Source organism: Lithobates pipiens, unplaced genomic scaffold (assembly GCF_037356315.1).
Source record: "Lithobates pipiens isolate NorthernLeopardFrog02 unplaced genomic scaffold, aLitPip1_a1.2 Scaffold_25, whole genome shotgun sequence".
NCBI classification, from domain to species: domain Eukaryota; kingdom Metazoa; phylum Chordata; class Amphibia; order Anura; family Ranidae; genus Lithobates; species Lithobates pipiens.
The window spans coordinates 182,912,593-182,983,037 of record NW_027507787.1 but is presented as its reverse complement, the minus strand read 5'-3'; the positions used below and the strand labels follow the sequence as shown (position 1 = coordinate 182,983,037).

The following is a 70,445-nucleotide window of genomic DNA, read 5'->3' as shown; positions in this document are numbered from 1 at the left end:
ATGCTGCTCCACTCTCCTCCGCTTGACTGCTCCTTCCTTTGTTTGATCCTCTTTACATCCAGGTCCTGTGTTCCTCAGTCACAGCATCCAAATGCCTCCTTAGAAATGAGGATCTGTATCTTTAGCTCCTTCCTAGTGGTTCCTCCATCCCTACTATGTGTTTGCCACCTCCTCCACGTGGGGACGTGAGGAACAACACCTCAAACCTCCATTCTGTCTTTCTGCTCCACAGAACTCCTCCCTGGAAGCATGTGACCCCAGCTTATATGAGAGGCCTGCCCCCTGCCAATACAGAAAGATAATTGGTCAGGGCTCCCTGCATGAGCTGCCTGCCACTCAGATCTCAAGTCCCACCTCTCTTCCAGAACAATCCATCTGAAAGCAGAGAAGGCATCTCTGAGCCAAAGTACAGGTGGCCACACCCCCTACTACAATAGACATTCCCAGTCACAAATCACAACAACCAGGCCTGGTTAAATGTATCTGCACTTGGGCCCTGAGCTAGAAAAATACTACTTTAGCACCTAACTTTAGGTAAAGGGTGCTACATTCCAATGGCGCTCTGAGGGAATTGGATGTCCATTATATCCCGTGGAACAGCAAGTTGGGAAGCCCCACACTGGGGATCCGGAACCACCGTAATTCCAGTTACTTTACCATGCACCATGCTCTGGTATTAGCTAAGCAGCCACTTTGGCTCCAAAGTGGCTGCTTGGCCTTTTAAACAGGGGCAGAAAAATTAGGCCTTTGGTGGTGGTGGTGCCACAAAACTGTAAGCCATCACAGTTACTCTTGGTGGGCGCAGGAATGGACCTTGCTGTGAAATATTTGATCAAAAATTTTAATTTCAATACAGTGCAGCCGTAGTGCAGTGCTACTTTTCTGGTAGTGTACACAGTAGACAATATAGTGCAGCTGTAGTGCAGTTGCTACTACACTTATGGTGGTGTATTCCACTGGCTCCTTGTCCACCGTCACTCCTTCCGTAGCCCCACCATTATGCATGAAGAAGTCCCCAGAATTATTCGACCACAGTGTGGGGTGCATGCTGCTGGAGGATGCGCAGCAATTTGAAGACTCCGATGTTGGTTCCCAGGTTGAGGAACGGAGTAACTTGAGCCTAGGGAGAGGGGGTGCCCAAGAAGGATAAGAAACTGGCAGTCATGTTCCCCTAGCTGATGCATACTGCCACGTTTGCTCCAGTGACGAGGAGGGAGGGATGATGAGGTCATGGACTGTACTTGGGTGCCAGAGAGAAGAGAGGAGGAGGAGGAAGGGTCACAACTCCAATGAGGAAGGAAGTCCTCTTGGGGGCAGCTTAAGGGCAGCCACCCTACTGCATCACACCGCAGAGCTCCGCAGGTGCATTGCGCTACTGACACTCCACTGATTTTGAAAAGTTCCTTGGTGTGGGCCTTTTTTGGCACGTGTGCAGCAGATCGCACCAATGCTGTTTGCAACCTGTGTCTGAAGCGCATCAAGCGTAGCCAAAACAGCAGCCATTTGGGCACCACATGCTTGCCCAGACATATGACGACCTTCCATGCAGGCCGTTGGCAACAGCACTTGAAAGACCCACATCAAAGATGGCAGACTTCTCCTTGCTCCTCATCTGGGATCTCCAACCCTACTATAACTCCAGGTATAGCAATAGGTGTCCCAAGTACTTGCAGCCAATCTGCTATCAGTACACCACCATCTGATTTCCCTACCCCAGTTGTTAACCATTAAAAGAAATTTGGTCCCAGCCATCCACATGCTCAGCATCTGAATGCTAGCTTGGCAAAATTGCAAGCACTGCAACTGCTGCCTTTTCAGCTGGTAGACACCCCCCCCCCCCCTTTCCTGAATTTGTGAAATGTGCTGTACCTCAGTGGCAGGTTCCAAAACTCCATTTCTTTTCATGGAAGGCCATTCCGGCTCTTTACAGCCGTGTGGAAGGCAATGCTTTGGTCATTGGACAGGGGCGGTCAGCAGTAAGGTGCATATTACCACTGACTTATGGTCTAGCAGGCATGGGCCGGGAGGTTATCTTTACTTGACGGCACACTGGGTAACTCTGCTGGCAGCTGGGAAGAATGCAGGACAGGGTTCAGTATTGTTGGAGCTTGTCAAAAAGATGCCATGTGGTGTTTGAGTTGGTCTGCTTAGGGTACAGGAGCCACACTGGGGCAGAGATTCTGTCAACTCTGCAGGGCAGGCTCAGAGGTGGTTGATGCCATGTCAGCTTCAGCCAGAAATGGTGGTATGCAACAATGTCAACCTTCTCTTCACCCTCCAACAGGGACACTTGACCCATGTCCCATGTTTGGCACAGGTCCTGAATTTGGTGGTGCAGCGGTTCTTGAGCAGGTACCCAGGCTTACAGGATCTCATGAGGCAGGCCAAAAAAGTCTGTGGTCATTTCCATCAGTCATACAATGCCAGTACTCAGCTGGCTGACATTCAAAGGGAATGCGACCTGCCCACCAACCACCTCATTTGTGACATGCCCACTAGGTGGAACTCAATGTTGGTAATGCTGCAGCAGCTGCACACACAGCAGAGGGCCATCAATGAGTACCTGTGTGAGTATGGCACCAGGACAGGGTCAGGGGAGCTTGGCTTCTTTTCGCCACGCCAGTGTCTACTGATCAAGGATGCATGCACTCCTGTCACCATTTGAGGAGGCCACAAGGATGGAGAGCAGTGAAAATGCATGCATCAGTGACACTGTCCCTCTAGTCTTCCTGTTGGAGCACACACTTTGTGGAATCATGGACAGGGCAATTGAGGCCGAACAGCGGGAGGAAGAGGAGGACTTTCTTGCCTTTCAAGGCCCCCTTTCTCCAGATAATATTCCTGCTGGCCTGCCAAACACACAGGAAGAAGAGGAGGAAGAGGATTATTGAGTCAGCATGGACTTGGAGGATAACATTCAGCAGCAGTCTTCAAGGGATGGTTTTCAGTCCCCAGAAACCCAAGGAGTTGTACGTGGCTGGGAGGCGGTTGTTACGGATCATGTGATCCTTAGTAACCCAGAGGACTCATTCACTCACTCTTCAAAGCCTGTGAAAGGACCCTAGAATTTGTGGTATCAAGGAGAGGGATCATTACTGGCTGCACTATATTGTGTAATGTGTACACCACCAGAAGTGTAGTAGAAACAGTATGCCACGGAATGCACTGTAGATATAGGCTACACTGGATGCACAGTATATATATATATATATATTGTAAAGTTTGGGGGGATTGTTCGGGGTATTGTAGCTCTACAGGACCGAGTGAAAAGCCATTACACTTTAAACAAAAAGGCTTTCATTTTCAGCATGCAAATCAAAATAAGGCTTCCAGCAGCACTCAAGCACAAAAATACAAAATACAGTCTGCTTATCTTCCGCACAAAGTAAAAGTAAAAAGGTACATACAGTTCATGTATGGGTCTTTGCCCCAAGGGTTTAACAGTCCTTGTAGGATCTTTTTAGCAGCCTCCAGCAGACGCACAACTCTTCAAGACAGGTGTATTCACCAACTCCTCCTCACCACCCACCTAGCACTACTTCCTGCCTTTTAAGAGCTGCTTCCTGGAGGTTCTTAACCCTGTGTGTGCTGGAACCCCTGTAGTCAGGGTTGGAAGCTCTTTCCCACCCGAATATCACGTCAGAGCCTCTGAAATTCCAGGTCCCAAATATCTCTCTATTAACACAGAGAGAACTACGAGACAGTCCTCTTCTGACTAAGGCTATTTCCTGGAATTCCTCACCCATCCTGGGTGACCCCGTGAATATGAATACACTTCCCTTAAAAGGACCATAACTGAAATATCGGTCCAGGACCCAACTTTGGTGTCCTGTACAATATTAATCCACCACCTGAAGTATATTAGAAATAATACAACACGGAATGAACTGTAGATATAGGCTACACTGGATGCAGAGTATATATATATATATATATATATATATATATATATATATATATATATATACATATATATATATATATATATATAAAATCAAATACACTGCACACTAACTGAATAACCTGCCTGCTTAATCTAAACCATGCTATCTCTCCGTCCATGCTAACGACACTACACAGGGCCGCCCTGTAGGCAGCCTTATATAGTTTGGGGCATGGACTTAGTCACCTTGAGCCATGATTGGCCAAAGGCACCCTGCCTTTAGCCAATTGTGTCTCTCTTAGCAGAGGGTACTGGGATTGGCCAAAGCATGCAGGTCAGGTGCATGCTTTGGCCAACCATCATACAGCAATGCACTGCAATCCTGCAGTGCATTATGGGGCGTTCTGTGGGCACTCTAATTTCCCGCGAACGGCCCATAATGTTCTCAGTCTCAGTCAAAGTTGCTTGTTAGAGTGTCTCATCACATAGTTAACCACTTGCCGCCCGCCCTATAACAAATAGACGGCGTCAAAGTGGTTTCATAATCCTGACCGGACGTCATATGACTTGATCAGGATTATGAGCCGCTGCGCGCCCCCGGGGGCGCGCATCGCGGCGATCGTTGTTGCGGGGTGTCAGTCTGACACCCGGCAACTACGATCTCGGTAAAGAGTCTCCGACGGAGACTCTTTACCATGTGATCAGCTGTGTCCAATCACGGCTGATCACAGTGTAAATGGGAAGAGCCGGTGATCGGCTTTGCCTCACTCGCGTCTGTCAGACGCGAGTAGAGGAGAGCCAATCGGCTGCTCCTCTGACAGGGGGGGGTCTGTGCTGATCGATTATCAGCACAGCCCCCCTGAGGATGCCCACACTGGGCCACCGGGGACACCACCAGACCACCAGGGAAAAGGTAATCCTCCCTAGACCACCAGGGATGCCAGTCAGCACAATGGGTGCCAATCAGTGCCCATAATGGATGCCAATCAGTGCCCACAATGGGCATCACTGATTGGCATGCATTATTGTTTGGCACTGATTGGCATCCATTACTATAGTATAACACCAATGCCGCCTATGAGTGCCCACCTGTGCCGCCTATGAGTGCCCACCTGTACCGCCTATGAGTGCCCACCTGTGCCGCCTATCAGTGCCAACCTGTGCCGCCTATCAGTGCCCACCTGTGTCGCCTATCCATGCCCATCTGTGCCGCCTATCCATGCCCATCTGTGCCGCCTATCCATGCCCATCTGTGCTGCCCATCTGTGCTGCCCATCTGTGCCGCCCATCCGTGCCGACCATCCGTGCCAGCTATCAGTGCCAATTTGTGCCACCTATCAGTGTCCGTCCGTGTCGCCCATCCGTGTCGCCCATCAGTGCCGCCTATCAGTGCCGCCTATCAGTGCCACCTCATTGGTGCCCATCAGTGCCGCCTTATCAGTGCCCATCAGTGTAGCCCCATCAGTGCCCATCAGTGAAGGAGAAAACGTACTTATTTACAAAGTTTTGAAACTGAAACAAAAAAAAACATTTTTTTTTTCAAAATTTTCGGTATTTTTTTATTTGTAGCGCAAAAAATAAAAACCGTAGAGGTGATCAAATACCACCAAAAGAAAGCTCTATTTGTGGGAAAAAAATGATAAAAATTTCATTTGGGTACAGTGTAGCATGACCACGCAATTGTCATTCAAAATGCGACAGCGCTGAAAGCTCAAAATTGGTCTGGGCAGGAAGGTGTTTAAGTGCCCTGTATTGAAGTGGTTAAAGACCCTGGGAGGATCAACTCTATGTTTTTTTCTATAGATTGGCAAGTGCCTAGTTTAAAGCGATGTGAACAGTAGTAGCTACATATCAACCGATATTTGGGTATGGGACCTATTATTACAGCTTATTCAAACTCTAATTGAAGTATTTACTAATACTTATTTAAATACTTATTTAAATATTACATTCAGTTAACTTGTACATCCCCACATCCTGACACATGTGCCTATTTTGTGGCTATTGACCAGCATCAGCGTGCCCAGTTATTACCTCCTTTTGGAGTGGGCCTTTTTGCGGTCATGATCTCCCTGGCGTAGGTGAGTGTTGAAACTCCTTGTCTAAGTACTATATTATTGGTGAGTTCATGCATAGTTTTGTATACACATGCACACTTGTACCTTAATACTAATAATTTGTACTGTATTCTAATTAAAGTATGTCTTTCTAACTAGAAATATTGAATCTCCTGAAGAAGCCACAGTTCAGGTCATGGAATACGTAGAGCGAGCAATTATTTTAATCTATGAGGATTGTGGGAATAACAAAGAGGAATATATACACCCATTTTCTTAGTATTGCCCCACAGGAAGTATATGGCTCAAGTATATCCTCCAGGACAAACCACTGTGTCCCATATCTTTTTATAATTAATGTGTTGTATATGTGTAGCACTAACCCCCGAAGGAGCTGCTGGTTATTTTTGGGCTTACCATTACCTTCCGCTTCTCCTTGTTGCACATCTAGGGGATGTCCCGTGATAGGTGACCCAGTAACTTGAGACTAACAATAGATCCAATTGAATGGATTTTAAACTTCAAACCTCAACCAAAACTTCAACCATTGAACAGTCTTGGGATCAGAGGGTTGGAAAGGAATTCAGGTACTCTCAATGTCAAAGTCGTTAAAACGTTAAAGAACTTGCTTACTTTGGCTGCATCCAGAGAATAGCCATTCGCAGCTGGATGAACACTCAGGTTGGACAGTCCCTCTCTCACAAGGCCTAGCAGCCAACAAGGTGCTTATTCAGGAACAAAGTCTTTGTCACAGACGTTGTTGCAGAACAAGTAGGGAAACTAAGCTGTAGAACACTTGTAGGATGCCTGGATCTTTCAGCCCACTTGGCGATATCCACAAGACCGGATTCTCTCAGTTACTTCAGTCCTTCCAGGCTCTTGTTCAGAAAACCAAACTCACACGTGGTGTTCTTCTAAAGGGTCCTCCCCTGGAATGCTTGAAATTCAATGGGTCTCTCCCTGACCGGAGACGGCACCCATCCACCTCAGAATCCTCCTCTAGTTTCCATGCCTTGGGCTAGCCAGCCCGAGGCATCTGAGTCGGGTGGAACCGCACCCCAGGCCATAGCCTTCCTGGGGGCTGGTCAGGAGGACCAGGACCAAGTAATCAGCACATCATACTGGACCGGAACCCCGAACCACGTGACGTCCGTATCTTAAATACCCTCTCCCAGAGGGCACAGCGAGAGGGCCACTCCCACTGACCTGACTCAGAGAAAGAGTGCCCAACCAGACCATAGTTCCACGCCTGCCACCAGAGACAGTGCCCTCTGTGGCCAGGCTGAACATCTCACAGTCCAGTCAGACTGACACAGAAGTCAAATTTAGACATAGACCCAAACCAAACTGCAGCTTGGGTAAAGTTTTAACTTTGAAAAACATAGCACGTGCTCTTCAGGAGCCCGGCGCTACTTATGTATGAACTTTATGTGAACTATTAAAATTTGTTATTATTGTTATACATGCCTATAAAATCCATTATGCCCAAATATGAGCATTTATAGATTATGTAGGATGTGGCACATTTATACCAAAGGTGTATGATTGCCACCTGAGAGCAATGCAATCAATCATATTTCTCTGGTATGATATAGATACCTCTTTCAAGTACACCAAGCCATACCGAAGTCCTTTTAATAATAAATGCTTGCTGTTCCGCTACATTGATCCCTGACTTCTGGCTTGCCTGACTATACATTCCGGTTACTGAACGTTGGCTACATTTTGACTACGTTTGTTCTTTCTACTTTTATTATTAAAGAAGTGGGATTTAACTGTACCTCTGTCTCGGCCTGATATCATGGTTTCTGACAGTAGGCAAAGGCAATGAATTCAGAAGATGCAGTCAATCCACTTGTTAGTAATATTTTTTCCAAATTGGATGAACTGGATCACCTCATGGATCATTTTGCCATGGCGTTACAAACGCTCCTGAGTCTCACTTGGAATCTCCCACTGCTGCTCCAGTCTCTGTGCAGGCACCCACCTCGAGTATTACCTCTATAAGCGGTATGTCTGGTTCCCCGCTTCCCCAGCAATTTGGGGCGATCCAGTCCAATGCAGAAGGTTTCTCAACCAGGTTGAGATATCGTTTGAGATGCTGCCCCAGGCATTTCCCATGGACAGAAGCAAAGTAGGTTTTGTGATATCTTTGCTTTCTGAGAGAGCCTTGGCCTGGGCAAACCCTCTATGGGAGATGCAAAAACCTGTTGTCCTGTGCTACCCTGAGTTTGTGGCTTTGTTTGTATTTGATGTTGCTGCATGCTCTGCTTCTGCTGCCAAGTGCCTCATGTCCATTGAACACAGTACGATGACTGTTGCTGACTACGCCATTGAATTCCGTACTCTGGCAGCAGAGGTTACGTCTAACAATGAGGCCCTCGTGGCTGCTTTTTCTCACGGTCTCTTGGATACCATCAAGGATGAGATAGCAGCCCGAGATATACCCACTGAGCTGGAGAAGTTGATCAAGTTTGCCATCCTCATTGACTCCAGACTCAGAGGAAGACTCTCTTTTAAGGCGGGCTTGCGGAGGCCTCCTGTACGTTTGTCTCCAAGCTTTGCAGTCCCACCCATGCCTCCCTCACCTCCCATGTCTCCTGGTACTGAGTTGGTCAGTGAAGGTGAACCCATGCACTTGGATTTCACGCAACTCTCTGCGGATGAGAGAACCTTTAGGAGGGAGAGATTGTGTCTTTATTGTGGCCAGGCGGGTCACTTTTTGAAGTCTTGTTCTACCCGTCCAGGGAACTCACGAACCTTGAGGTCCTGTCATTGACAGACCTTAGGTGGCATTGTTTCATCCCCAGTTATCCAGAAGGATAAGCCCCTGGTTTTGTCCACTCTTTCTTGGGCTGAGTCGTCCGTTGAGATACAGGCTCTAATCGACTCTGAGGCTGCAGGCCTGTTCATTGATGCTGCCTTTGTATTGCAGCACTCAATTCTGCTGCAGCTGACACTCCACTTGCCATTGAGGCTCTTGACGGGAGACCTCTACAGCCTGCCCATGTGACTCATGAGACGGTTACGTTGTCCATGGCCATAGGGGCTCTTCACAATGAGATCCAATTCCAAGTCGTTTCCTCACCTAAGTTTCCGCTGGTTATTGGTTATCCTTGGTTACAGAGGCACAACCCCTCTTTTGATTGGCTCTGTGCTGAGGTTCTCTCCTGGTCATGACAATGCAGTGAGACATGCTTCCAGTAGGTAGCCAAGGTCCTGTGCACCTCTTCACTATCCTCCCTGCCGGAGGAGTACCGCGATTTTAGTGATGTCTTTGACAAAGGTCAAGCTGGTAGTTTGCCTCCACACTGGACGTATCATTGTGCAATTGACCTTCAACCTGGTGCCATACCCCATTGTGGCCGGGTTTACCCTTTGTCGGTCTTAGAAGATAAGGCCATGGAGGAGTATATTGCAGACGCACTTTCTCAAGGTTTCATCCGCAAATCCTTGTCTCCTGCTGGTGCTGGTTTCTTCTTGGTGAAGAAGAAGAGTGGTGAACTGAGACCTTGTATTGATTATAGGGGTCTCAATCGCTTCACAATTAAGAATGCCTATCCGATTCTGTTGATTACGGAGTTATGTGACCGTCTCAAGGGAGCAACGGTTTTCACAAAGCTTGATTTGAGAGGGGCATACAATCTCGTGAGAATTAAGGAGGGCGACAAGTGGAAAACTGCGTTTAATACCAGAAAAAGCCATTATGAGTACCTCGTAATGCCTTTTGGCCTTTGTAATGCCCCGGCAGTTTTCCAGGAATTTATTAACGATGTTCTCTGAGATTTGTTGCACTTATGTGTGGTGGTTTATCTCGATGATATCCTCATATTTTCCAAGTCCCTTGAGAGCCACCACACAGATGTCTGTCGTGTGCTTCAGAAACTAAGAGAGAACAATCTCTACTGTAAACTGGAGAAGTGCGAGTTCCATCATGAACAAGTTAAATTCCTGGGTTATGTAATTTCCACTGCTGGTTTTTCGATGGACCCAGATAAACTTTTGGCAGTTCTACAGTGGCCCCGACCCATGGGTTTACATTCTCTGCAGAGTTTCCTGGGCTTTGCCAACTATTATCAGAAGTTTATTCGTAACTTCTCGTCTCTGGTCAAGCTCCTAACTGATTTGACCAGAAAGGACGGTAACCCACTGAGTTGGTCTCCGGAGTCCATTAAGGCCTTTGAGAGTCTCAAGGCTGCCTTTGTTTCTGCTCCTGTGTTGGCACATCTTGATCCTACGTTACCTTTTATCCTTGAGGTTGATGAATCTGAGACTGGTGTTGACACCCTTCTGTCTCAATGCCCTACCTCTGACATCGCTATGCATCCTTGTGGCTACTTTTCCAAGAAATTGTCACCTGCAGAGTACAATTATGAGACTGGTGACAGAGAGCTGTTGGCAATCGTTTTAGCTCTGAAAGAATGGAGACATCTCCTCAAAGTACCATTGTGCCAGTTCTCATTCTTACTGACAATAAGAATCTCATGTTCTTGTCTGAGGCGAAATGCCTCTCTCCCAGAAGGGCGCGATGGGCTCTTTTCTTGTCAAGTTTCAATTACATTGTCTTATTCTTACCCGGTACTAATAATGTAAGGGCTGACGCCTTTACTCCACTTCCAAGGTGGAGTCGGTTTCCGGTTACTGTGATTCCTCCTGATCATATTCTGGCTATGGTTCGCACCAGTCTCACTTCTCCTTTGGGTGACAAAATTCTTGCTGCTCAGGTCCATGCTACTCCTAAGAAACCTTGTGACTGCTGCTTTGTCCCAGAGATTAGCCGTACTGCCGTGCTCCAGACTTACCATTCTCCCAAGGCTGCTGGCCACCCTGGGAATAGTCATCTTTTTTGGGCCATTTCCCAACAATTCTGTTGGCTTAGTCTATGTGCTAATGTAACTGCCTTCGTAGCTGCCTGTTCCATGTGTGCTCAGAGTAAGACTCCACGACACCTTCCAGTGGGCCTCCTACAACCCATACCCAATGGAGAGAGGCCCTGGACCCACCTGTCTATTGATTTCATTGTGAAGTTATCCAACACCCAAGGCAACACAGTTATCCTTATGGTGGTTGACTGGTTCTAAGATGCGTCATTGTATTCCATTTAAGAAGTTGCCCACTTCTAAGGAACTGGCTTCCATTTTTGCTTGGGAGATCTTTCGCTTACATGGGCTACCCAAGGTGATTGTCTTGGACAGGGGTAGTCAGTTTGTGTCCCAGTTCTGGCGAGCCTTTTGTGCACAGTTGGGAATTCAGCTTGCTTTCTCCTCTGCGTATTACCTGCAGTCTAATGGGGCAGCAGAATGAGCCAATCAGCCAATTGGAGCAATTCCCATGTTGCTATATTTCTGACCATCATAACGTCTGGTCAGACCTATTACCGTGGGCAGAGTTTGCTCACAACAGTGCCTTGAATTCTGCCTCCCGAATGTCCCCGTTTATGGAGAATTATGGTTTCCAACCTTCCAGGTTGCCTGACTTGTTTGTTCCGCAGAGTATTCCTGCATTAGAGGTGCATCTCCATGGTCTTCGTTCCACTTGGGCACAAGTCCAGGAGGCTTTGCGACATGCTAATGATAGGTACAGACTCCATGCTGACGGCAGACGCCTGCCTGCGCCTTCCTATCAGGTTGGGAACAGGGTCTGGCTGTAATCTCGCAACCTTTGACTTCATATTCCCTCACTGAAATAGGCACCTCGGTTTATTGGGCCTTTCTGTATTGTTCGCAGGATTAACCCAGTAGCCTACACATTAGATCTTCCTTCTAATATGCGTATTTCCAATCTATTTCATGTCTCCTTATTAAAACCTTTGGTCTGCAACCGCTTTACCACCTCAGTGGCACGTCCTCGCCCTGTACAGGTTGAGAACCATGAGGAGTATGAAGTACAGTCCATTGTTGACTTTCATAGGTTCCGTGGTATGGTCCGGAGGAACGCTCTTGGGACTCATCCTTGGACATATAGTACATGCCCCTGTCCTCCTCTGTGATTTCCATAGAGGTTTTCACCTCAAGCCTGCTGGTCCTCTGAGAGGGAGGGGTCATTGAGGAGGGGGTACTGTCAGGGCTGGGCTCAGCCCTTCCTTCTCTGAGCTGGCCGCTCAGCTGTCGGCTAATTGCCAGCTCCCATCTCTCCACAGTTACTTAGCTGTTGATGATATCCTGTTCATCAGTCCCACCTACTTAAGCTGTCCAGTCCAGAGGTTCTCTGCCTTTGCCTTGGTCAACCTCTCAGAAACTATCTCCTGTGATCCTGTTCAAGACTTGGTTTGCAGACATCCCTTCTGGCTCCAGATCCAGCTTGCTGTTCCACTACATTGATCCCTGACTTCTGACTTGGCTGACTATACGTTCCGGTTACTGAACTTTCATTTAATATTACAGTACTCTAAATAATTTTGCTAAATAGGAGTCAATCGCATTCTGCATTCCTTATTCTTTCATATCAAGCTAGTGTTCACACAAATGTACTTTGGGATGCTGACATAGTAATTATTAGCAGGGATTCTCTGAGACCTTCTTATTATTTCAAGGGTTCCTCCGTGTGCAAAAAGCCTGAGGAAGGCTGATATAGCATATACATTATAATGCAAAGCATTCACTTTAGTTTAGGTGCATATTGCTAAATCATAGCTTTGCAAATGATCTATTTGCCTGTTATTTAGGTTTATAGGTGGAGAAGACAATAAAGCAAGGACTATGCAGACTTGGGAAATAATGTCTCATGTTCTATTGACCTATGTTAACAATAGAACTAATATATGTAAACAAGCAAGACAAAAGCATTATGTGAATTCTTAGAAAGTATAAACTACAGAAAAGGTACATATCAAATAAAAATGATAGTAAAGCCTATTTGAAAAAAACAAACATGCCATACTTACCTACCATGAGCATGGCATTTGAACATTTTCCCTTGTTCCTTCAAATATCACATACATCCTATCTCAATGTAAGGTATATCTTAACTCATTACTCACATAGTCCTTAGTTCCAACTAAGAAGGTATATGAATATGTAGATTGGGTGCTAAATTTGTACCACAATTACCTTCAAATGTGAAGGGTACAGATCATTTGCTGAAGATTTTGGAGGTGTGTCTGGATATAGAATACCTTTATTCCAGCATTCCACACAGTTAATACACTGAAGCTATTAAGAAAATAATTGTGTGAAAGAGGTGTGGAGAAATCAAAATAAATTGCCTTGATAGTGGATTTGCTAGATTATTTGTTGAGGCATATTCAATTTATTTTTGATCCAGTCTAGTACTTGTAGGTGCAGGATGCGGCTATGCAACCTGTACCTGGGGGAGTGGGAACGGATTATTTTCAATGATGGACTGTCTATGTGCCACAGGTACATATATGATGTACTGGTATTTTAGACGGGATCACAGGATGAGCTCTTCGAGTTTGTGGAAAAGCTTCAAAACAATGAGTGGAACTTGACATTTACATTGCCACACCTTTATGAAGGAGGTAACTTTCCCGGATTTAATGCTAGAGAAATCTGCTGATGGTTATAATAACACCAAACTATTTCAGAAAATTAAAGCCACTAACAACCTCCTAAATACCGTATTTTTCGCTCTATAAGACGCTCCTGACTATAAGACGCACCTAGGTTTTAAAGAAGGAAAACAAGAAAAAGAATATTCTGAACCAAATGGTGTACTAAAATATTTTCCAGTGCCCATGAAATGCAGCTTGACCAGTGCCATAAACGCAGATTGACCAGTGCCATAAATGCATACTGACCATTGCCATAAACGCAGTCTGACCATTTCCATAAATGCAGACTGACATGTAGAGGGACCTTTGCCATAAATGCAGAGTGACATGTGGAGTGGCCATTGCCATAAATGCAGAGTGACCATTGGCATAAATGCAGAGTGGCCATTGCCATAAATGCAGAGTGGCATGCAGAGTGACCATTGTTATAAATGCAGAGTGATATGTAGAGTGACTGTAAATGCAGACTGACCTGATGTTATCTCATCTGCCTGACAGAAGACAGAGCAGCTCGAGTGGCCGAATGCTCTGTCTTCTGTCTCAAGAACAGTGTCAGGCCCAGCCGGGAGATCGCCCGGCACCCACGGGGGTATGGATGTCTGGATGTCTGTCCCCCTCTCTCCTGTATCTCTTCCAGTGGTAACGGCGGGGAGTGTTGCCGTTGGAGGCGGGGGGCAGTGTCTGTCGTGCCTGGGGGGAAATAGTGCGTCTTATGGTGCAGAAAATACGGTACCTAGAATTTCTATCCGTTATTTCTGTCCAAAGTTATAAGGAGGTAAATTTGAAATGATTGAAGAGGTTTGCAAGAATACTTATGTCGAGAGTCATTCATGACCATAAAAGTAAAGAAAACATTAACTGATACGCTTGAAGAATGGTCACATTTTAACAGGGAGGGATTATGGGTACCAGTGTTCTGCCAAAAACTGTCCGGTCATCGGATAGTGTCCGCCCTGTACTGTGCAAGAGCGGCACTTGCGCAGTATGGAGGAAAAGGAGACTCTGAAAGTCTACGAAGAAGAACGGCGCTTGCGCACTGAGTTCAGGTGCAAGCCCCACCATCCAAGTGGACATACGGTAGCACATAGTAACAGGGCCCCTCGTGGGCTCGCTTCGCTCTAACTCTATGTCTACTTGGATGGTGAGGCTTGAACCTGGACTCACTGCGCAGGCGCTGTTCATCTTTGGAGACCTTCGGTGTCTCCTTGTCCGTGCTGCGCAAGCGCAGTACAGGGCGGACACTATCCGATGGGGGACAGTATTCGACACATCACTGACATAGAAAAGGCCATATTAAAAGCAGTGACTTCAATCAGTTAAAAGGAGGCAACCTTTATTACGAAAAGAGACTTTGAGTATTTGATAATAAAGCTCTCAAATAAAGGCAATATTATTTTTGTGAGAAGTAAATAATATTATATCTGAGGATTTTAAAGTAAATGGATTTGTATAAATTGTTTCCCAATTTAACTTGGTTAAAACCTTTAGGAACATGTTACACCTGTATTTAGAGTGTAACATGTAATATGCTCCTAAGCATTCACCTCCTCCCCCAGAGCCCCCTCATGTGACAAAGCTGTTGCCATAGCTAGGATTGGAGGAGTCATCCCTACAGTGCCTTTGGTTTGTGTTTCTTGAAACTGGGAATATTAAAAGCAAATTGAGAGAAGCATATGTGGACTGCAATAGTTTGGGTTTCAATATGCTGAAGAGCAAAATATACAGACTACATGTGTCGGGGAAAGATTTCTCACAAGACTGCAATTTGTGGGTTGTGGCAGCTTGGGTATTAGTGTGTGCCTGTTGTTAAGGGTTGTTTCATTTGCTAGCATGCTGGTCAGTTCCTAAGTTTGTGCAGTGGATGGCAATACCTTGCACATCACCCGGCTTCCTTCATTACTGTAACCTCCATATTCCCTTTCATGATGGATGGTGGTAGCAGTGGAATAATAAGTACAACTTAAATTCCAAACTTTCTTTTTCTTAACATTCTCAGGGAATAAACAGTACAATCTAAACTTCATAAAATTCTCAGGGAACTTGTTTCTTGGTATATGATTGGAAGCCATGGGTAATGCCTGTGCTTTCTTCTATACACACATCATTATGTGTCCCAGTTCCTGATATAACTTTCCATGCAAAACAGTCTGCATTACCTGTTAGATGGCTATTACAAGGGAATTGTGAATTACATGAATTGTAGATAAAGAAATTTAATGTCAACATTAAACAGTAGACACCTGTCTACTGGCAAAATGCTACCCTGTTTTCTCAGCTCTCGATTATTAGAAATAACTTACTTTTAGGGCCGGTTCACACAGCAGGCGAGGCGTCTCCGACTTGCCTCGCCGCGACCTGCGGTGACCTCAGCGGCGACTTGCAGATGACTTCTGTATAGAAGTCAATGCAAGTCGCCCCGAGGTCGCCCAAAAGTAGTACAGGAACCTTTTTTCTGAGTCGGAGCGACTCGAGTCGCTCCTCTCAGAACGGTTCCATTGTACAGAACGGGGGCGACTTGCGGGAGCGAGGCGAGGCGAGTCGTGTCGCCTCGCATCGCCCGCTGTGTGAACCGGCCCTTAGTGTATTGTATGAGAAGTAATCTGATGCCATGCTTGTAAATGTATACTTTTTTGTTATTGACTGTTAGTTACTACACTGAACCTCTACAGAAATAACATCACCTACCCTCCTACACACCCTACTTCTTAAATGTATCAATGTTCAAAGAAGCTCTGAAGTACCTGTTCTGCAAAAGCAATGGCTCAAGGCTTCCAGTTTGGCATTGGTCATGTGAGCTTGGCTGAAAGGCAAATGCATTTCAGGCAGTGCTAGCCAGAGCCCTGCCTTTCTTACCACCATCCTCAGCACTGATCATATGAGGTATTTGTCCATGTAACTAACTAGCAAGGGAGCATGGAGGAATATATAATACAGCTTAAAGTACACTTAGAGAGATATGAGCGCTAGCATTGCTTGCCACTTCTGAAAATGTTAGTTGCAAGGCTGTGTCTGTAATGTTTATGCACAAGCCAGGAACAAGCATGTTGTAAAGGAGTGTTGGAAAGGTCTTGGAATTCTTTATGTATATTCTTAGTCAGGGGCGGACTGACAACTCATGGGGCCCCCAGGCAATCAGACATTATGGGGCCACACAGTATACACAAACACAGTATACAATCACACAGTATACACAGAAATGTTTCTATTGGCTGAGAAGGTACTGGAGAGGTGAGGTAGCTATAATCTAAGGATTTTTAGACCAAAAGGATGTTGGTAAGGGACATTTCAGAGACAGATGTTAAAAAAAAAAAATAATTTTTTTTACATACTTTCCCTGGCTTTACTGAGGCTGGCAACCCTGATGGGGCCCCCTAGTGGCACGGGGCCCTCGGGCAGTGCCCGAGTGGCCCAATGGTCAGTCCGCCCCTGTTCTTAGTATGTATCAGTAATTCATAAAGCAGTGAAGAAAAAGTAACAGCTTGGCTGTCAGAAAATTAATATCCTTAAAAAAAGTTAGCAATGTCAACCATAATTCTTTTTTTTTTTTTAGGCACCTGATTAAAGCCATATAATAGCATTCAAAATAGCGTGTGCTCGGATCACAGAGGATGCATCCAGAGCCCACCCAGGTGTGTCGCAACAGCACTGAATATTCGCTGTTGCAACGCTTATCCTCCTCGCGAGCAGTTGGGAAGCAGGTATGAAACCCTTTTCCAGATTGGTCAAAACGTCAGAGGATCCAATTGGACAATTAGCACCGGGAGGAGCAGAGAGGAGACACACCATGGAGAGGACTCCAGAAGAGGACACCGGAGCCCGCCCATGCTGGAATATGGACACAGCAGATTCGAACACTGCTCTCACCACCTGTATCCACGGTAAGGACAGCGGGTGCTGGAGAGGGGGTGTTAGTGCCATGCATGGGTGGGGTAGCTGGCAGTTGTGCTAGTGCTTCTCCCCTGGCGGCTGAGGGGGGGTGTTGTTTGCTGCCCACCCCCCAAAAAAACCCTACCAGCCTCCACTGGAAGCTAAGTAAACCACTAATCATGAATTTCTACACATTTCAATTACTGACCTTTATTTATAAGTTGTGAAGGGAATTTTAGTTTTCTATTATCCTATTGGTGAAACTCTCACCTTATTAAGCAGACAGGATATTGGTGGTATAACACTCCTGAAATACTTCTCTCTTACAGAGGGGTCCCCTGGAGTGAACACTGTGCCATTATCATGTCTGTTTTTTTCCCTTATTTTTCATTTTGTCACAGCAGTAAAGGATCCCTCACCAATCCCTGTACCCAAATTAAATTTGTGTTCTTTTTTTCCCACAAATATTGCTTTCTTTTGGTGGTATTGGATCACTTCTGCTTTTTTTTTTTTTTTTTTAAATAAGAGCGTCAATTAAAAAAAATATATATATATTTTAAAATTTTTGATATTATAAATATCCCTCCAATTTAAAAAACAAAACAAATTTCTTCATCAGTTTAGGCAGATATATATTCTTCTACATATTTGTGTGTTTACACACACAAATCCCCATGCTGATGCTCGTGTACGCAATCGCACCTGACTGGTGGCGAACGCAACCACCGGCCATGCACATCGGGTCCTCTGCTGCGCAGGCCCTCTGGTGGCCTATATGGGATTTCGCCCAGGAGAGCCATTCTGCCCCAATATATCTGCGTGAGTCAGTCGGGAACCTGTTAAAAGTGATATACAAAGGTATATAATATACACATGATCATTTCAGATTCTGTAATGTCATATTCCAAGATCAACATGTTGTGTGTTCTTTATCTGTTTCTTCAGGAGTCAGGACCAATAATAGATAAAAATTTTCCACAGATGTATATTCCGTTTAGTGTGTCAATTCCTTTTACATGGATAATTCATAACAAAAAGTCAAGCTGTATTAATATACATGAAACTCCTGTGTCACTGGTGCTGGATCAGCGCTAATTACCATATCTCTGTCCATGAGGGCATCTCCCCCAGCATATGATCTTAGAGTGGGAGATGGTAGACATGGAAGCAGGCAAAAAAAAAAAAATATTTTATGTCTTTTAGTAATTCTTTACTGCGCACGGCAATAATTGTCTACTTTAAAACATATACAGTGTTAGAACTACACTCTCTATAAGAAGAAAAGACGCTTTAATGATCATACAGTTTAAAACACACTTAATATATTGCTTGTTAGGAAAGCTCTGGGCAACTGCTGGTGCATATCGTTTGTTATCAGAGTGCTGTAAATACAAGGGTAGGTCATAGTCTTTGTATGGATCCAACGATTATGGTATTTGCTTTTGTTTTTTTCTGCAGCACTGTGACTCAACATTTTCGCGTATGTATGGAAGTGATATTATGTATGGATATTATTTATGGAAGTGTATGGAAGGGGTTTAACTTGCCCTTCTCTATAAGACATACAGAAGATTCATCATGACTTTTAACTTATATAACCAGTCCTGGGTTCACCTATTTATATATGTATATATATATATATATATATATATATATATATATATATATATATATATATATAAAATCTGCTACTGATAACTGATTACACCTATTTACATAACATTAAGTATAAAAAGTACTAGGTATCTGTAAATGTTTCAGATTATAAGCTTTCATAAGCAAGGCCCTCTTGTAGTGCATTACATTGTAACTGTACTGGTAGTGCTATATAAATCCCCAATAATAACAATAATAATAACATCAGTTTAATATATATTTGAGGCTTTTAGAATTTAAAAGACACCATTCCTGACTCATGGCACACAAGTATAGATCATGTTCTTTTCTATCTAAAGAAAAGTATCTTGTTTATGCAGAACTGCAGGTATATATTCAATTGAACCAACCCTACTGGAAAATGGAAACACATCACCTTCTTTCATTAACTACCAATGCTGGTCACTTAAAATGTATATCCAGCCAAAACATGTTTCAGTTCTGGGTGGAGTGGAGAACTTTGTCAGGTTTTTACAGCTCAGAACATGTATAATTGAGGTGCTTGGTGTTACTTATCATTAGTTTATGGTTGAAGAGAGACAGTTTAATTCCAGCCTAATATTACCTAGCCCTAAAAATGTCCCCCCACTTCCTATGCTGAATAACTTGTGTAAAAAAATGTACATACTTACCTATTTTCAGCCCGTTTTGGGTCATGTGATCCGATGTAGTGATTTAGTAGTAGAAGGATGATTATATATTAATTAACTATTATAATACAAGTTATTCTGTACTAGTGAAGTAGCAAAATTATAAATATTTTCACATTTTCAAGTGAAAAAAAAAGCTGAAAAAGAGAGACTAAAGCAGAGTCCCAAAAATGTCAGTCCATAAATGAGAAAATGACAACAGCCATCCGTGTTAAGTATAGATGACAAGCTGAATTGGCAATTGACAATTTGAAATTTTCATAATTCAACATTGCACTTTTTAAAAAAAAACTTTACATATACATCATTCAAATTCAATAAACATTGGGGTATACTAAAAAATGACAAAATACTTGGTTCAATAAACCCAGACTGCCCCGCAGTAATATACAAAGGAGCTCCATCTTTGAGACACAACATTGCCCCAAATATAGTAGACCCCCGAAAACAATTTCATTCTTTCAATATACAGTGGTGTGAAAAAGTGTTTGCCCCCTTCCTCATTTCCTGTTCCTTTGCATGTTTGTCACACTTAAGTGTTTCGGAACATCAAACCAATTTAAACAATAGTCAAGGACAACACAAGTAAACACAAAATGCAATTTGTAAATGAAGGTGTTTATTATTAAAGGTGAAAAAAATCCAAACCATCATGGCCCTGTGTGAAAAAGTGATTGCCCCCTAAACCTAATAACTGGTTGGGCCACCCTTAGCAGTAACAACTGCAACCAAGCGTTTGCGATAACGTGCAATGAGGCTTTTACAGCGTCCTGGAGGAATTTTGGCCCACTCATCTTTGCAGAATTGTCCTAATTCAGTTACATTAGAGGGTTTTCGAGCATGAACGGCCTTTTTAAGGTCATACCACAACATCTCAATAGGATTCAGGTCAGGACTTTGGCTAGGCCACTCCAAAGTCTTCATTTTGTTTTTCTTCAGCCATTCGGTGGTGGACTTGCTGGTGTGTTTAGGATCATTGTCCTGCTGCAGAACCCAAGTTCGTTTCAGCTTGAGTACATGAACAGATGGTCGGACATTCTCCTTCAGGATCTCTTGGTAGACAGCAGAATTCATAGTTCCTTTTATCACGGCAAGTCTTCCAGGTCCTGAAGCAGCAAAACAGCCCCAGACCATCACACTACCACCACCATATTTTACTGTTGGTATAATGTTCTTTTTATGAAATGCAGTGTTCCTTCTACGCCAGATATACTTGGACACACACCTTCCAAAGAGTTCCACTTTTGTCTCATCGGTCCACAGAATGTTGTCCCAAAAGTCTTGGGGATCATCAAGATGTGTTGTGGAGAAATTGAGACGAGCTTTGATGTTCTTTTTGCTCAGCAGTGGTTTTCTCCTTGGAACTCTGCCATGCAGGCCATTTTTGCCCAGTCTTTTCCTGATGGTGGAGGCATGAACGCTGACCTTAACTGAGGCAAGTGAGGCCTGCAGTTCCTTGGACGTTGTTGTGGGGTCTTTTGTGACCTCTTGGATGAGTCGTCGCTGCGCTCTTGGGGTAATTTTGGGCGGCCGGCCACTCCTGGGAAGGTTCACCACTGTTCCATGTCTTCGCCATTTGTGGATAATGGCTCTCACTGTGGTTCGCTGGATTCCCAAAGCTTTGGAAATGGCTTTATAACCCTTTCCAGACTGATAGATCTCAATTACTTTCTTTCTCAATTGTTCCTGAATTTCTTTGGGTCTCGGCATGATGTGTAGCTTTTAAGGATCTTCTGGTGGACCTTACTGTGTCAAGCAGCTCCTATTTAAGTGATGCCTTGATTGTGAACAGGTGTGGCAATAATCAGGCCTGGGTGTGGCTAGAGAAATTGAACTCAGGTGTGGACAACCACAGTTATAGTATGTTTTAACAAGGGGGGCAATCACTTTTTCACACAGGGCCATGATGGTTTGGATTTTTTTTCACCTTTAATAATAAACACCTTCATTTACAAATTGCATTTTGTGTTTACTTGTGTTGTCCTTGACTATTGTTTAAATTGGTTTGATGTCCCAAAACACTTAAGTGTGACAAACATGCAAAGGAACAGGAAATGAGGAAGGGGGCAAACACTTTTTCACACCACTGTATGAAAAGTTTTTTTTCCCCTGTAGAAAATGTAGTATTTGTGAGATCATTTCCTTCAGAGGGCGAAAATGCAAGATTTTTCAATCCACTCAGACAAATAGGACGTATAATGTAGAATCATTCATTACCTGTTCTACTGAATATGTTGTTTACATGATTCATTGTCCATGCTCTAGTCTAAACAGTATATTGGATGGCCAAAAAGGGCATTGCATGTACATTTATCTGAACACGTGGGGAACATTAAATGATGTCTGATATTGAAAAAACGCATAGGGTAGCGCCTGCGACGGTCAATTTTTTTCCTTTCAGGAGGTTGATGGAGAAATGAACCAGGAAGTGAAACAAAGCCTGTGGAGATGCCACGGTTCTTATCACCATATTTTGTTTTTATTACTATTAAGTTGGCACTCCTGTAAGTAATTTATTACTGTGCATTTGTATTTATAAGCATGTGTCACCTGTATGGCTTTTGGCTTCCTTTCTGAGTTTGCCATTTATTATTATAATACTTTTCTCTATTCAGCTACATTATATTTCTGCAACTAGATGGTGGAGTTCTTTTTTTATTCTATTTTTGGCTTCCCTACTTCCTTGTTCTCATTGTTTGAATGGGTGGCCAACAGTTAAAATCCACCGACGGCGTCCGATAGTGACAAAATGCGTAGGGTAGAGCCTGCACCTGTGACTTCATCGCGTTTTTTTCCTTTCAGGAGGTTGATGGACAAACGAACCAGGAAGTGAAGCGAAGCCTGTGGAGATACTATGGTTCTTATCACAAAACATGCTGCTGTATTGCTTATGAATGGCTTTTATCTTGTAAGTGCATTCTTATTTTATTAAATTAATTTATATAAAGTTACTGCACTATGGGAGCAATTCTTTTTTATATTTTCAAATCTTACTAGCAAAGCTGCAGTTCCAGACAACATTAAGGGTCCTGGGAGGCTGATTACCCTGAGCGTGGTGAGACTACTATTCTAGTGGTCACAGAGAGCTGGTAAGCAGGCTAATTACTCACTTGGGTACGGAGCTGGATGCACATTGTGTGAAGGATCCTTAACACGGATGGTGGTTGTCATTTTCTCATTTATGGACTAACATTTTTGTGACTCTGCTTTAGTCTTTCTTTTTCAGCTTTTTTTTCACTTGGAAATGAGAAAATCTTTATAATTTTGCTACGTCACTAGCGCTGCATCTATTTTGTATATATACATTTTACAATCCCCTTCAAGTAAGTCCTCTGGCCATTTTGATATGTAAAATGCAACCTGCCAGCTGTGTTAGAGAAGCAATACAAAGAGAACAGGATACTTTCCCATACATGTACATGGTACAGCAGGCACATATCAGGAATATGAAATGTTAAAGTAACACATTTGTAGATTTCCTCTTATTTACTGGGACATATACCACCAAAAAAATAATAATAATTTGATGGCAGTTATAACAATTTCTTGCTCTATCAAAGCAACAAAAAGATGTTGCTATACATACAACTAGAACGTCTCTAGTTCTAGTTGTAAAGGATCATCTCCATGGTGCTGTGCTATACACACGCAGAGAGGTCTTTGTCTTTATCACTCATATCGTATTTATGTAATCAGTATATGGATAACGCATATATACTCTTTTTTTTCTATAGGATACACGCTGTTTTCAGTTGATCATTAAGTGGTGGGAGGAGACGGAATGCAGCTGCTTTATATTTAATGCAAACGGATCTTTCCAGACACACCACCCTGTTCTTGGTGAGAGCTGTGCTAGGCTGCTGGAAACAAACTGCTGAGCTTTGTGCAAAATACAAGAATCTCATTCATTTCATTATTCTTGTCTTACAGGTTCCTCCAAAGGTGACGGTCTGCAAACATGACTAGCTCTGAAAGAAGTTTGGCTAAAGGTAAGTGTTCGCCTCTTTTCAGGTTATTGAGTTCTTAAACCACATGATATCAAGATGCATTCCATGGTAAATTAAACCCAAAAGAAAACATTTATTATATTGTAGCTTACCAGTTCATAGATGTGGTGACTGCTTTCACCTAGTGATCTGGCCAGTAAATGTGTTATTTTTTTAACAGAACGAGTTATCCTGCAGATGTAGCAGTTACAGGGTTGAGACAAACCATTTAACACTGATCAGGGGTGTGTACAATGGTCAGTTCTTATTTATGTAAAACCTTTATCCCAAAAGGGAAAAAAAAAACTCTGATGCCGCATACACACGACGGGACTTTCCGGCAGACTAGGTCCGATGGGATCAGTTCGTCAGACAATCCGATCACGTGTGGGCTAGTCCAACCATTTTTTATAAAAAAATACAAAAAAAACACAAACCTAGAAATAGAACAAGTTTCAAATCTATCCGACGGACTAAAAATTGGGAAAACTGTTCGTCTGTGTGCTAGTCCGATGGACCAAATACGACACAAGGGGAGCTATTGGCTACTGGCTATTGAACTTCCTTGTTTAGTCTCGTTTACCTCATCACGTTCAAAATGAACGGACTTAGCCCTTGTACACACGGTCGGAGATTCTGACGGAATGTGCCCGATCGGAGCATTTTGTCGGATATTCCGACTGTGTGTGGTCTGCATCGGACTGTTTCCGTCGGAATATCCGTCGGACCAAATTTTCCAACTTGCCGGAAATATTTTCCGACAAAATGCTTCGATTGGACATACTCTGATCATGTGTAGAGAATTCCGATCGGACAAAGTGCCACGCATGCTCAGATCAAATTCCTACAACAAAGCTATTGGCTACTAGCGTGAACATAGTCCCGTCGTAACGAAAAAACGCCATCTGGTTCTGAACGATCGGATTTTCCGACAACTTCGTCCGACCGTGTGTATACAACAGTTTCGGACAAAATCCGACGGATTTGGTTGTCGGAATCTCCGACCGTGTGTACAAGGGCTTAGTCCGGTCATGTGTGGCCAAGTCTGTTCGTTCAGAAAGTCTGTCAGACCTCTGCTGAAAGTCCGTCGGGAAGACCGTCGGACCTAGTCCGTCGAAAAGTCTGGTCGTGTGTACATTACAGTAGCTGCTTGTAAACTGTGAGCTAGAGTTCAGCTTCAAATTTTTTTTCAGATCTAAATCTGCTAGGACACCTTACACCCCTCTCCTCCCCCAGATTGACAGTGCTGCCATCCAAATTGTGTCTCATTTGTCCAGAGTAGGGGCATCCTAAGCAACAAAAAAAGCTCCAGAACTTGTCTGAGCTTCAGGCCACTTGGATTGGGGATGTTCTCCATAGAGCTTCAAGTGATGTCATCCCAGAAGATTGCAGGCAAAGGGTGAGGGACAGAATTTCTGCTTCAATCGCCTAGGGTAAATTGTCAAAACCAAATACCTGCTCCACCCCCCCCCCCAAAAAAGAAAACTACATTTGTCTAAGAGTAGTAGAGGAGGGGGTGAGGTGCAATTGCGTGAACGTTCCCTTTTGGGTGAAGTTCCGCTTTCAAGAAAAACGTAATCCTCCCAGGCCACTTTCCTCCATCATGCCACCCCTCACAATAGCCAAGTGATTTATTATTATTATTATTATATAAATATGTATTACTTTTTTTTTTTTTTTTATATTTTTTATTGAAAGGATAAGACATTACAGTGAATATCTCAAAACAATCGGTATAAACAAGACATATTTTGTACAAATGAGACCTACAACAAACCAGTCTTGAGACCTAAGTGCAAGTTCTCTCATAGTGTATTACTTTTTTTGGGTAATTCGCTCTCCACTTCCTAGATTCTGGCCTAGACTACAATGACATTTCTGTTGCCTGCATTCTCCTGGAATACCCATGTTGCACATCCCAGGAGACTGCATGCACCAGGGCACATCATCAGTGGGCTTGCTATTTCCTACTGGTACCTGCGTGCGTCGTGTCATAAGGAGGCTGTAAGAACCCAGATTACACAGCTGACCTTCTAATGACGTTGCAGACAAAGATAGTGGTGCAGGACCCAGTACACGGCAGATCTGTACATAGTGCTGCTTTATCGATGGGTATGTGAATGTGTTTTGTGGTCTACCCAGCGAGAAATTTAAAGTAGGAGATAGAGGTGCTTCCCTTTGTCATGATGTAGAGTGTCTGCTTGGATGTACTGTAGGGTTGCCACCTTTTCTTCAAGCCAAACCCGAACACTTTAGCAGTGCATGGCAAAAAATTTTGTGCTATACTCTATAGGATTTTAAAGACCAGGAGGAGAGCAATAATGCGTCGCACTTAGCACTCCGCGGCAAACAGTTTGTGTGGCCAATTTTAACAGGTGGCAATGGATTGGTGTCTGACTATCTTGGTAACTTGCGAAGCCACAGTTCGATCTGAATAGTGTGACTGGGTCTTAGGCAGAAATTCAGACACGATTGAAAACCTGAGCTATTCAAGTGGACCCCACACAGGTGGCAATCCTAGGCGACATAATACAGGGGTCAGTATCACCCCCCCCTTTTCAATACAGGGGTCAGTGTTAACCCCCATAACACAGGGTCAGTGTCACACACTTAATATAGGGGTCAGTATTACACCCTCCATAATACAGGGACCCCCATAGAGGAACCCATTAGATCAGAATCCCTTTATATCAGTCCTCCCCTTAAAAAATTAAATTGAAAAAAAATGCAGCACAACCTCAATAATTGTGAATGATGGTGGAAACCCCCAAGGATAATCCAAGTATTAATACACTCCAATCTTTAAAAAAAAAAAAAACATACGTATAGTGTATGAATAATGGTGTAAATCCATTCCACAATGTGTTGTGCTAATATCCAATTTATAAACACCTTTTGAGTTATATACGTTGGATATTAGCACAACACATTGTGCAATGGATTTATACCACTATTCATACACTATTGTATGTGTGTGGAAATTGAACAATATGTATGTTTAAATAAGATTGGAGTGTATTAATACTTGGATTATCCTGGGGGGTTTCCACCATCATTCACAATTTATTTTTTCACATTTGAATTGATATAATTATAAGGGGAGGTTGCACTGCATGTTTTATTTTTTTAGATCAGGGTCCCCTATATCAGATTCCCTTTAGAGACCAGTCTCAGAGGAGAGGGGGGTCTGGCAGAGAAGAGAGGGGGGGTCTGGCAGAGAAGAGAGGGGGGGTCTGGCAGAGAAGAGAGGGGGGGTCTGGCAGAGAAGAGAGGGGGGTCTGGCAGAGAAGAGAGGGGGGTCTGGCAGAGAAGAGAGGGGGGTCTGGCAGAGAGGAGACCAGTCTCTAAAAAGGGGGTTAATATAAGGACACTGATCCTTATATCATAATGTGGGTCTCTAAAGGGGGTGCTTATATAAAGAGAGTTCCCCTTATCTAATAGAGGTCTCCAAGTAGGGGGGGGTGCTGATATAATAGGGGGTCTCTAAGTGATCAACAGCAGTCAGAACCCCCCTCCCCACAGACTCCCTCCATTAGCTCAGATTCCCCTTCCCTTATATCGGTCCCCCCCCTAGATAGATCAGGGATCCCCACATCAGCGTCCCCTGCCCTGAAAGACCCCCATTAGACTGCCTTACCGAGAGCTGCTTCGAGCCAGGAAGTGTGGAAGCTGGAGCATTCACTCACAGGCTGCTGTTAAATGATTAGGGCACCCATCACCTGAGGAGGGAAAGAGGTGGGGGGAGGGAGGTAAAAAAGGGGCAGGAGAGATAGAGATACAGGAGAGAGGGGGGTCTGGCAGAGAGGAGAGGGGGATCTGGCAGAGAGGAGAGGGGGGACTGGCAGAGAGGAGAGGGGGGACTGGCAGAGAGGAGAGGGGGGTCTGGCAGAGAGGAGAGGGGGGACTGGCAGAGAGGAGAGGGGGGACTGGCAGAGAGGAGAGGGGGGTCTGGCAGAGAGGAGAGGGGGGACTGGCAGAGAGGAGAGGGGGGACTGGCAGAGAGGAGAGGGGGGTCTGGCAGAGAGGAGAGGGGGGACTGGCAGAGAGAGAGACAGGAGAGGGGGGTCTGGCAGAGAGGAGAGGGGGGTCTGGCAGAGAGGAGAGGGGGGACTGGCAGAGAGGAGAGGGGGGACTGGCAGAGAGGAGAGGGGGGACTGGCAGAGAGGAGAGGGGGGGTCTGGCAGAGAGGAGAGGGGGGTCTGGCAGAGAGGAGAGGGGGGACTGGCAGAGAGGAGAGGGGGGTCTGGCAGAGAGGAGAGGGGGGTCTGGCAGAGAGGAGAGGGGGGTCTGGCAGAGAGGAGAGAGAGACAGGAGAGGGGAAGGGGGGTCTGGCAGAGAGGAGAGGGGGGTCTGGCAGAGAGAGAGACAGAAGAGGGGGGTCTGGCAGAGAGAGAGACAGGAGAGGGGGGTCTGGCAGAGAGGCAGAGAGGAGAGGGGGGTCTGGCAGAGAGGAGAGGGGGTCTAGCAGAGAGGAGAGGGGGTCTAGCAGAGAGGAGAGGGGGTCTGGCAGAGAGAGAGAGACAGACTGACAGGAGAGAAGGGACTGGCAGAGAGGAGAGGGGGGACTGGCAGAGAGGAGAGGCGGGACTGGCAGAGAGAGACAGGAGAGTGGGGTCTGGCAGAGAGAGAGACAGGAGAGTGGGGTCTGGCAGAGAGAGAGACAGGAGAGTGGGGTCTGGCAGAGAGAGACAGGAGAGTGGGGTCTGGCAGAGAGAGAGACAGGAGAGTGGGGTCTGGCAGAGAGAGAGACAGGAGAGTGGGGTCTGGCAGAGAGAGAGACAGGAGAGGGGGGTCTGGCAGAGAGAGAGACAGGAGAGGGGGGACTGGCAGAGAGAGAGACAGGAGAGGGGGGCCTGGCAGAGAGGAGAGGGGGGCCTGGCAGAGAGAGAGACAGCAGAGGGGGGTCTGGCAGAGAGGGGGGGTCTGGCAGAGAGGGGGACAGGAGAGGGGGGTCTGGCAGAGAGGGGAGGGGGGTCTGGCAGAGAAGAGAGGGGGGTCTGGCAGAGAAGAGAGGGGGGTCTGGCAGAGAAGAGAGGGGGGTCTGGCAGAGAGGAGGGGGGGGGGTGGCAGAGAGGGGAGGGGGGTCTGGCAGAGAGGAGAGGGGGGACTGGCAGAGAGGAGAGGGGGGACTGGCAGAGAGGAGAGGGGGACTGGCAGAGAGAGAGACAGGAGAGGGGGGTCTGGCAGAGAGAGAGACAGGAGAGGGGGGTCTGGCAGAGAGGCAGAGAGGAGAGGGGGGTCTGGCAGAGAGGAGAGGGGGGTCTGGCAGAGAGGAGAGGGGGTCTAGCAGAGAGGAGAGGGGGTCTAGCAGAGAGGAGAGGGGGTCTGGCAGAGAGAGAGAGACAGACTGACAGGAGAGAAGGGACTGGCAGAGAGGAGAGGGGGGACTGGCAGAGAGGAGAGGCGGGACTGGCAGAGAGAGACAGGAGAGTGGGGTCTGGCAGAGAGAGAGACAGGAGAGTGGGGTCTGGCAGAGAGAGAGACAGGAGAGTGGGGTCTGGCAGAGAGAGAGACAGGAGAGTGGGGTCTGGCAGAGAGAGACAGGAGAGTGGGGTCTGGCAGAGAGAGAGACAGGAGAGTGGGGTCTGGCAGAGAGAGAGACAGGAGAGTGGGGTCTGGCAGAGAGAGAGACAGGAGAGGGGGGTCTGGCAGAGAGAGAGACAGGAGAGGGGGGTCTGGCAGAGAGAGAGACAGGAGAGGGGGGACTGGCAGAGAGAGAGACAGGAGAGGGGGGCCTGGCAGAGAGGAGAGGGGGGGCCTGGCAGAGAGAGAGACAGCAGAGGGGGGTCTGGCAGAGAGGGGGGGTCTGGCAGAGAGGGGGACAGGAGAGGGGGGTCTGGCAGAGAGGGGAGGGGGGTCTGGCAGAGAAGAGAGGGGGGTCTGGCAGAGAAGAGAGGGGGGTCTGGCAGAGAAGAGAGGGGGGTCTGGCAGAGAGGAGGGGGGGGTGGCAGAGAGGGGAGGGGGGTCTGGCAGAGAGGAGAGGGGGGACTGGCAGAGAGGAGAGGGGGGACTGGCAGAGAGGAGAGGGGGGACTGGCAGAGAGGAGAGGGGGGACTGGCAGAGAGGAGAGGGGGGTCTGGCAGAGAGGAGAGGGGGGTCTGGCAGAGAAAGAGACAGAAGAGGGGGGTCTGGCAGAGAGAGAGACAGGAGAGGGGGGTCTGGCAGAGAGAGAGACAGGAGAGGGGGGTCTGGCAGAGAGGAGAGGGGGGTCTGGCAGAGAGGAGAGGGGGGTCTAGCAGAGAGGAGAGGGGGGTCTAGCAGAGAGGAGAGGGGGGTCTAGCAGAGAGAGAGAGAGAGACAGACAGGAGAGGGGGGACTGGCAGAGAGGAGAGGGGGGACTGGCAGAGAGGAGAGGCGGGACTGGCAGAGAGAGACAGGAGAGTGGGGTCTGGCAGAGAGAGAGACAGGAGAGTGGGGTCTGGCAGAGAGAGAGACAGGAGAGTGGGGTCTGGCAGAGAAAGACAGGAGAGTGGGGTCTGGCAGAGAGAGAGACAGGAGAGGGGGGTCTGGCAGAGAGAGAGAGGCAGGAGAGGGGGGACTGGCAGAGAGAGAGACAGGAGAGGGGGGCCTGGCAGAGAGGAGAGGGGGGGCCAGGCAGAGAGAGAGACAGGAGAGGGGGGTCTGGCAGAGAGGGGGGGTCTGGTAGAGAGGGGGACAGGAGAGGGGGGTCTGGCAGAGAGGGGAGGGGGGTCTGGCAGAGAAGAGAGGGGGGTCTGGCAGAGAAGAGAGGGGGGTCTGGCAGAGAAGGGAAGGGGGGTCTGGCAGAGAGGGGAAGGGGGGTCTGGCAGAGAGGGGAAGGGGGGTCTGGCAGAGAGGGGAGGGGGGTCTGGCAGAGAGGGGAGGGGGGTCTGGCAGAGAGGAGGGGGGGTGGCAGAGAGGGGAGAGGGGGTGTCTGGCAGAGAGGAGAGGGGGTGTCTGGCAGAGAGGAGAGGGGGTGTCTGGCAGAGAGGAGAGGGGGGTCTGGCAGAGAGGAGAGGGGGGGGGGGTCTGGCAGAGAGGAGAGGGGGGGGGGGTCTGGCAGAGAGGAGAGGGGGGGGTCTGGCAGAGAGGAGAGGGGGGGTCTGGCAGAGATGAGAGGGGGGGTTGGCAGAGATGAGAGGGGGGGGGTCTGGCAGAGAGGAGAGAGGGGGTCTGGCAGAGAGGAGAGGGGGGGGGTCTGGCAGAGAGGAGAGAGGGGGTCTGGCAGAGAGGAGAGGGGGGGTCTGGCAGAGAGGAGAGGGGGGGGTCTGGCAGATAGAGAGCCAGGAGGGGGGGGGGGGCGGCTGACAGAGCAGATGAGAGAGATGGACAAGAGACAGACACAGCGCGGGTTAGGACTCCGGAGCATGCAGGGCTGTCACGATGATCCAGACACAGTGCAGCCCTGCATCCACATGTGACCAGCAGCTACGGCTTGAGACAAATTCTTCAGGGACCTTCATGTTCCCCATCCGGTCCGTCCCACACATGATCTGCAGCCTACTCGGCCAATCACAGAACACCCGCTGCTGCCCTTTGCTGAGCTGGGCTCAGACTCGGAGCGCACCGATGTTTAGGCAGTGTGAACTGAACATTGATAGCATTGATGTTTGTTGCGGTCGCGCCTGCCGGAGCCAGAGATCCGGCTGCCACAGGACGGTTGATGTGTGCCCGGGTTTCCGACGGGTGGAAACCCGGGCACATGTGTCCAAACCCGGACTGTCTGGGTCAAAACCGGACAGGTGGCAACCCTAATGTACTGAGGATTTCTATGTGTAAAGCCCCATACACACTATCAGATTTTCTGCTGTTTTTTTTTTTTTGTTTTCTTCAGATTTACCAAAACCATGTAGTAGAAGGGCCTGCCTGATTGCATACAAATTAAAACTCCTAAGTTTTGACCTCATATTATATGGTTTTTGTAAATCTGAAGGAAAAAATGTGCAGAAAATCTGATAGTGTGTATGGGGCTTTAGTCTCCAGTCCTCCTTCTATGACTACAGCACCCACTGGACATGCACAGAACTGACAGGTCAGGAGCCACAAAGCTCTTCAGTTTTAAATGAATAAAAATGTTGCATTTATAGGCATGTTAACAAAATGCTGATGTTAAAACTGAAATTATTGAAAGAGCAGTTAAATCCTGAATTGAAATAGTCTGTGTTTCTTCTGTGTTAGTGCTTCTATTAATATTTTTTATTATATAAATAGAACTGTGTCTGCATTGAGCATGAAGCATCTGATGTTTTTGCATAACTTTGCCAAGCTACTCCTTGTACTGCATTAGCTAGATTGGTCATTTTTAACCACTTGCCAACCGCTGCACACTGATATACGTTGACACAATGGCAGCAATGGGTAAATGGGCGTACCTGTACATCCCCTTTAAGTGGCAGGGCTAGCAGGCATGCAGTGCTGCCGGAGGTGTGACCGTGCCCGTGGCGATCGTGTCATGGAGCCGCAGAATGGGGAACTGCCTATGTAAACATGGCATTTCCCCGTTCTGCCTTGTGTCATGACAGAGATCACTGTTCTCTCTCATTGAGAGCAGTGATCACTGTCATGTGTGTTTGAAGCCCATACCCCCCCAGTTAGAATCACTCCCTAGGACACACTTAACCCCTTCATCACCCCCTAGTGGCTAACCCCTTCCTTGCCAGTGTCATTTACACAGTAATCAGCACATTTTTATAGCACTGATCGCTGTATAATTGACAATGGTCCCAAAATAGTGTCAAAGTGTCTGCCATAATATCACAGTCCTGATAAAAATCGCAGATCGCCGCCATTACTACTAATAAAAAAAACGTAATAATAAAAATGCTATAAAACTATCCCCTATTTTGTAGATGCTATAACTTTTGCGCAAGCCAATCAATATTATGGTGATTTTTTTTTTTTTTATTACCAAAAATATGTAGAAGAATACATATTGGCCTAAACTGAGGAAAAAAATAGTTTTTTATATATTTTTGGGGCTATTTATTATAGCAAAAGTAAAAAATATTGCTTTAAAAAAAATAAAAAAATTGTCACTCTTTTTTTTGTTTATAGTGCAAAAAATAAAAACCGCAGAGGTGATCAAATACCATCAAAAGAAAGCTCTATTTGTGGGAAAAAAAGGACGTCAATTTTGTTTGGGTGAAACATCGCACAACCGCGCAATTGTCAGTTAAAGTGTCGCAGTGCCGAATCGCAAAAAGTGCTCTGGTCAGGAAGGGGGTAAAATCTTCCGGGGCTGAAGCGGTTAAAAGACACTTACACCTTTCATTCTGGTGTGTTGTGCTAAGGCACCGCATTGCACAATGGGTGAAACGCGTGTTACTGCGGCTCATTAGTGTGAACAGGACCTTAGTGGCAAACCACACTTCAGCGGACATGGGTGTTTATATAGCATTCACATGACTTGTAAAGAGGCCTAAGGCTGGGTTCACACCTATGCGAATTGGATGCGGGTTTCTCTGCATCCATTTTGCATGATAGGAGAATGTGACTGGCTCTCTATGGAGCCGGTTCACATATCTCTGGGGCGACTGCGGAGCGCACTGCACAGAAACACTGTGCGTCTTTGGCTCAGTTTCAGGCAAAGATTTGTACTTCAAAACAGAGAACAGGGATGCACAGCGTTCCTGTGCGATCTGCGGACCTCTTATGTGTGAACCGAGCCTTAAAGCAAATGCAAACTGAACTCCTATTTATAAGTGATCTTGTGTACAATGAACATTTCCAGGTTAAGATATTAAAACTAAGGGACAAATCTATTGAAAGTAGAGGCAGTTGGTAGCTATGGAAATAAAACATTTACATGTCTCCTACAGAAATGTAACATTCTTTTGAATACTGTTTGTATAAAGATAACAAATCTCTACTGTAGAGAAGGCAGTGATTGATTGATTTGGGCCAACTATTGTTATTTCACACGGCCTGTGTAACTTTTAGTTAAAAAATAAATAAAATATATATATATATATATATATATATATATATTGTATATATATACTGTATATATATTTGTATTTGTGTATATATATTTGTGTAACATGCCTACTTTTTGGAGTTGAGCAATCATATTATTTATTTATTTTTTCTTTCAGGCAGTGCTGCCCCAGTGCCAGTGCCGAAAGGGTCGATTAGACTATACAGCATGAGATTCTGCCCCTTTGCCCAGAGAGCAAGACTCATCCTAGCTGCCAAAGGAGTCAAGTAAGAAATTTATATAACACTGTCTGGTGATTTAAAGTTTGATATGTTTTGCTTTGGGTTTGTGTATTCAAAGTGGTTATGAACTAAGTAATCCAATATACATTTCCCCAAAGTAAAATATGTACTTAGAAATAATCAGTCTTTGAAATGTAAGAAAAACTTGCTTACATATCTTTTTTTTATCCATGAAAGGTGCAGGTCATTATTATTATACAAGACATGTGATCACTTTTCTTTGCGGAGCACATCACAGATCTGAGGGTGGGCGCCCCCACACTGGGGGGGTGAGCATGTACTTAATTTCCAGAAGTGACGGTTCTCATCAAGCGGCAGCATTTCCAAGATAACTAAATGCAATCACAAACCCGCCGGGGAAATGTCACTTCTGCCAGTCTGTCAATCAAAGGAGGAGTGATAGGCGGGAGGTGTGGCTACTATGAGTAGGGAATGAGCGGGGATCATTGTTTAGTTAGTATTTGGCTTCAAATGCTTTTTCTTTATTGTGTACGTAGCCATAGTAGACTTTTTACTTGACTTTACCAAATCAGCAGATGTGATTTTATTTTTTCTTGAGATGAAGGAAAGACAGTCTTCTGCCTTTTCATGCACATTTACATGTAAGCTTTCTATTGTGTTATGCAGCACATTAATAGGTGTTGTGTACAGACATCTCATTTATAATGAATGGGGTGCCAACGTACTGTCACAGATGACAAAGAATACAAATATTTTTCTTCTGTGCATGCCTAGGTTTGTTTCCCTTATAATGTGATTGTAGACGATCACCTTGTAAAACAACTTATTCAGTTTTAAATAGAAATGAAAGGCAAAACATTTTTGTATAGATTTAAAAAAAAAACACATTCAAAATACATCCCCCCCCCCCTTTTTTTTTTTTTTATGTGATTCTTTCTGTTCTCAGCTGCAAAACAGCTGAGGGGAGGAGAAGCAGCAGCACACTGAGCTTACCAGTGAATGGCTGTGCAGCGGGCGCTTGTCAGGATGTAACAGAGGGTTAAATTCCTTGTTTCATTTATTGACAGGTTCATATATTTACTCTTTCAGATTTATTGATGAACAATGATTAAAACACACACTTAGTATAGTAATAAGGAGTCCCCAACTTCTGAAGTCACTAAGAAGTCCTTGAGATGAAAGTTTCTTCAATTTCTAGGCACATTCGCTTGTCTGTCCTAGGCGAGGTACTTCCGATTTTCAATGTTCTCTTGTATTTTATATGTGAAAGGAGAATGTATTAAACTGGTTTTAGCCAGTCCTAGTAAAAGAATGACAATAACAGGTTTGAGACAATGTGACCATTTGTGATGAAGTCAGAAAGAGCAATGTATGCAGAGCCATAGCCAGTATACATGTGTAGGGGTGGGGTGAGCGTGGAACACCAATACTCCTACAGAGGCACCATCCCAGAAGATATATGTGAATATGTTTCAAAAAAATAATAGAACAAAGTTGGACTCTAATTGTGCCCTGGAGGAGTATGAAAAAATTAGAAACAGTATATTTATACAAACATAAATACATTTTTATTAAATGATGGAAAACATTTTTCTTAATGATTCAGTTTGAGTTCAGGGACGTGCTAGTTCCCAGCAAATTATACAGAAAATGGCCTACGCGGTTCACAGGTGATTCCTCTTCGTCAGGGCCTTAAGGATAGCACAGATGAAACGTTGTATGAATTCTACAAATAGAGTGTTAATTAGTATACCATATATCATATGATTAATGTAAATACATAATGATACAAGCAACATAGATGTGTTCATCTATTTGTCTTTACATGGACTTATATCAAAGGTACAGTCAGGTCCATAAATATTGGGACATTGACGCAATCCTAATCTTTTTGGCTCTATACACCACCATAATGGATGTGAAATGAAACAAACAATGTGTGCTTTAACTGCAGACTTTCAGCTTTAATTTGAGGGTATTTACATCCAAATCAGGTGAACGGTGTAGAAATTACAACAGTTTGTATATGTGCCTCCCACTTTTTAAGGAACCAAAAGTAATGGGACAATTGGCTGCTCAGCTGTTCCATGGCCAGGTGTGTGTTATTCCCTCATCATACTATTAAGAAGGAGCAGATAAAAGGTCCAGGGTTCATTTCAAGTGTGCTATTTGCATTTGGAAAATGTTGCTGTCAACTCTCGATATGAGATCCAAAGAGTTGTTACTATCAGTGAAGCAAGCAATCATTAGGCTGAAAAAACAAAACAAACCCATCAGATAGCAAAAAACATTAGGTGTTGCCAAATCAACTGTTTGGAACATCCTTAAAAAGCAAGAACGCATCGGTGAGCTCAGCAACAACAAAAGACCTGGAAGACCATGGAAAACAACTGTGGTGGATGACCGAAGAATTCTTTCCCTGGTGAAGAAAACACTCTTCACAACAGTTCACCAGATCAAGAACAATCTCCAGGAGGTAGGTGTATGTGTGTCAAAGTCGAAATCAATCAAGAGAAGACTTTACTAGGGTGAATACAGAGGGTTCACCACAAGATATAAACCATTGGTGAGCCTCAAAAACAGGAAGGCCAGATTAGAGTTTGCCAAACAACATCTAAAAAAGCCTTCACAGTTCTGGAACAACATCCTATGGACAGATGAGACCAAGATCAACTTGTACCAGAGTGATGGGAAGAGAAGATTATGGAGAAGGAAAGAAAGTGCTCATGATCCAAAGCATACCACATCATCAGTGAAGCATGGTGGTTGTAGTGTCATGATGTGGGCATGTATGGCTGCCAATGGAACTGGTTCTCTTGTATTTATTGATGATGTGACTGCTGGCAAAAGCAGCAGGATGAATTCGGAATTGTTTTGGGCAATATTATCTGCTCATATTCAGCAAAATGCTTCAGAAATCATTGGATGGCGCTTCACAGTGCAGATGGACAATAACCAGAAGCATACTGCGATAGCAACCAAAGAGTTTTTTAAGGGAAAGAAGTGGAATGTTATGCAATGGTCAAGTCAATCACCTGACCTGAAACCGATTGAGCGTGCATTTCACTTGCTGAAGACGAAACTGAAGAGAAAATGTCCCAAGAACAAGCAGGAACTGAAGACAGTTGCAGTAGAGGCCTGGAAGAGCACCACCAGGGATGAAACCCAGCATCTGGTGATGTCTATGCCTAACAGACTTCAGGTTGTAACTGAATGAAGAGGATTTGAAACCAAGTATTAAAAAGTGAAAGTTTGATGGATGATTGTTAATCTGTCCCATTACTTTTGGTCCCTTAAAAAGTGGGAGGCAAATATACAAACTGTTGTAATTCCTACACAGTTCACCTGATTTGGATGTAAATACTCTCAAATTAAAGTTGAAAGTCTGCAGTTAAAACACATCTTGTTTGTTTCATTTCAAATCCATTGTGGTGGTGTATAGAGCCAAAAAGATTAAAATTGTGTTGATGTCCCAATATTTATGGACCTGACTGTATATGCATTGCAGCAAGTATTGATAAAATTCCTATACTACATTGAGAGATATTCAGTATGTACCGTATTTAACACGCGCCGGCGTATAACACGCACCCCAAGTTTAGGAGGGAATTTTGTGGAAAAAACTTTTAGGAGGGAAATTTAAGGAAAAAAAACTTACATTTAAATGCCCATCAATGCAGCCTTATCAGTGTCCATCTGAAGCCTCGTCAGCGTCATTTGCAGCCTTGTCATGCAGCCTGTCCTCATTGCAGCCTTGTCATGCAGCCTGTCCTCATTGCAGCCTTGCCATGCAGCCTGTCCTCATTGCAGCCTTGTCATGCAGCTTGTCCGTCTTAGTGCATTGTCCGCTTATGTTTTAAAAAATGGCGCCGCCGAGATGTCCCGTGTATCTCGGCAGCACCCGGAAGTTCTTGGCGTCTTTCGGGCGCTCTCGGAACTTCTCGGCGGCTTTCGGCCGCTCTCGGAACTTCTCGGCGGCTTTCGGCCGCTCTGGGACCTCGGCAGCTTTCGGCCGCTCTCGGAAGGTCCGAGAGCGGCCGAAAGCCGCCGAGAAGTTGCGAGAGTGGCCAAAAGCCGCAAGAAGGGCTCTGGGCGGCTGAAAGCCACTCAGAGCCCAACAAATTGTGCTGAAATCGCGGAGTATCGGCGTATAACACGCACCTGCGATTTTTCCCCTGATTTTAAGGGGAAAAAAGTGCGTGTTATACGCCGATAAATACGGTAAACATAGTCATATTTTTTATATATGTAGCACTAACCCTCGAAGGAGCTGCTGATTTTTGTTGGGCTTACCGTTACCTCCCCTGTTCACTGTGTCCGTCTTAGGGGTCCCGTTGTAGAGTGGATTAAAGAAGGTTAGCTTCGACACTTAGGGGGTTATTTACTAAAGGAAAATCCACTTTGCACTGAAAGTGCACTTGGAAGTAAAGTTGCTGTAGATCCAAGGGGGACATGCAAAGAAAAGAAAAAAACTGCATTTTAGCTTGCACATGATTGGATGATAAAATCAGCAGAGCTTCTCCTCATTTCAGATCTACCTCTTAGATTTAGAGCGCCTTCTCATGTGCACTTGCAGTGCCAAGTGGATTTGCCTTTCGTAAATAACCCCCTTAGTCCCTTTTCCAAAGAATTATTTAAAAGAACATGACGTTTTTGCAATAGAGGGATAGAGGGTTAAGGAGAGTTCAGGTACCTTGTGATTGCTGGTTAGAGGTATTTCCTTGATCCAGAGAGCAAATGGCTTCCACAGGCTGGATCTAGCTACCACCGGATAGGCTACCACTCTCACTGCCCCAGCAGCCGGTGAGATGCTCGAACAAAGTCTCTGCCACAGAACTGTCAATTCAACTAAATCGTTGTGCAATCCTCTGCCACAGAAAAGCACAACCAGCAACTTGTAAAATTAAAGAGTTGTCACACAGTACCAGTTTCTTTCAGCCAATCCGGCGATACTGTGTGATAGGCTCCAGGCTCTTCCAGAGATACCAGCTTTGTTGCTCGGTCCTCTCCTGAAAATGTCCTCCCCTGGATCCTCCTGAAAATGTCCACCCCTGAAATGGTAGGCCCCAAGACTTTTGTGCCCACCCTTTCAGTTACAAAGCCTCGGGCCAGCCGGCCCTGAGACATAGAAGGCAGCACACACCTCAGGTCAGGAGGGCCACAAGGTCGTGATAACAAACCCCAAAAATATGGCGCCTGTACCTTAAGTACCCTTACCCAGAATACACAGCGGGTGAACAACTCCCACCGGGCTGTTTCTGAGTAAAAGGGGTACCCAATGCATTCAGCCTGTTGCATTTCCAACACTTACTGGTGGTGACAGCGACACCCATGACCAAGTGGAAACTAACACAACCCAGCTGAACTGGTACAGAAACTAGAACTTTGACATAATTACCGTATTTTTCGGACTATAAGACGCACTTTTTTCCTAAAGAAATATGGGAGAAAATCTGTCTGCGTCTTATGGTGCGAATATACAATTGGCACCACTCCCCCGACGCGATCCGGAGTGCTCCGCGGCCTTAGGAAAGGCTGCAGCTTCGGCCTAGCTCCGGAGCGGCGCCCATCTTGGTGCATCCGTCGGCCGTTTACAATGTGATAGCTCCATCAAATTTGCAAACGGCCGACTTGTAAACAAACCGAAATATGAACATAAATCATGATGACGCTGGTTCCTCTCTCCCCTCTGTGTACAGATCTGTACAGTGGAGGGGAGAGATCGGATGGCAGCAGCGCTGTGGGCTGCATCTGTAGTGCCCACAGCGCTGCTCTGTGACAAGTGCAGTCACAGCCATCCCTCCATACCCTATCAATACTCTGCAATACTCTGCCACTACTCTGCCATACCCTGCCAATACCCTGCCAATACTCCAGGAGGAGGACGGACCAAGGACAGGAGGAATAGGCAGGCCACTGGGATAACATCAGGTAAGGCAATGGTAACTCTGCATTTCTATGGTAATGGTCACTCTGCATTTTCTGTGGTAATGGTCACTCTGCATTTCATGGGCACTGGAAAATATTTTAGTACACCATTTGGTTCAGAATATTTTTTTTTTCTTGTTTTCAACCTCTAAAACCTAGGTGCGTCTTATGGTCAGGTGCGTCTTAAGAAGCGAAAAATACGGTAGTCTGAGCCAAACTGCAGTTTCAGACGAACTTAAATTTACAAAAACAATAGCGTCTGCTCATTAGAAGCAGGGTGCTGCGCGCGCACACACACACACACACACACACACACACACACACACACACACACACACACACATATATATATTATAGGGCGCTACATATATACACACACTATATACATAATTAGTGTACCAACATTTTTTACATATGGTAAATTTGGTGTACAGAGTCAAATACATAGAACTAAATATCTATATAACATATAAAGTGCAAAGTTTCAATGGCATGCCCCGCAACTCACCATAAAAGACCATAAATGAAGAACGCCGACTCAGTTCAACAGATAAGGCCTGGGAGCCTGTGGGAATACTTCTCCCCACTCGATCGGACAAAAACGGATGAGCTCCTATATGTGCAGAAGGATGATTGATAAAAGGCGATGAGTTTAGTGGTTGAGGTGAGGGGGGGGAAAAAAGAGAGGGAGCTGGGCCCTTAAAACAAGGAAGTGTATATTGGAATTTGCTTACCAAATAGGAGTGTAGAGATTAGGACAGACCTAATTGTGAGGTTGAAGCACCATTGGGGGCAGAGAAGGAGTTGTACCATTGGGAGCAGAGAAGGAGTTGTTTCTGAAAGATTGAATCGTTGGTTTCTATTGTAATGAAAGGAAGTGTGTGTAAACTTTAAAACACGTCCCAAAGTGCAAAGGAGGGCACAGTTTGCAGCTGAAAATAGTCTAGTCCAAATAAACAAACTTCCTCTCAGACAAATTTTTTGTTTGTTTGAAATAGACTATTTTCAGCTGCAAACTGTGCCCCCCTTTCCACTTTGCCCCCAATGGTGCTTCAACCTCACAATTAGGTCTGTCCTAATCTCTACGCTTCTATTTGGTAAGCAAATTCCAATATACACTTCCTTGTTTTGAGGGCCCAGCACCCTCTTCTTTTTTTTTTTTTTCACCTTGACCACTGAACTCATCACCTTTTATCAATCATCCTTCTGCACATATAGGAGCTCATCCGTTTTTGTTCGATCGGGTGGGGAGAAGTATTCCCACAGGCTTCCAGGCCTTATCTGTCTAACTGAGTCGGCGTTCTTCATTTGTGGTTTTTTTTGGTGAGTTGAGGGGCATGCCATTGAAACTTTGCACTTTATATGTTATATAGATATTTAGTTCTATGTATTTGACTCTCTACACCAAATTTACCATATGTAAAGAATGTCTGTCCACTAATGGAGGTAGATATATATATAGCAAAGGGGTGTGTTTTAAATGGCCTATAGTACACCACTCAGCGCCAAATTCAGCCAACCAGTAGCTCTGCAGTATGGAGTACCCCTCCTAATTTACCGTGAAGTAAAATTCATATGAGGGAAAGATTTAACAGCTGTTTAAATAAATAAAAAAATATATATAGACAATAATATAAAAAAAGATCAGTTCAGTTCCTGTAAATTTAAATACTAAAACAGCGCTCATTTAGAAAATGATCCTGTAAACAAAGCCATAAAAAAGTCCTTTGTGCAGTATTGGTGATGATAACAGTTCAACCAGCATTAAAATGTGATTTTGGTGATTATTCTAAGTGTTGTTACAGCACCATCCACCAGAATTCCAAGGATTTCACCACGTGCAGCATACACCCCTCAGGGGGTTAAACTCACCAGACAAAGCTGATAAACAAGCCTTTAAGGAAGTACTCCCTCAATAGGTTATCATTGTGCCATCATCATCCACTGGGGTCCAACTGACATATGTGCTCCATAAAACGTCATAGAATACAGAGAAGAATTGCACATAGCGTAATCCTATTTTATTGAACGTTTCTCCCATAAGCCAAACAAGCCCCCCTATAATAATCTACATACACAAAGTAGTAATCCAGCATTAAGAGTATTAAAATTTTTCTCTGTCAACGTTTTCGCTATCCAGCACGTCAGCGCGTGTCTCCCTGCAGACACTGACAAACACTTCCTGGACCTGGTTGTCGGTGGAGTGCAATCGTCACTTTTGGGAACATCGTGTAGGTCATGCCCTTACGTGTTTTGTCATTTCCGACTTCAACAGAGGGCGTGCCCACACGACTCTCGGGCAAGCTTAAAATACCTTGTCGTGCAGCGCACCAGCCAATCAGACGTCAGCAACCACCATTGACAGCGATTGTCACCATGGCTACCGAATGCTGCCAGCTCTATGCGCAGAGGAGGATAAAGGAAACCATACATTATGTAAATAAGGATAAAATAATAATAAATATACAGTACATCAATAATTAAAAGAAAAAAAATAATCACAAGCATATAGATTTGTTTAAAAAACGGCTGGATAAAAAACACATTTCATCAAAATATTTTTGCAATATACCAAATCATCGTAGGCTTTCTATATATAAATATCAATATGTTCTCCATACTTTGTGTCATAATCAATGTAGACACAGCGTATGATCATTCTGAGGGCAGTATATATATATATATATTTTGTGTATAACCGGGGAGAATTAAAATAATATGTATAGATAAATATAAAAGTATATACAGTGCCTTGCGAAAGTATTTGGCCCCCTTGAACTTTTCAACCTTTTGCCACATTTCAGGCTTCAAACATAAAGATATACAATTTTAATTTTTTGTGAAGAATCACCAACAAGTGGGACACAATTGTGAAGTGGAACGAACAAAATCTATTGGATATTTTAAACTTTTTTGGCAAATAAAAAACTGAAAAGTGGTGCGTGCAAAATTATTCGGCCCCTTTACTTTCAGTGCAGCAAACTCACTCCAGAAGTTCAGTGAGGATCTCTGAATGATCCAATGTTGTCCTAAATGACTGATGGTGATAAATAGAATCCACCTGTGTGTAATCAAGTCTCTGTATAAATGCACCTGCTCTGTGATAGTCTCAGGGTTCTGTTGAAAGCGCAGAGAGCATCATGAAGACCAAGGAATACACCAGGCAGGTCCGTAATACTGTTGTGGAGAAGTTTAAAGCCGGATTTGGATACAAAAAGATTTCCCAAGCTTTAAACATCCCAAGGAGCACTGTGCAAGCGATCATTTTGAAATGGAAGGAGTATCAGACCACTGCAAATCTACCAAGACCTGGCCGTCCCTCTAAACTTTCAGCTCAGACAAGGAGAAGACTGATCAGAGATGCAGCCAAGAGGCCCATGATCACTCTGGATGAACTGCAGAGAACTACAGCTGAGGTGGGAGAGTCTGTCCATAGGACAACAATCAGTCGTACACTGCACAAATCTGGCCTTTATGGAAGAGTGGCAAGAAGAAAGCCATTTCTCAAAGATATCCATAAAAAGTCTTGTCTAAAGTTTGCCACAAGCCACCTGGGAGACACACCAAACATGTGGAAGAAGGTGCTCTGGTCAGATGAAACCAAAATCGAACTTTTTGCCCACAATGCAAAACGATATATTTGGCGTAAAAGCAACACAGCTCATTACCCTCAACACACCATCCCCACTGTCAAACATGGTGGTGGCAGCATCATGGTTTGGGCCTGCTTTTCCTCAGCAGGGACAGGGAAGATGGTTAAAATTGAGGGGAAGATGGATGCAGCCAAATACAGGACCATTCTGGATGAAAACCTGTTGGAGTCTGCAAAAGACCTGAAACTGGGACGGAGATTTATCTTCCAACAAGACAATGATCCCAAACATACAGCAAAATCTACAAAGGAATGGTTCACAAATAAACGTATCCAGGTGTTAGAATGTCCAAGTCAAAGTCCAGACCTGAATCCAATCGAGAATCTGTGGAAAGAGCTGAAAACTGCTGTTCACAAATGCTCTCCATCCAGCCTCACTGAGCTTGAGCTGTTTTGCAAGGAAGAATGGGCAAGAATTTCAGTCTCTCGATGTGCAAAACTGATAGAGACATACCCCAAACGACTTGCAGCTGTAATCGCAGCAAAAGGTGGCTCTACAAAGTATTAACGCAAGGGGGTCGAATAATTTTGCACGCCCCACTTTTCATTTTATTAGTTAAAAAAGTTTCAAAAATCCAATAGATTTCGTTCCACTTCACAATTGTGTCCCACTTGTTGGTGATTCTTCACAAAAAATATAAATGTTATATCTTTATGTTTGAAGCCTGAAATGTGGCAAAAGGTTGAAAAGTTCAAGGGGGGCGAATACTTTCGCAAGGCACTGTAAATATCCATATATAAAAAAGGGAGAAGAGAATTTATATCCCCTATACGTATACCATTAATATCTATAGGACCCATTTCCTAGAGAGAACATATTAACATCCACTATAAATATAGAATTATAAGATTTTTATATAGTGGATCTATAGTGTAAAATGTCACCGGTGTATAAAAATAGTTGTGCATAAATATAAATTAAAGAGAGGACAAGTTAATAATCACTGATAAAACAATTTGTCTAAATCGACATTTAACCCCTTTGGTGCCAGTGTATCTGCCAAATATATCCATTCTGTCTCATGTTTAGAAAGTTCCCGCACTAGATTCGAGCCTCTCCAGAAGGGTTTCAAGTGGTCAATGCCCCAAAACTTTAGCCCCGATGGGTCCTGGTTGTGGTGAATTTTGAAGTGCAAGGACACATTGTGATCCTTAAAACTCAACTTGATATTAGCTATACGTTCTGCTATTCGAATCCTCAATAAACTTTTTGTGCGGCCTATGTAAATTAACCCACATGGGCACTGCATAGCATTAACTACATATGCAATGTTACATGTGATAAATTCTTTGATTCTAAATTATTTGATGTGGACAGAAATCTATCAAAGGCCCTTAGAGGTCTATTAACTTCTTTGCAGGCCTGACATTTCCTGCAAGCATAGAATCCGTCTCTGTCCCAAAAGGATGGAGGTTTAGATGGAGGATCTAACACTTTTTTTTACTATTTTATCTGCAGCTAAATCTAGGCTTGGGTGGAAGTGATGGTTTAAGTATTCTATCCATCAAGAGAATGTGCCAATGCGCCAAAAAGATTGCTTCCACCTCTTTATACTGAGCATGGAATCCTGAGATGAATCTCCATTCATGGTTACTGGTATTTTGAGTGGGGATAACATCCCTTAAATATTCCTCTCTTGGTGCCGAGGCTACACCCTCAATGATCGTGTCCAGATGTTTTTCCAAATAATCCTTTTCCAGGAATTTTTTCTTTATAACTCTTGCTTGCTTGCTCTTGATCAAAATCCACATCGTTCGAACAGTTCCTTCTCACTCCGGTTAGTTGTCATTTAGGGATGTTTTTCAGCCACATTGGATGCTGCCCACTCTGTATGGGTAAATAACTGTTTGAATCTGTGTGCTTAAAGTAAACCTTAGTGCCCAATTTGTTGCCTTGTCTATAAATGTTGACATCTAAAAAATGTATATTGTTTGTGCTCACTTCACTTGTCAATTTAATGTGGCTGGTATTGCAATTCAATTCTTACAAAAATTAATTTAAAGATGAAAGTGACCCTGACCATATAAAGATCAGATCGTCAATGTATCTCCTGTACAGTAGCAGCTGATCCCTCTTGACCAAGAAGATTTTTTTTTATCTTTCCATTCCCCCATAAAAAGGTTTGCTATGCTCGGAGCGAATTTGGCATCCATAGCCACACCGTGTCTTTGGGAGTAAAAATTTCCACCATACCAGAAATAGTTATGGCTCAGACAGAAATCTAAGGCATTTCTTAAAAAAATCTTCTGATTGTGGGTTAAATCATCCCTCTGGCACAGTGCCCAATTCAGGGCTAAAATGGCATCATCATGCTGTATAATGGTATAGAGGGATGCGACATCTGCCGTCACTAAGTATACTTCTTATTTTCTTGTTAGATCAAATTACTGTAAGAGCTGTAGGAGATTTTTTGTGTCACGGAGGTTCGCAATATATATATATATATATATATATATATATTAAAAATGACTATGTTTACATACGCGATATCTCTCAATGTAGTATAGTAATTTTATCAATACTTTTGATTGAAGTCCATCTAAAGACAGACAAAAAGATTAACACCTCAATGTTACTTGTATCATTATGTATTTACATTAATCATATAATATATAGTATACTAATTAACACTTTGTTTGTATAATTCATACAATGTTTTCATCTGTGCTATCCTTAAGGCCCTGACGAAGTGGAATAACCCGTGAACCGCGTAGGCCATTTTCTGTATAATTTGCTGGGAACTAGCACATCCCGGAACTCAAACTGAACCATTAAGACTGTAATGTATCTTAAACTTTGTCTTTTAGAAAATAAAAATGTGTTTATGTTTGTATAAATATACTGTTTCTCATTTTTTCATACTCCTCCGAGGCACAATTAGAGTTCCACTTTGTTCTATTATTTTTTTGAAACATATTCACATAGCCAGTATACAGATGTATAGGTACAGGAATGATTATCTTTAAACCATCATAGTTAATAACAATTAATAATGAGCAGGGCCCTCTGATTCCTACTGTATAAAAGTGTATTGTATTTGTACTGTCTACCCTCAAGTTGTAAAGTGCTGTGTAAACTGTCGGCGCTATATAAATCCTGTATAATAATAATACCAAGATCTTTGGAAATCAATTATGAATATAAACCCATACTACACATGACAACTCTGATCATTGGAGGAGAGTACACTGAGTTTCCAGCATAGCTAGAGAACTGACCACGGTGTGCTCTCCTGCTTAGCGTGGTCAGGTTTTTAATAGTAAAGCAAGGGGACTAGCAGGATCACCAGGGATTTCACATAAAAGAAGCAATACAAAGAGAACAAGATACTTTCTCATACAAGCACATGGTACAGCATGCATATATCAGGAATGTGTTGTCTTGGATTAACAAATGCTTTAATGACAGGTGTCGGTATAGGGCTACTAAATAGTGTGTGGAGTTATTTTATAGCACAGTTTGAATCAGGAACACCACCTTGTGTTACTTGTTTTTCTTGTGAATTGTCATTATAGGCATGAAGTAGTAAACATCAATCTGAAGAGCAAACCGGACTGGTATTTAGAGCTGAATCCTGCGGGTATGGTGCCTACAATTCAAACTTCTGATGGGAAAATAATCTATGAATCAGCAATTGTTTCTGAATACCTGGATGAAGTTTTTCCTGGAGCTAAGCTGATTCCATCTGACCCCTATGCAAAAGCTGAACAGAGGATGTTGCTGGAAGCTTTCTCTGCAGTATGTATAATGAGAACCTTGTGTTTTTTTGATGCATGGGGAAAGTATATACAAAAATGGAAGCCTCTTATGCAGCCCATACATGGTTAGAAATGTTTCAGCAAGGACTGGCCAAATTCCAAACCATGTTTAGGCAGGCTCATTGTATAGAAGCCGATCTACCAATCAACTTCTGTACAACCACACTGTTGGGTTTTTACTGATTGATCAGAGCCAATGGCTATAGCTGGCAAAACTGAACTGTGTATTCTGATGGGGGAGGTGGGGAGTCTCCCCGCTGTCAGAATTCCATAACTTAGCGGATGGGATTCCCCTATCCACCTCGAATGTGGGGGTGAGGGAATTGGGTTATTTTTTTAAAATTCAACCTTGTGGTAGAATAAAAAAATAAAAAAAATTACTAATGTATGGGCTGTCTTACTTTCGACCAGTGACCCAAACTGAACATTTTCCTTGCGTTTAACTGACCCTTAGAGTCTTATGAATCAGTCTTAAATATGGTTTTATTGAATCATGAAGTGCTCAACACTTGCTGACTAACTGAAAACACGTGCCAGCATCTTTAATAAAAAGTGGATTAATTTGTATATCAGTAGAAAAAGTGAACAAACAAATCTCCATATAAAATATAGGCCATATTTTCCAAAGCAACTCATCCCTACTGCCCAGAAAGTGAAATGATCTTCTTCTGGCTCTGTGAACTCAGCAAAGTCCACTCAATGAGCATAAGATAGATCAGTGGCTCTCATAAACCTTGGCTGATGTTCCTTATTTGATGGTGAAAGGAGAGCCCTCGACTGCTTATGGGTGTGGACACAAATGACCTCACCAATGAGAAGGTCTGAGTGGCCAATGGGATGTCAGTCTTTAAAATCATTCAGCTGTCTCTCAATCAGATAAGGTTTTCTAAATGTATTAATAATTTGAGTATACCATATGTAATGATCTGGTAATTTTCATATTATCAGGAACCATGACCCAGACTGAGACAGAAAATGCAGTAAAAATCACACCTTTAATGTAATGGAAAAATGGTGCAGATCAGTAAACTTAGTCAAAACAAAGCCAGGGATCGGAAGCCAAAGTGGATAGTCAGACAAGACAGTAATTGGGAAACCAGAGATCAGTGTAGTTGGATTCAGAAGAACAGGTTCAGGAACCAAAGCAGGCAAAGTCTTTCACAGGAACACAGCAGAGAACATGCAGATATGTTGATCAGGTAAAGACATGAAAGGAATGAACAAGGCAGTTTAAATAGCCAGAAGGGGCTGTAGGTGGGACTGACTAGTAGCAAATGATCACCAGGTGAGCCACTGTGGAACGTTGAGTGCTGACAATTATCCGACAGCTGAGCAGCCTGAGCACAGAGAAGGGAGCTGCTGAGAGCCCAGCTCTGACACATATTATTGTACAGTATTCAGCTGCCATTTCAGAGATATTAAACATAATATACCTCAGATAGGCAGGTTACCCAGGAGGTGGAAGATGTCTTTTCTGCCTCTGTATATGATAGCCTATTCATGTGTGTTTATCTGTCCAGTATTTTCTTCCACATTCAAATATGTAATGTAGCTTTATAATATCTGATTATATGTAGATTTTAAGACTGAATTTGAGAAAGGGTCTTTTGCAGATCAAGTAGGATAGCTATCGTTATAGATCAGACCTAAATGGCTTTTACAATACCAACTAATTCTGTGTAAGACATTTTATTGCTTGTCATGAACTCCTCCTGAGTTTAATGACCCTATGTTTTACGATGCCTGATCCCAGTGCCCTCAATGGGAAATGGTGATAACCTTTTTAGATGGTTTTTACTGCTAAGAAACCTTAAAAGAGAAGTTTGGGATTTCTGAAAAAAAAACATATATACTCTGCTAGGTGGTTGCAGCATTGGTCTGTTGCTGCATCTGTCCCCTGCTGGCTCCAGACTGGGAACTGAGTGATCTAACATATCTGATTGCTCAGCTCTCAGTCTTCAGGCTGCAGTGACTGTCAGTCACCAGCTCTCTGCCATGTCCCTTCAGTGCTTCCTTTAGCACTGGGCTGTGCAGGGGGTGGGACCGGCTGACTCAAACTCTCAGCGACTCGGTGAGAGACTAAGTTAGCTGTTGGTCCAGGCATCTGGGTGGATCCTGACCATATTTTCAAGGGATCTTTTCAGAGCCTTGATCAGCTCTGTCACATCAGCCAACAGTGAGCTTTTGCAGAACAAACTGCACTCCTGTGACACATAGGAGAAGTACTGACAAAAAAGCTTTGGCTATACTCCTGCAAAAGCATTACCTTAGTTATTTACAGCTTTAGAAAATCTCTATTTGTTACTATATCTAAGTCATGGTACAGCAGAATGGTTTAATGGCCATTCATGAGTTGAAGTGGCCATTCTTTTAAAGCTTCCAGACCCTTGTGGAAATGTTCACTCAAGATAAATGGAGATGAATGTCCTGTTATGGCCATGTTCTGAAGGGAGGGTCACTGCCTTCAGAAAAAAAATCTGAAAATGGCTGCCCTTTGTCTTCTTACAGTTTTTTTGGGGTGCCCAGTTTGAAGTATCATCACAGTCCCCTCCGTCTGTTTACTACTGTCAATATTTATTATGTTGCTGGTAGGCACAAATGAGTAGGGATGAGCCGAACACCCCCCGGTTTGGTTCGCACCAGAACTTTCGAACGGACCCCAAATTCGAACGAACTTTAGAACCCCATTGAAGTCTATGGGACTCGAACGTTCGAAATTAAAAGTGCTAATTATAACGGCTAATATGCAAGATACTGTCCAAAAAGTGTTTGGGGACCTGGCTCCTGCCCCAGGGGACATGGGTCAATGCCTAAAATGTTTTTAAAAATTGCCGTTTTGGCGGGAGCACTGATTTTAATGACGATTAAAGTGAAAAAAAAAGTGAAATATTCCTTTAAATATGGTGCCTGGGGGGTGTCTGTAGTATGCCTTTGAACTGCCACGTGTTTCCCGTGTTTAGAACAGTCCCTGCACAAAATGACATTAAACGGAAATAACACCATTTAAAACTGCTTGCGGTTTTAATGTTATATCTGGTTCCTGCAATATGGTTGAAAATCATTGAGAAAAATGGCATGGGTAGCCCTCCCTGCCCATTACCAGCCTATTTGGGTCTTGTACGCATATTAAGGGGAACCCTGTACCCATATTAAAAAAAGGAAATGCGTGTGGCCCCCAGGCCCTATATACTCAGAACAGCAGTATACAGGCGGTGCAAACAAGACAGGGACTGTGTAGGTTTGTTGTGTTAAGTTGAATCTGTTTGTAATTTTCAACTGGTACATTTTTAAAGTGTAGCTCCAGTCAAAAAAACTATTTTTAAGCTTTTTGGAAAACATAGGGAAGGGTTATCACCCCTGTATAATTTGTTTTGTCGTCCATCTTTTTTCATCCCACTTGCTGTTGTCTCCTTCCGTTTGCAAGTAGGAGATGTTTGTAAATTGGATGTTTGAAAGTAGGGGCCTGCCCTATATGCTCTACAGAAATGGCGGAACAAGGTGTTGGTTTTGCCACAACATTGTAAGCCCTCAAAGTGACTCTTGGTGGGCGCTGGAGCGCCCTGCTGTGAACGATTATATCAAGAATTGTAATTACATGCCATTGTTGAACAGTGGTAGAAAAATTTACCCTTGGTGGTTGTGGTGCTGGTGCCACAACACTATAAGTCCTCACCGTTACTCTGGGTGGGCACAGGAAGGGGCCCTCCTGTGAAATATTATATCAAGAATTGTAATTACATGTCCCTGTTAAACAGGGGCAGAAAAATTGGGCCTTAGGCACTGCTGCTGGTGCCACCACACTGCAACCTCTCCCATATACTTTAGTTTTATTGCAGGAATTAGCCCTGCTGCAAAGCATTGCATAAAAAATTGTACTTAAACGCCCCTGTTAAACAGGGGCAGAAAAATTGGGCCTTAGGCACTGGTGCTGGTGCCACCACACTGCAACCTCTTCCAAATACTCTAGTTTTATTGCAGGAATTAGCCCTGCTGCAAAGCATTGCATCAAAAATTGTAATTAACCACTTGCCGACCGCCGCACGACGATATACGTCGACAGAATGGCACGGGCAGGCATATGGGCGTACCTGTACGTCCCTGCCTTCCCGCGGATGGGGGGCCCGATCGGGCCCCCCCCGGGGCCAGCGGCGGTCGGTATCCGTGCAGGAGCGATCCGGGATGAGGGGGCGGCCATTCATTCATGGCCACCCCCTCGCGATCGCTCCTGACGAATGGAAGTGAAGCATTGCATCACTTCTTCTCCTGTAATGTAAACACAGGCAGAGGAAGTGATGTAATCTCTCCTCCGTGTCGGTATTTTTCGTTCCGGCACCGAGGAGAGAGGATCGGTGAGTTGCACCAACACGACACTACACAGTAGAACATGCCAGGCACACTCACACCCCCCCTTCACCCCCCGATCACCCCCCCAATTACCCCTGCCCCCCCCCAGTCACAGTGACACCAATTGCATTTTTTTTTTTTTTTCATTGGTGTCATGTGTGACTGTAATAACTGTTAGGGCAGTTAGGGTTAGCCCCCTTTAGTTCTAATGTACCCCCCTAACCCCCCCAATAAAGGTTTAACCCTGTGATCACCCCCCGTCGCCAGTGTCACTAAGGCTGGGTTCACATTGCAGCGGTTTATGAGAACGGATGTGATTCGCACCGCACTGCAGTGCAAATCACATCCGATCTCTGTGCGATTCGAGTTCAGCCATACAAATAGTATGGCTGAATTCGCGCCGCACCCGCCGCGAATTCGCACGGGACCCTTTTTTTGGTCCGCAGCAGAATCGGATCGCATGGGTGTTCACACCATGCGATCCGAGTTTGCAGATCGCACTGCGATATGCGAACTGATCTGGGGGTGTCATTAACATTTCACTGACACTCCCAGCAGTTCGCATAGGGCAGTGTGAACTGCCGCCGGGAGGCATGCGATGCGGGAACCGGCCGCGGATTCGTGGCATTCCCGCATCGCTCCAGTGTGAACCCAGCCTAATAAGCGATCGTTTTTCTGATCGCTGTATTAGTGTCACAGGTGACGCTAGTTAGGCAGGTAGGTATTTAGGTTCACCGCAGCTTTTTATAGCGCCAGGGACCCCCATAATCTACCGCATAAAGCCCCCTGATTGCCCCCTAGTTAACCCTTTTACCAGTGATCACCATATAACTGTTACAGTTGACGCTGGTTGGTTAGTTATTTTTTATAGTTTCAGGGCACCCGCCATTTATTACCTAATAAAGGTTTAACCCCCTGATCACCCGGCGGGTGTCATTTGTGACTGTAATAACTGTTAGGGCAGTTAGGGTTAGCCCCCTTTAGTTCTAAGGTACCCCCCTAACCCCCCCAATAAAGGTTTAACCCCGTGATCACCCCCCGTCGCCAGTGTCACTAAGGCTGGGTTCACATTGCAGCGGTTTATGAGAACGGATGTGATTCGCACCGCACTGCAGTGCAAATCACATCCGATCTCTGTGCGATTCGAGTTCAGCCATACAGATAGTATGGCTGAATTCGCGCTGCACCCGCCGCAAACTCGCACGGGACCCTTTTTTTGGTCCGCAGCAGAATCGGATCGCATGGGTGTTCACACCATGCGATCCGAGTTTGCAGATCGCACTGCAATATGCGAACTGATCTGGGGGTGTCATTAACATTTCACTGACACTCCCAGCAGTTCGCATAGGGCAGTGTGAACTGCCGCCGGGAGGCATGCGATGCGGGAACCCGCCGCGGATTCGTGGCTTTCCCGCATCGCTCCAGTGTGAACCCAGCCTAATAAGCGATCGTTTTTCTGATCGCTGTATTAGTGTCACAGGTGACGCTAGTTAGGCAGGTAGGTATTTAGGTTCTCCGCAGCTTTTTATAGCGCCAGGGACCCCCATATACTACCGCATAAAGCCCCCTGATTGCCCCCTAGTTAACCCTTTCACCAGTGATCACCATATAACTGTTACAGGTGACGCTGGTTGGTTAGTTATTTTTTTATAGTTTCAGGGCACCCGCCATTTATTACCTAGTCTCACTAGTGTACCCCTAAATTTAGGGGTGTCTACTTTCCAAAATAGGGTCATTTGGGGGGGGGGGTTTGTGCCATCTTGGCATTTTATGGCCTTCAAAACTGTAACGCCCTTAGAAAGCCTGAAGGCGGTGCTTGGTTTTCGGGGCCCCGTACGCGGCTAGGCTCCCAAAAAGTCCCACATATGTGGTATCCCCGTACTCAGGAGAAGCAGCAGAATTTATTTTGGGGTGTCATTTCATATATGCCCATGGCATGCGTGAGCAATATATCATTTAGTGACAACTTTGTGAAAAAATAAATAAAAAATAAAAAGTTCGTAATTTTCCCGCAACTTATGGCAAAATATAAAATATTCCATGGACTCAACATGCCTCTCAGCAAATAGCTTGGGGTGTCTACTTTCTAAAATGGGGTAATTTGTGGGGGTTTTGTGCCATCTTGGCATTTTATGGCCTTCAAAACTGTAATAGGTAGTGAGGAGTGAAGTCAAAAATTTACGCCGTTAGAAAGCCTGAAGGCGGTGCTTGGTTTTCGGGGCCCAGTACGCGGCTAGGCTCCCAAAAAGTCCCACATATGTGGTATCCCCGTACTCAGGAGAAGCAACAGAACTTATTTTGGGGTGTCATTTCACATATGCCCATAGCATGTGTGAGCAATATATCATTTAGTGACAACTTTGTGAAAAAAAATAAAAATAAATAAAAGTTTGTAAATTTCCCGCAACTTGTGCCAAATATAAAATATTCCATGGACTCAAGATGCCTCTCAGCAAATAGCTTGGGGTGTCTACTTTCTAAAATGGGGTAATTTGTGGGGGTTTTGTGCCATATTGGCATTTTATGGCCTTCAAAACTGTGATAGGTAGTGAGGAGTGAAATTACAAATGTATGCCCTTAGAAATCCTGAAGGCGGTGCTTGGCTTTCGGGGCCCCGTACGCGGCAAGGCTTCCAAAAAGTCGACCACATGTGGTATCCCCGTACTCAGGAGAAGCAGCAGAATGTATTTTGGGGTACAATTCCACATATAACCATGGCATGTGTGAGCAATATATCATTTAGTGACAACTTTGTGTAAAAAAATTGCTTGAGGCAAAAAAATAAAATATTCAATGGGCTCAACATGCCTCTTATCAATTTCCTTAGGGTATCTACTTTCCAAAATGGGGTCATTTGGGGGGGGGGGGGGTTTACTGCCCTGCCATTTTAGCACCTCATAAACTAAAAGCTACGTAAATTCCAGAAAACGTACCTTAGTTTGTAGATGTGACAACTTTTGCGCAAACCAATAAATATACAGTTATTGACTTACCAAAGACATGTGGCTGAATACATTTTGGCCTAAATGTATGACTAAAATTGAGTTTATTGGATTTTTCTAATAACAAAAAGTAGAAAATATCATTTTTTTTCAAAATTTGCGGTCTTTTTACGTTTATATCGCAAAAAATAAAAATCGCAGAGTCAGTCAAATACCTTTAAAAGAAAGCTCTATTTGTGGGAAAAAAAGGACGCAAATTTTGTTTGGGTACAACATTGCATGACCGCGCAATTACCAGTTAAAGCAGCGCAGTGCCAAATTGTAAAAAGACCTCTGGTCATTGACCAGCAAAATGGTCCGGTCTGAAAGTGGTTAAACGCCCCTGTTAAACAGGGGCAGAAAAATTGGGCCTTAGGCACTGCTGCTGGTGCCACCACACTGCAACCTCTGCCATATACTCTAGTTTTATTGCAGGAATTAGCCCTGCTGCAAAGCATTGCATCAAAAATTGTGCTTAAACCCCCCTGTTAAACAGGGGCAGAAAAATTGGGCCTTAGGCACTGGTGCTGGTGCCACCACACTGCAACCTCTTCCATATACTCTAGTTTTATTGCAGGAATTAGCCCTGCTGCAAAGCATTGCATCAAAAATTTTAATTAAACGCCCTTGTTAAACAGGGGCACAAAAATTGGGCCTTAGGCACTGGTGCTGGTGCCACCACACTGCAACCTCTCCCATATACTCTTGTTTGATTGCAGGAATTAGCCCTGCTGCAAAGCATTGCATCAAAAATTGTACTTAAAGCCCCTGTTAAACAGGGGCAGAAAAATTGTCCTGATGGCATCAACCAGAACCAGAAATGTTCTTCCAACATATCAGCGGAGGAGGAAGAGGATAGACAATCAACATAACAGGACAGTCACTCAGCATCAGCATAGGCAGTCTTGAAGGGATGTGATATTTCAAAAAAAATTATTCTGTTACATCAGCTTCAGGTGCTTGGTAGCTGTGGGTGATCCAAGACTGATTCATCTTGATGAAGGTCAGTTGATCAACTGATTCGGTGGACAGGCGCACCCTGTGATCGGTAACAAAGCCACCAGCAGCACTGAAGGTGCGTTCCGAAAGAACGCTGGATGCAGGACAGGCCAGTAGCTCAATTGCATACTGTGCAAGCTCTGGCCAGTGATCCATCCTCAAGACCCAGTAAGCCAGAAGATTTTCGGTGGGAAAGGTGTCCAAGTCTGACCGTGCCCCTAGGTATTCCTGCACCATGTAAATAAGACGCTGGCGATGGGTGCTGGAACCGATCATACCTTGGGGCTGCGGACTAAAAAATTGTCTGAAAGCATCAGTCAGACGGCCACCTTCTCCACCGCTCCTTCTGACCGATGCCTCAGCAACACGTTGTCCAGGACCAGGAGTTTGTAACCTCCCAGTCTCTGGGAACGCGTTGCACAGACCTTTCTGCAAGGCCTCCCGGAGATGTCTCATCCTCTGCTCCCTCTGCGATGGCAAGATAAGGTCGGCAACCTTACCCTTGTACCGTGGATCAAGGAGAGTGGCCAGCCAGTAATGGTCCCTCTCCTTGATCTGAAGAATACGAGGATCCTTCCGCAGGCTTTGCAGGATCAGGGAGGCCATGCAGCGTAGGTTAGCTGAGGCATTCGGTCCGGAGTCCTCTGGGTCACTAAGGACAACATGATCCGCAGCTACCTCCTCCCAGCCACGTACAAGTCCACGTGTTTCTTGGGACTGTAAATCATCCCTACAAGACTGCTGCTGCTGCTGCTGCTGCTGATGCTGAGTGCCAGCCTCCACCTCCATGCTGACACAATCATCCTCCTCCTCCTCTTCCTCCTCCTCATCCTCTTCCTGTGTGATGGGTGGCACAGCAGGAACACTGTCTGGATAAAGGGGGCCTTGAGAGGCAAGGAAGTCCTCCTCTTCCTGCCTCTGTTCTGCCTCAAGTGCCCTGTCCATTATTCCACGCAGCGTATGCTCCAAGAGGTGGACAAGAGGTACAGTGTCACTGATGCATGCACTGTCACTGCTCACCATCCTTGTGGCCTTCTCAAACGGTGACAGGCCAGTGCATGCATCCCTGATCATGCCCCACTGGCGTGGTGAGAAAAAACCGAGCTCCCCTGACCCTGTCCTGGTGCCGTAGTCGCACAGGTACTCATTGATGGCCCTCTGCTGCGTGTGCAGCCGCTGCAGCATGGCCAACGTTGAGTTCCATCTGGTGGGCATGTCACATATAAGGCGGTTCTTGGGCAGGTTCAACTCCTTTTGGAGCTCAGCCAGCCGAGCACAGGCATTAAATGATCGGCGTAAATGCACACAGACTTTCCTGGCCTGCTTCAGGACATCCTGTAAGCCGGGGTACCTGCCCAAGAACCGCTGCACCACCAGGTTAAGGACGTGAGCTACACAGGGCACATGGGTCAGTTGTCCCTGTCGGAGGGCGGAGAGGAGGTTGGTGCCATTGTCACAAACCACCATTCCTGGCTTAAGCTGGCGTGGCGTCAACCACCTCTCAGCCTGCCCCTGCAGAGCTGACAAAACATCCGCCCCAGTGTGGCTCCTGTCCCCCAAACAAACCAGCGCAAGCACGGCATGGCATCGTTTTGCCTGCGTACTTGCATAGCCCCTGGAACGCCTACGAAGCACCGCTGGTTCTGAGGACAGAGCACTGGAAGAGGCCATGGAGGAAGAAGAAGAGGAGGGGGTGGTGGAGAGAGGTGTGTCACAACCAATAGTAGCATTTTGGAGGCGTGGTGGCGGAACAACCTCCAACACTACTGCACCTTGTCCTGCATCCTTCCCAGCTGCCAGAAGAGTGACCCAATGGGCCGTGAAAGACAGGTAACGTCCCTGTCCATGCCTGCTGGACCATGAGTCAGCGGTAATATGCACCTTACCGCTGACCGCCCTGTCCAGCGAGGCAAGGACATTGCCTTCCACATGCCGGTAGAGAGCCGGAATCGCCTTCCGTGAGAAAAAGTGGCGTTTGGGGACCTGCCACTGAGGAACCGCACATTGTACAAACTCACGGAAGGGGGCCGAGTCTACCAACTGAAAAGGCAGCAGTTGAAGTGCTAGCAATTTAGCCAAGCTAGCATTCAACCGCTGGGCATGTGGATGGCTGGGAGAGCAGGTTTCAGAGAGGACTGAAGGTCTAGTGGGGTTGGAGATGCCAGCTGATGAGGAGCAAGGAGAGGTCCGCTTTGTTCTTTGGTGTGGGTCTTTGAGGTACGCTTGCCAACGAGCTGCATGGCAGGTCAACATATGTCTGGTCAAGCATGTGGTGCCCAAGCGGCTGATGTTTTGGCCACGCGAGATACGCTTGAGACATATGTTGCAAATAGCAGCGGTGCGATCTGATGCACTCGTCTCAAAAAAGGCCCACACCAAAGAACTTTTAGAATAACGCGCAGAGGCAGCGCCCTGCACAGGCGGAGCTCTGCAGTGTGATTCAGTCGGTGTGCTGCCCCTAAGCTGGCCCCCGGAGGGCATCCTCCCTCGTTGGACATGTGCCTCCTCCTCCTCCTCCTCCTCCTCTCTCCTTCCAGGCACCCACGTGGAGTCAGTGCCCTCATCATCCCCTCCCTCTTCATCGCTGTAGCAAACCTGGCAGTATGCTGCAGCTTGTGGAACATGACTGCCAGATTGCTGTCCTTCTTGAGCATCCCCTCTCTCTGCGCTCACGCTACTGCCTTCCTCTAGCTGAGTGTCATCATCAGAGCCCACAAAACACTGGGCATCCTCCTGGAGCATGTACCCAACACTGTGCTCAAAGAGTTCAGGAGACTCCTCAGGAGGACGTGGTGGGTCTAGGGAAGGAGTCACTGATGATGACATTGAGAGGAGGGAAGACGATGCGTTGGCAGCTGCTTTGCTAGTACCCTGAGACTGGGTGAGAGAGGATGAGGAGGATGAAGAGGGCTTGGTCATCCACTCTACCAAGTCGTAGGCATGTTGCGGCTCAACATGTCCAGCTGCCGAAAAGAAGGACAAGCGTGTCCCATGGCCACGTGCTGATATCAATGCATTGTGTCCACGACCAGCACTGTTGTCTCTAGACACAGAGCCTGCTTGCCCTCTTTTATCGGCTCGCGCCTGTCTGCCTCTCCTTGCTGGCCTTCCAGACATGGTAATGGCCTGAAGGGAGTTGGGTAAAAAAGCAGTTGGGTAGTGTATATTGTGCTAGAGGCACACAACACCCACTAACTCCTGCAGATGCCTTTATTATAGAACACCAGAGATAAAGGGGTATATACAGATGTATACTGTGCTGTGCTGGAGGCACACACAACTTCCAATAACTCCTGCAGATGGCAAGTAGTCTCAAATAGAGAAGAGCTATGTAGGTGGATATAGCGGTATGTACTGGGTACAGAGCACGCAGACAGCACGCACTAGCTCCTAACACTACTGACTGCAAGCTCTATTATAAAAGATAGATCACTAGCTACAGTATATAGGTGAGGTGAATATAGCAGTGTATACTGCGGTCAGGGCACGCAGACAACAACCACTACACAACAGCAAGATCGAAAATCGTCCGAAAACGATCGGTGTGTACTGTGTTGAAGGTACACAGAACACCCACTAACTCCTGCAGATGCCTTTATTATAGAACACCAGAGATAAAGGGGTATATACAGATGTATACTGTGCTGTGCTGGAGGCACACACAACTTCCAATAACTCCTGCAGATGGCAAGTGGGCTCAAATAGAGAACAGCTATGTAGGTGGATATAGCGGTATGTACTGGGTACAGAGCACGCAGACAGCACGCACTAGCTCCTAACACTACTGACTGCAAGCTCTATTATAAAAGATAGATCACTAGCTATATAGGTGAGGTGAATATAGCGGTGTATACTGCGGTCAGGGCACGCAGACAACAACCACTACACAACAGCAAGATCGAAAATCGGCCGAAAACGATCGGTGTGTACTTTGTTGAAGGTACACAGAACATCCACTGCTTCAGACTCCAACACACTACACAAGGCCGCCGCGCTGGCGGCCTTATATAGTGTGGGGCGTGCACTACACAGCCTGAGCTATGATTGGCCACAGGCATCCTGCCTGTGGCCAATCATGGCTCTCCTCGCTGCTGGTGCTGCGATTGGCCAAGCATGCGGGGTCACAGTGCATGCTTGGCCAATCATGAGCCAGCAATGCACTGCGCCATCGCAGTGCATTGTGGGCCGTGAGCGCCACACGAATTTGGCGCGAACGGACCAAAATGTTCGGACTTCGCCGAACGGACGAACAGCCGATGTTCGAGTTGAACGTATGTTCGACTCGAACATGAAGCTCATCCCTACAAATGAGTTGTATGGACAGGAGCCGTGTACAGGGGAAAATTGTTTTTTGACCCAACAATATAACTAAACAAGATTTCTATTTATTGCTTTTCAGGTCATACCTGTATTTTACCAGATTGTGTTTGCACAGAAAGATAAAGACACCACTGAATTAAAATCACAGTTCCTTGAGAAATTGAAAAAACTGGAAGAGGTAAGATTTATTTTATTGATTGTTTTGGGGAACCCAGCATGATGGATTGGCCCACCACTCTACTCTGTTCACTGTGCTATACGTTATACACTCCATACTGTGCATTGTGATGTATATTATACTCTATATACCAACTATCCCAGTATTCAAATATTAGAAGCCATTTGGACTTGGAATTTTCAGCATACTCTGCTATATTTATGTCCAAAACTGCTCTACCAGAATCAATACTGTACCACGCAGTCATGCTGAAATCTTCAGAGTCGTACTTGTTAATGTGCACCATGGAAATATGGAAACAAACTAGGTACTACTAGCAGCATAAGATGTCAGACATATGCATAGTCTAATATTTTAAACCAAATCTCTGAAGTGTTCATGTCATGTATAAAAAGAAAACTTGCCAGACGTTTAAAAGTACCGTAGCCAAATGTTGGGAAACTTGCTGAATAATCTTTGCCAGAGCTGACTAAATAGAGAGACAGGGACACATGTTGATGCTGCACCACAAAGCCCCACGTGTCCCTTTTATTTCAGTAGTACAGAACAATTTCATCTTTTCTTATGGCCCTTTTTTATAGGTTGGGTGATTGAAAAGATTTGCTACCTGTCTGTGGCTGTGGTCTGTGTACGTTTATTGTTGCAAACCCAATGTGTTTACAGAATGTGACCGTATGTTTCACAGAGGTTTTCACTTTATGGTTCTCATGAACCATTTCATTTGTCTCCTTCTCTTTAACTGAAACACTCTACAGATCTGTCCAAATAGGTACTGCTTTGACTTAGAATACAAAATATGGTTAAATATTTTATATCTCAAACAGATATAAACATGAATTTTAAAATAAAAAAACACAGACCCTCCCCAACAATATTAGCAACACTTAAATCCTGGGTTCGATTTCTGCATCTAACTTCCTTGCACCCTCTTCCTACCAAAGTCCAAATTCCACGAAATACTCTACATAATTTCATGACAACCTCATTTACACCATGGATGGAGAAGGGAATTAAATATCTATCTGATCTACTTGATAATGGGGTGATCAAACCATTTCCTACACTTCAAAAGAATTTTAAATTGCCAAATTCAGATTTATTCCTCTACATCCGAACTAAGAATTGCATTTCCAACCTCCCATCATGGACCTATAAAGTCAGCTATGAGTAAGCGCTAATTTTAGCGTGAAACGCGTCAGTTATTTTGTTTTTTATTTTTTCCTTTGTTGTGGTCATTTGCGTGATGTGAGGTTTTTCAGTTTGAAGAAATAAAGGCACTTTTTACTTTTCATCTGATCCGGAGTGTGGCTGTCCAGAGTTTGTTCATGCTGCTTTAACTATTTGGTTTGTGCAATCAGCCTGCACCTGGGACCTCTACCTCCCTGGAGAACGAGCAATTGTTTGGTGGACTGACCTGGAGCGGTGGTTCCCTATTTCCCTTATGGACCTATAATGTACCCCAATCGGCTTGGTCCTTCCTCAAGATCCCCATACATCATCAAAAAGGATCTCACTTTTCTTCATCTTCTTCAACAAAAAAGTGTGTTTATAAAGACTATCCCTTTAATTAGATGGGAAGAAGACTTAGGATACACCTATACAGTTGACCAATGGGAAAAAGCTTGTACCACATATAAAGCCACATGCTGCTCTACATTATGGAAAGTATCCATTAAATTGACTCAACGCTGGTATCTTACTCCTGAGAAAATATCCAAATTCAACGGCACATTTGACGACAAATGTTGGAGATTGTGTGGGAAAAAAGGTGATATGTTACATACATTTTGGACATGCCCTAAACTTGGGAAGCATTGGGAACAAATCTTTCAGGTTATGTCTGAAATTACCAAAACAGTAATTCCTCCAAATCCCTCACTGGCTCTATTATCCATTGGTCTTGATCGATATCCTATCCAGTTTAGAAATGTGTTTACACATATTTTGCTATCAGCCAGAATCAGTATTACGAGGAACTGGCAAAATCCTGATCCTCCTTCCATAAAAGAAGTGATAGAATCGACTCAAACTCACTACATTTATGAATCAATTCTAGCTCTTCAGCCTCACAAAAAAGAACATACTCATAAAATATGGCAGCCATGGTTAAAATGGGCTAGTCCCCAAAACATTGCCCGAGTTTTATGTTCCTAGATAACTTGAATAAAAAATTACTTACCCCGCTCTAATATTTTAATCTTTGTTATATATCTATTAAATAACAGGTTACTATTACTGTCTCGAACACAGTTTAGCACCCATAGGGGTGTTCGGGAATATATTTAGGTTCATCATCTTTGAATTACTTGAATTGGCAGTATATAAATATATGAAGATAATATTTATATTACTTTTGTGCATTGTCTCCACAATGGATGTATTAATAACCTCCTGATCATCATCTTTATTATCCCTATTATAATTAATATGTTTTTCTTTTTTTTTTGGATACTATTATCTATGTATCTAAATATTGTAACTGATATGTTATTTAGTTATAATTTCTGTCATTTGTCTTGATAAAAATTTAAACTTTAATAAAAAATGATTGATTAAAAACACAGACCCACTAAACAGTATATTCAGCATAGTTCTAACATTTTATAATCCAAGATAATAGTGAAATGGGTAAAAGACTTTCTTTTTAAAATGTTGCTGTTTTTGCTCTGCCTTGTTTCAGGCACTGACTAAGAAGAAAACCCCATTCTTCGGTGGTAAATCTGTGGCCTTTATTGACTACATGGTGTGGCCCTGGTTTGAAAGATTCAGCATTTTTGGATTGGAAGGGTAAGCCAACTTTTTGTTTATTCATTGCTCGTTGAGTTTTGAGATCTTGAATAGCTTGATAATATCTTTGCAGTTACAAATTAGTACCTTTTTTGTATTACTTAGTAGTTTTAAAATCATACTACTCACCAGATTTTACATCAAAAATGAGGAAGCTGATCCAGGCCAAGCTTAAAACGTGTGTGTGCCCTTTACTCTGTGTATACCTAAAACACCCTTGAGCCCTCCAGTAAGCATACAGCCCAATGTTATACAAGTATTCTCACTGACATAGGGGTTTTCAAAAGATTGAAACCCACAAAATGAACTGGTGTTAAGTCCCTTTGTCCTTTTGTAATTTGGAGAGGAAGTGGTGTGGTAAAAAGGTCTCTCCAAGCCCTTCTGTTCTGGGGGAAAAAAAATGTCCTGCTATATATTAATGCTCATAGCAGTTTGATTATCTACACACATAAAGATCAATGTCAATGATCCTTCCATAGAAATGCTCATTTTAAGTTGGATGAGCAGGAGAGGGGAGCACTAAGAAGACACCCCTGGTGCCAGATTATTTTAATGTTTATGGAGAAAAGGGACAGGCAACTATGACTGGCTAGACAGACCTAGAAAATCACCAAAACATATCTTGTACTAAATTGTTTTTATTTTTCTAGTCTTTTGGATAAAACTCCAAACATCAAAGCTTGGCGTGATCGTATGTTACAAGACCCAGCTGTCAAGGCAACCTTCACTGCTCCAGAGGTCCTTTTGGAATTTTTTAAGCTCTATTCTCAGGACAGTTTGGATGCTGTTGATTATGGCCTTAATTAGGATAGCTATTCTCTAACAATGTGACAAGAAACTTGTGCCTTTTACACAATCACAATCAGTACTGTCTCCTGTGGATCATGCCATTTAAAAGAGGATTTCCCAGTTCCAGCCCACCCAGGACATCACCAACACATTTTTCAGCACAGCTTTTAGTTAGTTTGATTTTAACCCATGAGTCTGTGAAAGGAACTTGAAGACTGGAAGTAATGCTGGTATGGGAAATGCCAATCTAAAGCACTTGTACTTAAAATAATAACAAAATAAAATTTCCACAAACTAAGCCTTGTGTGTCTAGCCTCGGTGATATAGGCGCAGCCAATGCATGGGGTGCAGTGTTTTTGAAACTTCTGTCTTTTGGTTTAGTATAAGAGAACTCTGTCGAAGCAAAGAAACCTTTCTTTTTAAGCATGTTTGTGTGTGTGGCTAAACGTGAAATAATTTAATTTTTTTTTTATTCAATGTTTTTTAAAAATAAATTGTCATAATATAAGCCAGAAAAAATCCTGCTGCAATTTTGGTTTCTCTGGATAGTATATGTTACCTTTTTACTATTTAAAAAAAAAAATTACACACACCTTTTTACAGGTGTTTTGAGTTAAATATTTGATTGGGGGTAATTTACTATAGTGCCGAAAAATGATCCTGCAGTCTCAGAAAATAGTGCCCAATTAAGGCCAATTAAGACTTCAACTCTCAGAAACTGGGCACTAATACAAATAGAAAGCAGCACTATTGCCGGCAAAAATGCCCATCAGATCACATATGCGGGAATAGTCAATGGAGCTCGAACCCGCAAAATCCTAAGTTCTCACTGAAGGCTCTCTGAAGGCTTATTTGCAAGTTCTTTGCCATAAAAAGTGTATGGGGACCTGGGTCCTGCCTCAGGGGACATGTATCAATTGGAAAAAATGTTTTATAAAATGGCTGTTTTTTTGCTATGGATATTAAGGGGACCTCCACGGCAAAAAATGGTGTAGGCCCTCCCCCCCAAAATCCATACCAGACCCTTCAAACTGCTGGGAGTGTCAGTAGAAAGCTAATGACACACCCAAATCAGTTTGCATATTGTGGAGCAAACTCCAAATTCAGACAACACCCATGCGATCCGATTCTGCTGTGGACTAAAAGGGTCCGGTGAGAGTTTGGTCCAAATGCGATGCAAATTCAACCATACAATCTGTATGGCTGAGTTTGCATCACACAGACATCACATTTGATTTGCACTGAGGGGAAAATCACATCCGATGTTGGACAGGACAGCAGTGTGAACTGGCCCTAAAGCCCCTTTGACACTTGTGAGACTTGTCCTGCCTCCATAAACCTCAAGATTACACTTACATTGCTTCAAATCACATCAAATTTGCGGCAAAAAACGCTGCAATATCGCAAGACTTTCAGGGCGCACAAGTTTGAAAGGGTCTTTATAGACCTCAAGTTGTATTAAAAGTCGGCCAAATGTGAAAGAAACCTTTGAATTAGGCTCCATTTACACACGTGCGACCAATGTCTGTGTGATCTTGCTGTATATGGGCCTCAAGTCGCATCAAAGTCAATCCAAAGCAGTGCACAGACAAATTTGACCCACTTGCAGGATGCATAAGTGAGAATAGTGCCTAATTCAAAGGTATTATCCATGAATCCCATTCACACTGCTGCGACCTGAAAGTCACACTATTATGCTGCCACTTTGCTGCTGCAACTTGTCCCCAACTTCTGGGAATGCTTGTGTAATATTGCACCGTATGTAACTCAAGTCACATGAAAGTCACGCCAAAGTAGTACAGTGACTACACAGATATGAATGGTTATCATTGAGAATCATGAAGTACAACTTGTCATATAACTTGGAGGTCCAAATTACCAGGAAAAGTTGCCCAACCGTGAAACAAGTCATATATTTTAATAGAAAGGAGCTCTCATTTATATTTGCATAGTCCTTACTGATTTACATCAGCAGAACAACTGCAGGAAGTCATGTGTGTACATGGGCTAGACGCAAATCTGTGGTGATGCCAAATAAATCAATTAACCCAACCCACACCAAATCTAACTACCAAATCCAACCCCACATTGAGTAAGTACATATCCTACACTTACCTGGCAAATCAGCAGCACCTCCTCTTTGCTAAAGAGGGACCTTGCCATGTCCACCTAGATGGAGATCCTGACCAGCACAGGAACTTCCGGGTGATTACAATGACTCATTTCCAAGTCAGAAGGTGAAACCACGCTCTTTTGATTCGCAGCTGCGAATGTTTGATTGCAATCACGATTAGAATTTTTTACATTTTTGTTTATTTGCAGATATGCAAATCTGTATTTCTACATATGATATTTGAAGGTAAACAAAAAGGGAGTTTGATAAGAAATGGTTTCCCTGGGATAGCAGCAGGTGAATTACAAAGACAAAGGCCCAGTTTGAGCCCTGTTTCACACTGACAGCGGGAGGAAATTGTGCGAGTTTAGCTGTACTCACAAAATTTCATTCCCGCATATCAGTCTCGACTGCGACGGGCATTTCAGAGACATCTGTGCAGGTTTCTGCACTGATGTCAATAAAAATCACACCCCAAAGCCGGCAAAGTAGTACAGAAACTACTTTTGGAAATTGCTGTGCCACATCAGTTAGAATGGTGCAATTGCCACCGATTTGACATGTCGCACCAGCTGAATTCATTACCTGCAACTCTCCAAAGCTGTTTATATATAAAGATTCCACCTTTATCACTTATTTGCAGGTGTGCTGAAGAGATAATTTTTTTTTTTTAACGCACAAATACATATAGAAAAGATATTGCACTTCCTCAAAACCACCCCCCCCCCCCCACCCCAAAACTAGTTAAAAACAAAAAACAAACAAACAATCTCAATAATGTACTTTTTATTTCCCAGCAGAAACAAAATTCTGTACATTTTTTTTTTTTTACTAGCTTCAAAAAACTTTCTACAGGATATATGGTGCTACATTTAGCAAAACAGTTAGCAATTGGGTTTTAAGGGCCATAGGAGCTTACAATCTAAAATTTTGCTAAACCTTAATGTGGACATAGCTTTACTTTCACTGTATAACGGGCAACACATCACATTTTTATCTGAAAGATTATAGAAACATACTTAACAGTCATTACTCTTACAAAGCATTGCAACATAATATTAAAAAAGGCACATGTTCAAAATATAACACCCACCACCACCCCACAAATCCACACATATACATACATTGGTGACCATGTTCTGCTGGAAGCTGCATTTCTGTGTACATAATTAAGCAATGAGATTAAAGAGTAAAAGGTCAGCACGTGCTCACAAACCATGTTTGCATGGTCAGACAGGAACAATACATGCACAACATTGACAGCATGGCCACATAAACCCACTTTTGATTGAAAAAATGCACAAGAATTTCAGCAAACAGCCCTAGTTGGGCGTTTGTCAATAGGCACAATATCATTCCTTTTCCCCCCACAAATCACAGCAAAAAAACTGGCCTTCTCAGGTCAAACAAACCCCCCTACTGCAGCCCTTTACATAAGGTAGGTTGTACTGTTAGCACACTGACACACGCTCAATAGAAGTACACACCCACCAGTATCATTCAATCTGTTGCTCCATGTATGTCTAAAGTGATTGCACCTGATGGGCAGGAACACATAATTCTATTTGCAAATGTGTTAGCCCTTTGCTATGTGCATCAACTCTCCAACTACAGGCCAAAGATTGAAGTCCATTTGCATGCACATAAAAAAAGCAGCAGGTTTCTAAGCATATGTACCTGTGCAGTGTAAACCCTACAATTTTGTCCAAGTCCCTGGGCATAATTAGTGCTAACAAACATTAACATCAGTCCCTGGCTGCAATGAGCTTCCAATCTAAAGTCCAAAACTAACTTTCTTACATTAGAGACTATTTCAACAGGAGACATATAAAATGCCAGCCTGTCTTTGCATTGTGGTGAGAAATCCACACAGGGAGAACATATAAACTTCAACACAAGCATTAGGATTATAATAATTATTGGGGCGCTCTATTTAATTAAAAAATATATGCTAGTGTAAATTTTATCTACTGAAAAATATACAATAATCCAAAAATACAAAACATATATGTGAAAACAATGATCAAAAAGTTTTCCACTCGTGATCCAGTGACCATAAGTAATTCCTTCAAAAATTACTTATAATTATCCAATCACACAAAGTCCCATAAATATGCCAATACAGCTTCTTTGATAATTGATCCCAAATCCACCAAAACAGGAGATCTTGCAGAATGTGATAAGGATGATTCCAAAGAGATTGCATATACCTTCACCAGGAAAACTCAATACAACGACACCCAATCATGAAATGAAGATACAATCTGCTTACCAGATTGGTTTGACCACTTTAATTAAAAAGTAAGTCAAACAACGCCTGTACAGGTAAGTGCCTGTTCACATGAAGGCTGACATGGGTACATAGGACAACATATCCCCCTTCAGAGTCTCAAGCCGTATATAGGAAAGAGCAAAAGACATCCATAGCATAATACTGTTTTTATTAACCACTTGACCACTGGGCACTTAAACACCCTTAATAACCAGACCAATTTTCAGCTTTCGGTGCTCTCACATTTTGAATGACAATTACTCAGTAATGCAACACTGTACCCATATGAAATTTTTGTCCTTTTTTTCACACAAATAGAGCTTTATTTTGGTGGTATTTAATCACTGCTGAGTTTTTTATTTTTTGTGCTATAAAAGAAAAAAAGACCGAAAATTCTGTAAAAAAATGAATTTTTCTTCATTTCTGTTATAAAATTTTGCAGATTAGTAATTTTTCTTCATACATTTTGGCCAAAATTTATACTACTACATATCTTTGGTAAAAATAACTACAAATTGGTGGATATTATTTGGTTTTTGTGAAAGTTATAGAGTCCACAAGCTATGGTGTCAATATCTGAAAATTTTCATTTCTTGAGATCCTAACATGCCAGAAAAGTACAAAATTACCCCTTTTTTTTTTCACAAAATTGTCAAATTATCAGGTTATTGCTCACACACAGCATATGCATACCACAAGTTACACCTCAAAACACATTCTGCTATTACTCCCGAGTATGGCGATACCACATGTGTGAGACTTTTACACAGCGCGGCTACATACAGAGGCCCAACATGCAGGGAGCACCATCAGGCGTTCTGGAGCACCCAGGACAATTCTGGCATTTCTCCCCTACATGTAAAAATCATCATTTATTTGCTAGAAAATGACATAGAACCCCAAAACAAGACCCTAGAGAATACAATTGCGGTCGTTGCAACTTTTTATCACGCACGGTATTTGCGTAGCAATTTTTCGAACGCGTTTTTTTTTTTTAAACAGTTTTGTGCTTAAAAAACAAAACAAAACAGTAAACTTAGCCCAATGTTTTTGTATAATGTGAAAAATGAAGTTACGCCGAGTAAATAGATACCTAACATGTCACCCTTCAAAATTGCACACGCTCGTGGAATGGCCCCAAAACGTCGCTACTTAAAAATCCCCATAGGCAACGTTTTACATTTTTTTACCAGTTACCTGTTTTAAGTTACAGAGGAGGTCTAGGGCTAAAATTATTGCTCTCGCTCTAACGTTCACAGAGAAACCTCACGTGTGTGGTTTGAACACCATTTTCATATGTGGGCGGGACTTATGTATGCGTTCGCTTCTGCATGCAAGCTCATGGGGACTGGGGTGCTTTAAAAAAAATAATCTTTTTTATTGTTTATTTTACTTTATTTATTTTAGTTTGAAATTTTGTTTCCCCAAAAATACATTTTTTGATCACTTTTATTCCTATTACAAGGAATGTAAACATCCCTTGTAATAGGAATATGGCATGACATGTCCTCTTTACAGTGAGATATGGGGTCACTAAGACCCCACATCTCACCTCTAGGCTGGGAAGCCTGAAATAAAATAAATAAATAAATAAAAAATGGCAGGGTATTGCAGGGTATTGGCAGGGTATTGCAGAGTATTGTCAGGGTATTGGGTATTGCAGGGTATTGGCAGGGTATTGCAGAGTATTGGCAGAGTATTGGCAGGGTATTGGGTATTGCAGAGTATTGGCAGGGTATGGCAGAGTATTGGAGGGTATTGCAGAGTATTGACGGGTATTGCAGAGTATTGGCAGGGTATTGCAGAGTATTGGCAGGATATGGCAGGGTATTGCAGAGTATTGGCAGGGTATTGCAGAGTATTGTCAGGGTATTGCAGAGTATTGACAGGGTATTGCAGAGTATTGACAAGGTATTGCAGAGTATTGGCAGGGTATTGCAGAGTATTGGCACGGAATTGAGGGGTTAAATTCAGTGAGCAGCGATGTGGGCACTGCAGATGCAGCCCACAGCACTGCTGACACCGATCTCTTCCCCCTCCGCTGTGCCGATCGGTACAGAGAGGGGAGGGAGGAACCTGTTATGAGTGAAGGGAACTCTTAAGGTATCAGCATACCAAGACTTTTTTGACAATTTCCTGCTCCCAACTTTGAGGGAACAGTTTGGGCATAGCCCCCTGTTCCAACATGACTGCACAAAGCAAGGTCCATAAAGACATGGATGAGCGAGCTTGGGGTTGAGGAACTTGACTGGCTACACAGAGTCCTGACCTCAACCCGATAGAATACCTTTTGGCTGAATGTAATTTTTATTATTTCCAAATAATCATAATTTGAACCCAAAAATGTGATATGTGTACCAACATCAGAAATCAAAATGTAGTTCCCAAAAATTTGAAGGTAACATCATTATTCTACACTCACCCACAAAGAACCACCAAATATCACAGAATAAATCAAGAATGATAACTCTTGAGTAGTGTAATTCTTGATTTATTCTGTGATATTTGGTGGTTCTTTGTGGGTGAGTGTAAAGTAGTGATGTTACCTTCAAATTTTGGGGAATTACATTTTGA

The 70,445-nt window shown here is 44.0% G+C and overlaps 1 protein-coding gene across 1 annotated transcript; it reads left to right on the top strand.

The window, feature by feature from the left end:
• The first annotated feature begins 23,397 nt into the window (after positions 1 to 23,397).
• On the top strand, positions 23,398 to 63,784 carry LOC143930708 (glutathione S-transferase omega-1-like). The gene is made up of 7 exons (XM_077455245.1): positions 23,398 to 23,466; positions 23,557 to 23,615; positions 33,665 to 33,773; positions 46,846 to 47,068; positions 59,812 to 59,910; positions 62,591 to 62,697; positions 63,348 to 63,784. The coding sequence occupies exons 2-7, from the start codon at positions 23,585 to 23,587 to the stop codon at positions 63,502 to 63,504; spliced, it is 726 nt and encodes a 241-aa protein (XP_077311371.1). The 5' UTR covers positions 23,398 to 23,466; positions 23,557 to 23,584; the 3' UTR covers positions 63,505 to 63,784.
• The last annotated feature ends 6,661 nt before the right edge of the window (positions 63,785 to 70,445 follow it).

Excerpts from the sequence above, each read along its gene's own strand:
- LOC143930708 (XM_077455245.1), top strand. The coding sequence starts at position 23,585 with ATGACTAGCTCTGAAAGAAGTTTGGCTAAAG. Across the intron at positions 23,616-33,664 it reads TGAAAGAAGTTTGGCTAAAG|GCAGTGCTGCCCCAGTGCCA; the intron begins GTAAGTGTTCGC and ends TTTTTCTTTCAG. Across the intron at positions 59,911-62,590 it reads AATTGAAAAAACTGGAAGAG|GCACTGACTAAGAAGAAAAC; the intron begins GTAAGATTTATT and ends GCCTTGTTTCAG.